The sequence below is a fragment of the Triticum aestivum genome, chromosome 3D, assembly GCF_018294505.1.
Source record: "Triticum aestivum cultivar Chinese Spring chromosome 3D, IWGSC CS RefSeq v2.1, whole genome shotgun sequence".
Lineage (NCBI taxonomy): Eukaryota > Viridiplantae > Streptophyta > Magnoliopsida > Poales > Poaceae > Triticum > Triticum aestivum.
In genome coordinates, this window is record NC_057802.1 from 206,917,846 (window position 1) to 206,989,934 (window position 72,089).

Genomic DNA, 72,089 nt, shown 5'->3' on the forward strand with positions numbered 1-72,089 from the left:
CAGGCTAGACTTCTAGGGTTTAGCCATTACGATCTCGAGGTAGATCAACTCTTGTAATCCTCATATTCATCAAGATCAATCAAGCAGGAAGTAGGGTATTACCTCTATCAAGAGGGCCCGAACCTGGGTAAACATCGTGTCCCCGTCTCCTGTTACCATCAACCTTAGACGCACAGTTCGGGACCCCCTATCCGAGATCCGCCGATTTTGACACCGACATTGGTGCTTTCATTGAGAGTTCCGCTGTGTCATTGCCAGAAGGTTCGATGGCTCCATCCATCATCTAGAACAATACTGCCTTGAGGGAGGTCTTTCTCCCCGGCTAGATCTTTGTGTTCGGTGGATTCGCACTGCGGGCCAATTCGCTTGGCCATCTAGAGCAGATCGATAGCTATGCCCCGGGTCACCAGATTAGTTTTGGAAACCTGGACTATGTCGCTGATATCTGACGAGACTTGATCTTCCAAGGGTTCACGACCCCAACCTCCAATCTGGCCTTAGATCCGGAGCGCATTGCCAGGTCCGAAGACGGGATACCTGAGCCCGCCGGACTGTCTGCGGCCACTGAGCCCAGTACGGGAGAGCCGGGGGAAGTAGTGTCGCTGGCAACCATCATGAAGCCGGACACTTCCCCGGACACTAGGTCCGAACCCTTGGAGTCAGCATCGTGTGGGCTCGGCCTGGGAGTCTCCTTCCCGCCTTACTCCACGGACTATCTTCTCCCACGCCAAACCTCGCCTTTAAGCGAGGCTCTGGACTTGATGTGATCCCTCGTCATTATAGAGGAGCAACGTCCGAACTACGCCCAGCCCGAAATAGGGGTCGAGAGCAGGTAATTTTACGTCCCACCCACCACCCACTTCATAGCCACAGTCGAGAACTTAACTCACATGCTCGATTACGGCTCCAAAGACATCGACGATATGGACGAGATGCCGGAGAAGAGCAGGCCCAAAACCCACCTTTTACCGGACCTGGACGGCCACCTGTTCGTATGACGTGTACATGGTGGATACACCCAAAGAGGGTAATGGTGATAACGAAAAAAATACAGTCGAGGATAAACCTCCTGAGATACAACCAAAGCACCGACGTCAGTGGCGCCACTCTAAATCGCGCCGTGGAAAAGACAGCAACACCTGCACGGGAGACAACAATACTACGGACAATGCCGAAGACCAAGAAAACCCCGTCGAGCCAACCTCCAAACAGGACGATCGGGAAGATGGGCAAGTTAGCCCTGATGAACAGGCTATAAACAAAGACTCGGAGGACAGTAATTATCTTCCACTCTTCGAGGACGAGGCGAGCCTCGGCGACGAAGACTTTGTCGTGCCTGAGGAAGCTCTCGAGCAGTAGCGCTTTAAGCGCCGGCTAATAGCCACTGCAAGGAGCCTGAAAAAGAAGCAGCTGGTGCTTCAAGCTAATCAAGACCTACTCAACGACAGGTGGACTAATGTCCTGGCAGCTGAGGAATACGGCCTCGAGCGCCCAACCAAAAGTTACCCGAAGCGTAAACTGCTACCTCAATTCGATGACGAGGCACTGGAGCCCATACCATCAGTGCGTAACGCGACTGACCGACACCACGTGGCCGGGACAGAATGGCAACTCAAGCCGAACACCAGCCCATGCCACCTCGCCGTAAAGGTAGAGACATAACAGCTCGGGGGTCAGACCAGATCGATCTACCGATAGCGGGGGCATGCCCCGACGCGCGACGACCGCTATCTAGCCGGACATGACAAGCATAACCGCGTCCGGGCCGAAAACCGCAGACGGACTCCGTCCGAGCTACGTCGTGACTTGGCCCGATATAGAGGCGCCGCAACCCCCTCTACTTCATTGATGAAGTAATGGAGCACGAGTTCCCAGAAGGGTTTAAACCCGTGAATATCGAATCATATGATGGAACAACAGATCCCGCGGTATGGATTGAGGTCTTTCTTCTCCATATTCACATGGCCCACGGTGATGATCTCCATGCCATCAAATACCTCCCGCTAAAACTCAAGGGACCAGCTTGACACTGGTTAAATAGCCTGCTAGAAAACTCTATTGGCAGCTGGGAGGACTTGGAAGACGCCTTCCGCGACAACTTCCAAGGTACATATGTCCGACCTCCGGATGCCGATGACTTAAGTCACATAGTTCAACAACCTGGAGAGTCAGCCAGGAAATTCTGGACTAGGTTCCTAACCAAAAAGAACCAGATCGTCGACTGTCCGGATGCCGAAGCCCTAGCCGCCTTTAAGCATAGCATCCGCGGCGAATGGCTCGCCCGACACCTTGGCCAAGAAAAGACAAAGTCCATGGCAGCCCTCACGGCACTTATGACCCGCTTTTGTGCGGGCGAAGATAGTTGGCTAGCCCATAGCAATAACACTGCAAGCGAACCTGGCACCTCTGAAGCCAGAAATAGCAACGGCAAGTCCCGACGCAACTGGCACAAGCGTCGAAGCAACGGTGACAATACCAATGACACAGCGGTCAACGCCGGATTTAGTGGCTCCAAGTCCGGCCAGCGGAAGAAGCCATTTAAAAGAAACAATCCGGGATCATCCAGCTAGGACCGCACACTCGATCGTCCATGTCAGATCCACGACACCCTAGATAAACCAGCCAAACATACCAACATAAGCTGTTGGGTCTTTAAACAAGCCGGTAAGTTAAATGCCGAGAACAAGGAGAAGGGGTCGCAAAGTGAGGACGACGACGAGGAGCCTCGTCCGCCGAACACAGGGGACAGATGAAGTTTCCCCCTGGATTAAAATGGTGAGCATGATATACGTTACCCATATCCCCAAAAAGGAGCGCAAACGCGTTCTCAGGGACGTCTACACGATGGAGCCAGTCGCCCCAAAATTCAACCCATGGTCGTCCTGACCGATCACCTTTGATCGCAGGGACCACCCTACCAGTATCCGTCATGGCGGTTCAGCTGCACTAGTCCTCGACCCAATCATTGATGGATTCCACCTCACGCGAGTTCTCATGGACGGTGGCAGCAGCCTCTACCTGCTCTATCAGGATAGAGTCTGCAAGATGGGCATCGATCCATCAAGGACCAAACCCACAAAAACTACCTTTAAAGGAGTAATACCAGGTCTAGAGGCCCGCTGCACGGGCTCAATCACATTAGAAGTCGTCTTCGGATCCCCGAACAACTTTCGAAGCGAGGACTTGATCTTCGATATAGTCCCCTTCCGTAGTGGCTATCACACACTGCTTGGACGAACTGCATTTTCTCAATTCAACGCGGTGCCACACTATGCTTATGTCAAACTCAAGATGCCTGGACCATGCGGTGTCATAACAGTCAATGGAAAACCGGAATGCTCCCTCCATACCGAGGAGCACACCGCGGCCCTTCTTTTGATCAATTAGACAGTAGGTGGGAACCCCTACTCCATCTTGTATTACTGCAACAAAGAGTTACATGACATACAAGTGGGCGCCACCCTCGAGGAGAGGGTGGGGGTGTTGTTACATCTATGTCTACACAATAGAGTTTACAAGTGTAGTGATGAGAGTTTTTTTCTTGTCCCCAGCCTAGGTCTTCCTTGAACCTTCTCTTCCAGGATGTGATCGTGGGGGGCACTCCTCTGAACAGTTTGTTGTTGCATTCTTTCCAACCCCCCCCCCCCACGATGCTGTGAGGAACGTGTCCATGAATAAGCCACCGTTATATTTGTGTTTTGCCACCTCCAAAAGTTTCACGCGATCTTCATGAGCTGACCATGAGATTCTAAGTGTCCTCCAGCATGCTTTGGAGAACTCACAGTGGAAGAACAGGTGCTCCAATGTTTCCTCCGTCTAATCATTATACAAGAGACACGTGAAGTTAGCCCCTATATTATAGTGCCATCTTTTGAGCATGTTTCTAGTGTTCAGCCTGTCTGAGAGAAGGAACCACCCAAATGTTTTGAGTTTGGGTGTACTGACAGACTTCCATAACCATTTATATGCTTGATGGGCTCGAACCTCTCTGAAGAAGAAAGTATAGTAGTCTTTGGTTTTGAATTCGGTCTTCCCCCATACGTAGGACCAAACATCACGATCGCTGTTTGATAGGCTAACATCCCTTGTTGCCCCTTGCATTTCTCGTACCTCGTCATGTGCTTCGATCGATAGTGGCAATTGAAACGCCATCCTCAGCTCTGTGATCTGTACAAACTCCTGCGTTGAGATATCTTCCTTTGTTGTGTATGAGTAGGCTCGGGGGTAGGTTTCAGCGAGTATAGATTGATTCCAGCAGTCCTTCCAGAATAGGGCCGTGTCGCCATTCCCAATTTTCACCGTGGTAATCCCTCTAAAAACGGTGCTAAGCAGCATGATGTCACGCCACCAAAAAGAGCCACAGGGGTCCACTGCATGCGGGTTATTGTTGCCATAGTACGTGTCCCAGATCATTTGTACCCAAGGAAGATCTTGTCGGTTGTAAAATTTTTGTAGGAATTTGATCAACATGGCATCAATTTGTACATGCAAATTGACTACTCCCAGTCCTCCATGTTTTTTGGGAGGCAAATTCTGTCCCACGCGACCAGGGAGTTGCTTTGATCCCGTCTTCCGTTTGTTTTCTCCAAAGACACGTGCGTCTGATCTTGTCTATCTGCTCAATAATCTTGGGATGTAATTTGAGTGTGCCCATAGTGAAGATAACCAGCGACATGACTATTGAATTGATTAGGGCAATCTTACCAGCATGAGACATGAGCAGCATTGTGGCTGTTACTTTGTGTTCGGCTTTGCACACCATAGGCGCTAGATCATGCACTGTTGGTTTTGTGGTTCCCAAGGGTAGATTGAGGTATGTGAAAGGCATCGTTGCCACTGAGCAGCCAAAGGTTGATGCAATATGTTGGCATAGATCAGGTGCGGCATTGATCGGCACTAGCGTAGATTTTTGAAAGTTGATACGTAGGCCGATAGATGTCGCATAGTCAGTGAGGAAGATCTTCATTGTTTGGGCTTGAGCAGGGCAGGCCGGCATTATGATTAACGTGTCATCGGTGTACTGTATAACGGGAAAGTCCCCTCGGTTGGCGTCATCCAGTGGATGTTTAAGTAGCTGTTTTCTCATAGCATCCTTGATCACAGCCTGAAGCAGTTCGGCAACAAGGACGAAGATTAGGGGGGACAGCGGGTCGCCTTGCCTGACACCACATTTGCATGGAAATTGTCGCCCAGGAGCTCCTGGCAGCGGAAGTACAGAGCGGCCTTATCTAGCAGAATTTTAATTCGGCGGCCAAGCTCCCGGACACTGTCAAACGAGTCCGGACTACTCTGCAGCAGGATAGTCCAGCTTGTCAGGAGTTCGACTAGCAATTCGGTCTCCGTCTTAGGCCCGACCGAATGGCGGCATACGTACCGCGCGTACATAATTACGCACTCAAAATACCATGGGCAAAGATGGAGGCGTAACTCGATCGTGGTCCATAATACGTCTTGACCTTCCCTGGACACACATATTTTTTCCCTTTCTTTTTTTCTCCTTTCCAGGTTTCTTCTCCACGGGCCCCTCACGATGGCCTGACCATCGATCCTTTCGAAGGATGGATATACCAAGGCGGCAAGTAGCCTCGACGTACGGGGGAATCTCTAGGTGGTCTTCTTGACGATCACTCTACCTGTTTTCAGGACCCGCATGAAGCTCCCCCTTGGCCTCGGCATGTTAAATAGACCTGTTGCTTATCGCACTATTTGTACAAATACACTTTGACGTATTAATCAAATTATAATGGAAATAGTTTGCGGCCCAACTTATGTGGCAATGGCTTACTACTTCATTTTACTTCGCTATTCTTATCGATTGCACCCGTACACTTTGGTACGCCTTAATTCGCCCGGGGCTTCATTGCGCTCCATACTACGGCAACAAGTCCGAATACTTTTTACAGTATAGTTCGGCACCCCGAATTTAGCATTATATGCATCGGCTCCGAATTATGTCTTTGGTCAATAGTTGGGTTGCCCGGCTCCTGTGCTTACTACCTTACGTTCCATCCTATCAGCTAGGGTAGTAAAGGGAGAACTACTGCGATTCTGTCCCTGGTTTATCCGGATGAACACCTCAGTAGAGGAAGCCGAAAACTGACTGTCATGATGCGGCGAGATCTGGTCAGTTATTCAGAGGTTAAAATCTCTTGCGATTTTTCCCGCATTATGCAAAGGATCGGCCTCCACCCGATCAGGTGTCTACAGCACCCTAGTCCGGATTAACAAATACTAACTAGGGGCTGCGCCTACATTTCTATTGTCAAACTCCTATGGCTAAGTGATGGTAATAAAGCCACATAGTCCGATTGCCTGGTTCGTTGTGCTAAACACCTCCTTCAAGGACCAAACTCTTGGATCAAGAGTGTTTAGGTTTTAACCTGAACACCCCTGTACTACCTACGTGGGGGCTGAAGCCGACGACTGGCCAACTCTTAGATTTAATAAAACGGCTGCACAGGAGGTAAAATTTTAAATAAACAGTAAGCATCATATTACATATCGGCCTTGTTTCATAATACAGGACGGGATAAACATGAATGTATTCATTCAAAGATAATGTCTTTTGAACACTGGCCCTCTACAATGCGGGACCCCTTCAGGACATCATCAAAATAACGCTCGGGTGTGCGGTGCTCCTTGCCCATGGGCAGTCCCTCGGTTGCTAGCTTGACGGCGTCCATCTTCGCCCACTGCACCTTGACATGGGCGAAGGCCATCCGCGCACCTTCGATGCAGACCAACCGCTTGATGGCATCAAGCCGAGGGCAGGCATTGACCAGCCGCTTCACGAGTCCGAAGTAGCTGATGGGTATGGCTTCGAATGGCCATAGACGGATTATCAAATCCTTCATGGCCAATTCGGCCACCCTATGCAGTTTGGTCAGCTGTTTAAGCTGATCGCTGAAGGGCACCGGATGCTCTGGCGCTAGGTATTGTGACCAGAATAGTTTCTCCGTGGAGCTCCCCTCTTTGGCTCGGAAGAACTCCGCAGCATCAGCAACACTGTGTGGCAGATCCGCAAACGCACCTGGAGAACTCCAAATCCGGGTCAGTAAGAGGTAACTTTTCATCACATATTTGCTCGGCATAATAAAGGCCTTACCCGCCGCAATTTTCCTGGCCTCCTGTATTTCCTGGAGGGCGCCCTGGGCTTCAACCCGGGCCTCTTGCGCGCTTTGGCGGGCCTTGGCAAGTTCAAACTTTTGGTCCGCAATATCGCGCTCCAAGGACTCGCATTTCTTTGCGGCGTCCTGGAGCTCCTGCTGGACCTCCCCGACCCTGGCCTCGTGCTTCTCACGGGCGGCTTGTTCCTTCGCCGCTCTCTTCTGGGCCTCGGCCAGCACGTTCTTGAGGGACTCCACCTCGGTCGCAGCTCCTACGAAATATCGTGATAGTATGATCAACACAAGTAATTCATATCTTTTGAGATCTGAATAGACCATTGCATACCTTGTTGGTCCTCTAGTTGTTTTTTCACATGGCCGGGCTTTTCCTCGGCCCGCTCCAGACTCTGCTTCAATTTAGAGACTTCGGCAGAATGGGAGGTCGCAGCCAGCATTGATGCCTGCTTATTCACATAGACATGTATGGTTAGTCTCCTGCGAAAATTAGTTGATCCTCTGTCCGACTTTTCTTTTCGAACACCGGACAGAGTCTCGGGGGCTACTGTCTATAGTATGACATTCTTTTTGCATAAATTACGACACATACCTCAAAGCCTGTTAGAAGGCTGGTGCGGGCTTCGGTCAGTCCGCTCTTAGCAGACTGAATCCTCTCAATCACCGCACCCATGAGGGTACGGTGTTCTTCAACAAGGGAAGCACCTTGCAGTGCTTCCAGGAAAGTATCTGGTGCCTCTGGATGGACAGAGGTCACTGGCCGCATAGGCGCACCTCCTTTCAAAGGAGGCTGCTTGCCTGATTCCGGAGCCGTATGGGCCTCCGAAATAGTATTTGGCTGCGGGCCGAATTGGATATGGCCCCCATCGCCAGTCTCCGGGGGGATTCGCTCCCCCATGTGTCTGGCGGCCAAGGTATCACCCTCTGGCGCCACCCTGACGGCCTCCTGTACCTCTCCCTGGCCTGGGAGGGTCCTTCGGGACAGCACCTTGGCGTCGACCGTGGCCCTAGGAGAGGAGGCCGCCGGAAGCGACCCGCTGTCCATCACATATGGATCCAGCGAATTCCCCGAAGATGAGGATCGCTGGGGGTGGGCGTGGGCCAGACTGCAGCGCAGGATTCGACATATTAAAACCACGAAGTAAAGAAGTTGGATATATTTGTATAAGTGCCTCCGAGTACTTATGATTCGGCCAGGGGCTTCTCCCTGGGGCGCCACTCGGAACTGCTATCAGTGTCCAACGTGGAGTAGTCCGCGAGGGAGACCTTCCCTCTCTTGGACGCCTCTGTCTCCAGCTTTGTGGAGCCCGCCCTTTTCTTTCTTCCCCCCTCGAGGGGGGGAGAGTTGCTCTCCTCGTCCTCCTCCTCCTCAGTGGCGGGGGAGGAGTGGGTTTCAGTGTCTTCGGACGTCACGTCCGAAGTGCCTTTACGGCAGAGGTCACTTCTGGTCTCCTTGGCCTTCTTCTTCGATGCCTGGAAGGGCGCCGGAACCAGCATCTTCGTCAGAAGTGGGATTGCTGGGTTTTCGGGCAGCGGAGCTGGACACTGGATCTGCTCCGCCTTCGTTGTCCAGCCCTGAAAAGACAGATAGGGAAGCTTATACATCTTCCTTGAATGTACAGGTGAAGGATACACCTTGAGATACGAAAAACATACCGGACTGGCGGGATGGGTCAGGTTGTACCCACGGTCCTCGGTCGTGTTCGGCCATGTCTTGTTGGCCTTAAAAAGCAACTTCCAGATGCCTTCGTGCGTAGCGCCGAAGAACTGCTGCAAGGTCTGGTGCCTGGCCGGATCGAACTCCCACAAATTGCAAGTCCGGCTTTTGCAAGGAAGGATCCGGCAAAAAAGCATCACCTGGATCACATTGACAAGCTTGATGTTCTTGTCCACCATGCTCTTGATGCGCGTTTGCAGCGCTATCAGCTCGTCCGACGAAGCCCAGTCCAAGCCCTTCTCTAGCCAGGAGGTGAGCCGCATTGGGGCCCTGGACTTGAATTCGGGAGCCGCGGCCCAGGTAGTGTCGCGGGGCTCTGTGATGTAGAACCACTGCTGCTGCCACCCTTTGACAGTCTCCACGAAGGTGCCTTCGGGCCACGTGACATTGGACATCTTGCTCACCATAGCGCCTCCGCACTCTGCGTGTTGAGCGCCCACCACCTTCGGCTTCACATTGAAGGTCTTCAGCCACAATCCGAAGTGGGGTGGGATGCGGAGGAAGGCCTCACACACGACAATCAATGCCGAAATGTTGAGGAAGGAGTTTGGGGCCAGATCATGGAAATCTAGCCCGTAGTAGAACATGAGTCCGCGGACGAATGGGTGGAGGGGAAATCCCAACCAGTGGAAAAAGTGGGGAATGAACACCACCCTCTCCTGGGGCTTCGGGGTAGGGACGATCTGCCCCTTGGGCGGAAGCCGGTGGGCGATTTCCTAGGCCAAGTACCCTGACATCCACTGGCCCTATGCTCCGGAGGATCCAGCCATGGTCGGAGTGCTTTTTGGGCGGAAAGGATGGAGGCTTGGGCGTTGGAGCTCAAGAATGGATGGGCAGAGAGAAAGAAGGCATGGCTGAAAGGGTGAATCCTTATCTCTTTATAAAGGCAGCGAATATCAAACGCCTCCCCACTCGCCTTAAAACTCGCCTATTCCCCAAAGGTCGTGCGGACGGCACGGTCGGATTACCAACGCCCGTATTGATGAGAATCCCGTGATAACGGGACACGATCTCTGCTTCGACAAGACGTGCCAATGGAAACCGCATCTCAAAACATGGAGCGAGAGGCTAAAAAAATGGTTCGAAATAATGACCGTGCAAGGACGTGGCATCTCGCTACAAAAGATGTCAGTAGATGGGACTTGTTGATATTATACTCTTTACGCTGTACGTGGAGCTTGTTTTGCAGAGCCAGACACATTTTCTGTGTTCGAGGACTACTTTGAAGTATTCGGAGGAGGAACCCGCCTTGCAATGCCAAAGACAATCTGCGGCCGGACACGTCGTCATTGAAGCCTGGTTCAGGGGCTACTGAGGGAGTCCTGGATTAAGGGGTCCTCGGGCGTCCGGCCTATGTGACGTGGGCCGGACTGATGGGCCATGAAGATACAAGATAGAAGACTTCCTCCCGTGTCCGGATGGGACTCTCCTTTGCGTGGATGGCAAGCTTGGCGTTCGGATATGAAGATTCCTTCCTCTGTAAACCGACTCTGTACAACCCTAGGCCCCTCCGGTGTCTATATAAACCGGAGGGTTTAGTCCGTAGAGGGAATCATAATCATACAGGCTAGACTTCTAGGGTTTAGCCATTACGATCTCGAGGTAGATCAACTCTTGTAATCCTCATATTCATCAAGATCAATCAAGTAGGAAGTAGGGTATTACCTCCATCAAGAGGGCCCAAACCTGGGTAAATATCGTGTCCCCCGTCTCCTGTTACCATCAACCTTAGACGCACAGTTCGGGACCCCCTACCCGAGATTCGTCGGTTTTGACACCGACAGTGGCGCCCCGTCCCCTCGAGCCCCTGGTGCTCTACCTAGCCGCCACTCCCCACTCCACCTTTCCGGTGTTGGTGGCGGTCCGGGAGGAGCGCCAGGCCAAGAGTCCGCCACGTAATTACGCACCTTCAGCCAGGACGATGTAGCACCAAGACGAAGCCACGGGGGCTACGACGGCGCCAGCTGATGATCAGGCCGTGCAAGACGGCGTTCCAGGGCCAGCAGAGGCCTCGATGGGTGACCAAGCTCCTGAGGTCCTCCCACCTCGGGAGGCGCCCCAACCTCTGGAGGCCTCAGGCTCCGTCGATGCTCCCGCCCTCGTTGAGCACCCGGTGTACTCGTCAGCACGGTGTTGCGGGATGCAAGGGCGCGATATCCCATGCCACAGAGGCTTCTGCTCGCGCTCCTGGTGGCCTCATGCAAGCTGCGTCATTACTTCCAAGGCCACCCAATCAAGGTCGTCTTAGCCTACCCACTGGAGTGGGTGCTCCGGAGCCCCAACGCTGCGGGAAGGGTCGCCAAGTGGAACATCGAACTGCAGGCGTTTGAGCTAGAGTTTAGCACAACCAGGGTCATCAAGGGATCCGTCCTTGCCGACTTCGTGGCCAAATGGACCGACGCTCCGGAACTTGAAGCAGGCGAGAGCCGATCCCTCTCTCCAGGAAGTAAAGCACCGGACGGCTGGGTCATATATTTCGCCGGCGCCTTCGCACGCCAAGGCGCGGGGGCTGGAGCCCTACTCATCTTGCCCACCCAAGACAAGCAATACTATGCCATGCAGCTCTGCTTCCTGCGGGACGAGAAGGTCTCCAACAACATCGCGGAGTACGAGGGGCTGATCGCCGGCCTCAAGGCAGCGGCAGCCTTGGGAGTGAAGCGTCTCACCATCAAGGGCGACTCTCAGCTCCTCGTCAACTTCTCCAACAAGGTGTATGAGCCAAGGGACGAGCACATGGAGGCATACCTCACGGAGGTGCGCAAGATGGAGAAGCAATTCTTGGGCTTGGAACTGCAGCATGTGCCCCGCGGTACAAACAAGGAAGCCGATGAGATCGCCAAGAGGGCATCAAGGTGTCAGCCCCAAGAACCTGGTGTCTTCGAGGAGCAACTCTTCAAGCCCTCAGCGGCTCCCCCAGCCGCCGAGCTTGCACCACCTCAGGAGGAACTTCCCCTGCCACCAACCTCAGGGGCCCTTGCCTGTGGCCCGACCTCAGGAGCTCGCCTTCTCCTGGCACTCGAGCCTCAGGAGGGGTGCTGGACCGAGGAGTTCAGGGCATACTTGATGCAAGGAACGCTGCCCGAAAAGGAGGAGGACACGAAGCACGTGGCCCGGCAGGCTACGACATGTTGCATCCAAGATGGTGAGCTGTAAAAAAAATGACCAAATGATATTTCCTTGCGATGCATCTCCAGGAAGCAGGGGAGCGAGCTGCTAGCTGACATACACGATGGAGACTACGGGCATCACTCGTCAGCACGTACCCTAGTCGGCAAGGCGTTCCGCAGCGGGTTCTGCTGGACCACGGCACTCAACGACGCAACCGAGCTGGTCAGGTCTTGCGAGGCCTGCTAGTTCCTTGCCAAGCAAATCCACCAGCCAGCCCAGGGCCTCCAGACTATCCCACTCTCGTGGCCATTCGCGGTCTGGGGGACGAATGTCCTGGGTCCATTCCCTCGAGCGCCCTGGGGCTACCGCTACCTCTACATCGCCATCGACAAGTTCACCAAATGGGCGGAGGTGGAGGCCGTCCGCACCATCCCAGCCGGGTCAGCAGTTAAGTTCATCAAGGGCCTTGTGAGCCGGTTTGGGGTCCCTAACCGCATCATCACTAACAACGGCTCGCAGTTCACTTGCAATCTCTTCAAGACATATTGTGCTAACCTTGGAATGCAGATATGCTACGCCTCAGTGGCACACCCCAGGAGCAATGGCCAGGCCGAGCGCGCCAACGCAGAGGTCTTGAGAGGCCTCAAGACCAGGACCTTCAAGAAGAAGCTCGAGGCCTATGGTAGGGGCTGGCACGAGGAGCTCCTCCGTGCTCTGGTCCATCCGCACTACCGCCACCAAGCCAACAGGCGAGGCCCCGTTCTTCCTCGTCTACGAAGCCGAAGCAGTCCTTCCTCACGAGGTCAAGCATCACTCCGCGCGGGTCCTGGCGTTTGACGAGGCACGTCAGGATGCCATGCGGGGGATGGACCTCGTACTGGGGGAGGAATGCCGCCGTCAAGCCTTGCTCCGGGCGGCAAGATACCAGCAGGCATTGCGACAGTACCACTGCCACAGCGTCCGCTCCAGGACGCTCGTGGTGGGTGATCTCATCCTGAGGCGGGTGCTCTCCAGGGAAGGGTTGCATAAGATCTCACCCATGTGGGAGGGCCCGTTTAGGATTGCCTGCGTCTCCAAGCCTGCCGCCACGCGCCTGGAGACGCAGGACGGGATCCCCATCCAGAACGCCTGGAACATCCAGCACCTCCGGAAGTTCTACCAATGAAGCAAGGCCCAGTGCTTGTGAAGGTCTCCGCTCGTGAAACTCTCACGTGATAATGAGTGGGGCTGTACACGCCCCGGAGTCTCCGGAGTGCCACCCTCGGGCCTCAGGGGCTCCTTCCCACGTCCTAGTGGCAGCACTTAGCTCCGCGCTGTTGAGAAGACTAGACTAGGTGCCGGACGTGGCTGTTCATTTGCTTTCTGTAGTTGGCTTGCACCCCCTTTTTAATGGAATTTGAAGTTTTGGCGTTTCTCGATGGCTTGGTTGAATCCCCTCTTCTCTCTGATTCTTCCCTTGGTTCTTTGTTTTGCGCCAGGGAGAGCGGCAGTTGCCCGACGCTCTCCCTCGCACGCCCCGCGAGGGGGCTGGACAGGTGTGCGTGCGTGCGTGCTCCCCTGGTCTCCGCGAGGCGCCCTCGATTGAGCTTGTGACTGACGCACCCCCTTTCTAAGTCCGTGCCCCACGGGTACCACGACGTGGTGCGCTAGGCCATTATCATCCCATGCCTGAGGCCTCGTGCAAGAAGGGATAAGGAATTCCTAACGAATTTTCGCAGCTTCGCGATGCCTCTCAAGTCGCCAACAGGTAAATCCACCAGATGCCAGGAGGCGCGCGCCCTCACGAGGTGGAAGCTTCCTTGGAGGTATCAAGCTAAGTTATCCCTCTACGCCTGCGTAAAGCATAGATTGCACAACACAACCTGGAAACAATAAACATGGCACAAAGCAGCATAAGCACTACGGTTCATTACACGCCCTCGTAGGGCCCCATACTTGTTTCTTGTGATACATGGGGAGAGGAAAGGACAGGAAAAAGCGGTCCTACGATGCGGCTGCTCACGAGGATCACCCCCCCGGGTTCAGCCGGAGCCCTCCTCGCACTTCACTTGGGCGCGGCGACGGGACGACTCGCCACCGTCCTCGAAGCGAGCCCGGCGACATGGCAGCTGGTCGTAGCCGCAGTCGCCGAGGGCGAGTTCACCCTCATCCTCGCGATGGCCGTCGCCAAGGCTGAGCACCTCGTCACCATTGTTGTCTTCAGGGCAGCACCCAGCACGGCGACCGTCCTCCCCGAACACCCTCACGAAGAGGGTCACTGCATCGTCGTACTTGAAGTGGAGGGTGCAACGCCTGCTCAGACCACGCGCGCGGGCAAACATCTACCAGCCGCGGGCCAGGGCTATGTTGCCCGCGACAGAGACCTCCACTTCCACCCACGAAGCCTTGCTGCAGCAACCATCGGCCTGCAGCCAGAGGCCGCCAGGACCCAGGGCCGGCAGCTTGCCAGCGAAGGAGCGCGGAATCTGAAGCCAGGTGCTGGCCGGGTTCTCTAACCACACAACGAACTCCGGCAGCACCTCCACCGAGTGGAATCGCGGCCGGGGAGGCCGAGCCACCATGGCGCGCCTCCCTTCCTTGACGGGACAGCCACGTCCTGGGCAGCTTCCTCCATGCAAAGGGACATCGCCGCGGCCACCAGGGATGGCACCGGATTCCGAAGAAGTTCACCCACGCCCACGAGGGACCACAGCAGGGGTTGCGGCATGCTTGCGGGGGCGCCTACACCCCCTCTTAGGCGGTGGCGAGCCAGGCCCCTCCTGGCGAGCCTTCCCCTTCTCTGTGGCCGAGAACCTCTTCACCGGCGCCATGAGTGTCGCTGCAAGGCAGTGAAGCAAGGAGGAAGAAGGAGAGGCAGGCGGAATGGACGGAGGAGATGAGTGACGGGGGCTCCGCCCCCTCCTCATTTATAGCCAGAAGGAGGCCAACCGTCGACCTCCCCGATCGCAGGTAATGATGGTTTTTCTGCATGCACCGGGGACTCATCAAGTCGGGCGGTTGCCGAGGCAGCGTGGGAAAGTGGAGACGCCCACGTCCCGTCAGTCGCCACGCGTCAATCAAGGCTGCAGGCTATTGGGGTCTACGGCGCACCGCACTTGCCCTTTGGCTTTGCCTCGAAGCCAAGTGCGAGCACGCCTTGGGCCCGAGGGCTACTATCGGCGTCTTGGGAATGGGGGTACCCAGACTTGCCTGCCTGCGGCCCAGGGCACGGCTCCACCAACAGCCTGGTACGTCCCATCTTCATCAGCAACCACTCATGACCCTCGCGAAGGGCCAAGCCTCGCGAGGCGGACGACACCAAGACCTCCTCAGGGGCAGCCTCACTAGGCTGGCTCCCGAGGAGCAGAGATATCTATGCAAGGGGTACCTTGCAAGGTGCGCGTGACATGAGCCATGACGATCAAGGCCAGGCGGGCGCCAGCGAGCACAGAGTACCAGTTGCCTCTTTGGTGCTATATAAAGGGGCAAGCACAGGCGAGGTGTCCCGAGGCATCAGGCAAAGGTTTACATATCGTTGCAACGAGACCAAGACCAGTAGGACGGCAGGACGGAGGTCACCACGGAGCCCACGGCGTGGCGTCACCACCAGAGGCTTTGGCAGGCGAAGACCACCAGGGCCTCTATAAATAGGACTAGCCACTACCATAGGAGGAAACTCATCTTGGATCGGACTCATTCCACCAAGGCCAACTCACCAGCTCACCGAGATGAAGAACACCTCTCCTAAGGAGGCAGTTCATCCCTTGTACTTGTTCATCCTCAGCCTACAAGGCAATCCACCACACCACAGTGGAGTAGGGTATTACACCGCAACGGTGACCCGAACCAGTATAAACCCTCATGTCTCTTGTTCTTTGGGTTCGTCGAGCTAGGCCTTGAGATCATTGCGAGAGCGAGCCAGGGAGAGAGAGATCTTCGTGCACACCCCAGTGTTCGAACCTCAAGGGTTTGCCGGAACCCGTAATCTGACACCGGGTTTTGTCGATCGTTTAGAAAAATCCCGGTGGCATTCATTTTGTCTCTCGGAGGAGATAGACTAGGGGCCCAAGTGAGAGCATGTCATCACAACTCGAGTGGCGACACCGGCATGTGGTCTGACTCTCTGGAGAGACGCCACTCCTTATCCCAGAGGAACGCCAGCGCAGGCCTCCTACGAGTCCAGGTTTACGAATCATGAGCCTTGGAACCTATTGAGAGGGCCAAGTGAACTCGCAGAGGGGCGTCAAGCTTGTCACATAACAATCCTGAAGAAGACTTCAGTTGGGTGTTTAACGTGGCAGAGTGCACGGGTCCCCGCGGAGGGTGTTTAGACGGGCTGACATGCGTCCTTTAGGAAAGGAATCGTTGGTAATCAATCGGATTGATTCGTCTCAGAAATCTCGGGATTTGAATTTGTGTGTTCGCGCATTGAAGCGGTAATGTCATGCGTTAGTGGAAAAGTGGAGGGTGTGGCTCCTCGATTTGCATTCACGATCCCCACCACGTGTTGCGCCTACTCTGCACAAAGCCCCTTCGCGCAGGCCGTCGATCCAGGGATTCGCGGTGGGAGATCTAGCCGAAGATTTTGTCTGGAGATATAAAAGATTTGGGGGCAGCGGTCCGCCCTCAGATCCCCTTTCCCCCACTCCGATTCTCCGCTCCTCTCTTCCACTCGAGCGCACGACAATGGTGAAGGGCTCCACGGCGAAAGCAAGGAAGGCGAAGAAGGTCGAGGGGCTTCCTCCTCCAGCTCGGGCGTGGCTGCTAGAGGTGCGTCGGGGGACTGGATCCCGACGTGAGTCACATGCGTCGACTGGAAGAGCACACAGAGGAGGGGCTCATCCACACGATTGAGGAGGACGAGTGAGTTTTTCTCGTCACGCACATTGTGTGGGGCTTCTCGATGCCTCCTCATCCATTCTCCTGAGATTTCCTTGACTACTTCGGTGCGCAGCTCCATCACCTTCCTCCTAGTGCCATCATCTACCTTGTGGCCTTCGTCTCCCTCTGCGAGAATTTCCTCGGCTGTTGACCCCATTGGGGGCTCCTCAAGCATATCTTCACGTGTCGGTCTATGACCGTCAAGAAGGATCCGTCAGCTGGCGCGAAGAGCCACATCACCCAATTGTGTGGAGGCCTGGGCATCCTGATCCGTGGGAGGAGTGCTTTCCCAAAGATGAGCTTTCCCAAGTCTGGAAAGGGATGGCACGAGACTTGGTTCTACTAAATGTATGTCCCTAGTGGCCCAAACAAGTCGGGTCCCCCTCCATACTCAACAGAGAGGGTGAGGGCTCCCGAGTCCCTTATGGTGGTGAAGGGGAGAAAACGGAGGTCGGCATCTTGGGCGTGTTTGGTTGCCTGCATGAGGCCCAACCAGGCCCGCGCGGGAAGGAAACGGGGTGTTTGGTTGGTTGCATACACTGTTGGGCCTGCATAGCACGGAACTTAAAGCACCTCTGGGCTTGGCTCATTGGAAATGCTCAGATCGGATGTTTCTTGCGAGCCAGGCCGAGGCGAGCGCAAGAGAGCGGGCCCTTGCATGAGTGGAGATGGGAGGGATGCGAGGTGTGTACGTGAGGTCTTCTTCAACCTCCAGTAAGCTTCTCTCTAATCTCCTCTCTTCCTTGTCCCTTTGATCTACACAACGGTGCTTCGATTCGAGGTAAGATCTACACGAAAAAGAAGCACCTCGATGCTACGGTTCCATTCAGGCGATTGGTTCGTAGTTTCGTCGGTTGGAAGATCTTTATTTCGTGTTCCCGTTTGGAGCTATTCTGGACAAATTTTGTCAGATTCGTCGTGCATGATCGATTGTTTGAAATTTCCTTTGACCAGCAGCCTAATCTCGCAGTTCCGCACAACATTCATGTTGTATGTTTTTTGTTTCGACGATCGTAGCTTCATCTCTCCTTGAACAGCAGTCTAGTGCAATCACACCGCCATGTCGTGCTCCTCCGTCCTCTGCTCAGAGCCCTCCTATTCATCCCTCTCGATGCCGACGCCCCTCCCCTTGATCTCCTTGCCCGCGTCCTACTATACTAGAGTTGTTTCCGGCGTCGCTCATCTCGGCCTACTCTCTGTCGTCCTCCTACTGCACTGACGCTGCAATGGCGCGCACACTGCTTTCTTGTGTCCTCTGCCTCCATGCACACTTCAATTTGCCGCGCCACCGATGAGGTCGATCAACTCGGCACGGACGATACCATGGCGCGAGCACTGCATTCTCCTCCTCTCTCCACTGTCTTTGCGTGAGCACCGCAACTAGTTCGCCGATAGTGTCGCTCGCCGTGCCGCCGACGGGATCACTCGCCCACGACTCCATGCTCGTCATGTCGGACATGGCGCCACGGCCACTGTCCACCGCAGTCGACATGGTTCAATGCACACTGCATTTCTTCTTCCCCTTTCTCTGCTAGCTCTTAACCATGTGTTCTCAGTGCAAGTGCTAGCTCTTAATCATACCCCATGCGGGCAACCAAACATCGTGTAGTTGTATGTGCTGAGACAATGCAAGCAACCAAACAACGTGCCAAAGTTGATCCCCTAATGGAGGAAGTCCATATGCGGGCAACCAAACAACCTTCAGATGTAGCATATACGGCTGTTTTTCCAGAGCCAGGCGGAGTGGAGAAGGGTATGCAATGCAGGTACTATAGCCGACGACAACCGAACATGCCCTTGGCCACCAACCTGGTCGGTATAGTGAATGCGGGTGTGAACGAAATGGATCTGCTGGAGACTTTCCTCACTCGGTGGATCCAGCTGCTACAGGCAAGGGCCAACCCCATGTGGCAGTATGAGGGTCCGAATGACCCCACCCGAGTGCACGTAGAGGAGCTCACTGAGAAGGATGAGGCAAAAAAGATTCGGGCCATAACCTCCGCTCGGGACAATCCGCAGGGGGGGTGGGGGCAGGATGGTGCCAGCTTACTCCAAAGAGCTCCCACTGACTATTGAGGTAGGGTGTTTATGCTTATTTGACCCGTTGATGCGTTGTTCTGTGTGCATCTGATTTTGATGTTTGGCTGTGTCTGCTTCTTCAGGAGTTCCAGAACATGATTTCCAATATCCTGGTGGTGGACTGATTGCCTGAAGATGTGACGAGTCACACCGAGCAGCAGTACTCAGAGGAATCCGACAACGACGAGAGTGATGATGATGAGGACAGTTACGAGGAGGAGAGCTTTCAGGAGGGGGATGAGGTGGAGTCCTCTCCGTATTATGAGGCTCCCAAGGAACCCCGCTCCAAGGGGCTGCCTGATCCAAAGGGGAAGGCAAGTGGGGCCCAGCAGCCGACTGTCTCTGGTTGGACCACTCAGAGCTCGAAGTGTGCTTGTGCCGAGGCTGAAAGTTCAGTGGAGAAGCAGCCCAAGTTTCCCAAGCAGATCTCCTCCAAGCCCAAGGTTGTTGTACCTCTGATCAAGGTGCCAGTGCCCGTGGCCTCGACATGAGTGCTCCCATCAATTCTTTGTCTGTTTTTAAATTGATTCGGTTGGTGCCCGAGTGTTGTATGATCCTCGTAGTAATGATACCTCGACAACCTCAGTGGACCCGCAGGCTCGTAATCCAGGCGCGAATGACGTTGACGCGGTGGATGCCGCCACCTCCAAAGGTACGCTATGCTGACTGATTCAGATGGTTAGGTCTTCTTCGACTGAACTTTGATGATCTCCTTGGTTTATATAGCTCTGCCCAAGGTCATTTAGCTGGACAATGACGAGAGGGCTGATCCACCCAATCCGGACACTATCAAGGAAGAAGCACCAACCGACGACGTGCCTGCCGAGTGCCCCAGGTTTCTTCATTGAAGCGCCAACCGTCGACATCCCTGCCGAGTGCCCTGGGTTTCTCCATCAAAGGCTACCGCAAAGACTGTGAGGCTGAGTCCTCAAGCTCACGGTCGCTCGGCCTTATCGCCAGTGGTGGTACCGCATGCATGGTTTGCCTAGGCTCCTCCGAGTGAAGCGGCGTTGATTCCAGCCCCAAGGCCACCGCCTACAACTCCGTCGACTCCGAGCACCCAGTGGGGGCGAGCAAAAAGGCTCTGATCCAGGTGGGGCTGATGTGCGACTAGCTGAAGGAGGCTTATGACGCCAGCTCAGCGCTGTAGACCAATGTCCCAGTAAGTACTATTGTGAGTATGATTTCCAATCGAAGTTTCTCTTTTTTTGTTCTTCTCTTGGTAGAATTTCTGCTAGTGGGTTTGCACAGGGCACACCCACTAGGTGTTCATGATCCAATGGGGGCACGCTGAGTGCACCCACTGGGTGTAGTCCCTGAGGCTCCTGTCGACTGGAGTCAGTCGTCAGGAGTCTTTGAACTTTTGTTGAATTTGTTTATGTTCACTCGGAGTCTAGCCGGAGCGTAGGTGAGTGGACATGATCTAGTGGGGGCACGCCGAATGAACCCACTGGGTGTAGTCCCCGAGGCTACTGTTGACTGGAACAGTTGGCGGTAGTCTTAGAACTTGTGGTTGTTTCGCCATGAGGCTGTTTGTGTCTTTTTTTAGCTCATCAACGAGTCACTTCCAGTGGGGGCACGCTGAGTGCACCCACTGGTTGTAGTCCCCGGGGCTACCATCGATTGCTGGCAATCGGTGGTAGTCTTTAGAACTGTCACTAGGTGTTCGGGTCTCCCGGCGACACTCGTGTGTCGGCAACATAATAGGTAGGACCTCCTTTATTGCTGACTCGGAGGCCAGCCGAATGAAGTGGGCCATCTTGTGTTGTTTTCATCGATCTTCGTCATCATCGACTCATGGGTCAACCGAGTGAGGGTAGATCAGGGGGTACTTCAGGATTTGGTACTGGTCAAGCTTGTTCCCGTCGAGGGTGAGTGCGGCCGAGTGGGTAAGCTGGGAGTAATTTAGAATTTTGTACTGGTCAAGCTTGTTCCACTCGGAGGAGTACGACCGAGTGAGTAGCCTCAGGGTACTTCATGATCTGTTATTGGTCAAGCTTATTCCTGTCGAGGGTGAGTGCGGCCGGGAGGGTGAGCGAAGAGTAGTTTAGGATTTGGTACTAGTCAAGCTTGTTCCACCCAGAGGAGTACGACCGAGTGAGTAGCCTCAGGGTACTTTAGGATCTGGTACTGGTCAAGCATATTCCACTCGGTAGTACGTGGCCGATTTGGTGCATGTGCGGATATTCATGACTCAGTATTTCATTTTCTCTACCTAGTCTTCCGCCTGACCGTTTCTTGCATGTTGTAGAGGACCTGTGAGATGGGGTCTCATTATGCTGCCATGGAGAAGGAGGTGACATGGCTTCGGCTTGATCTGGAGGCTGAGAAGTTCAAGAGTGCCCAACTGGAGCAAGAGAAGAAGGCCCTGGGAGGTAAACTATTTCATCCGTCTGGTAGCTACATACTGTTTTTCCCTTTTGGTCCTTATCATTTCTCTCTGGCAGATGTTCGTAGAGAGAACACCCAACTCGTAATGAGGATCAGGACTTCTATTTCTTAAGAAACCATGAAGCAGGCTCTGGAGAACAAAGACAAGGACCTGGCGTTGGCCCAGAAGGAAGCTAGGATCAAGACCAAACTTGCTGATGAGAAGCTGGCTTCAGTCGAGAAGTTAGAGGAGGAGATCAAGGGCCTCAAGGATACCATTAGTGCCTCCACTCAGGAGAAGGTCAAGCTGGAGTAGAAGGTCACACAGCTGAATAACAAGAAGGATGTCGTGGAGAAACACATCGAGGAGGATTGTGACGAGTTCAGTGGGAAGCTTGCCGGTAAGTACTCCTTCGGCTGAGTGAAATCCATATGTTGCCAAATTTTCCTCCATCACCCACTCACGGTCTTCTTTCCTCGACACAGAGCATTGTTACAACAAGGAACTGGAGCTGGAGAGGCTTGAGAGGGATCTTGACCCTTCCAGGTCACTTGTCGTCGACAACGCAACCCTTTCCATCCTTCGGCTTGGAGACCACTTGAAGAATGCATTAAGCTATATCACTCGGTCAAGGGGGGTTGCAGGTCAGATTGATGAGGAGTTGCAGTCGGGCGTGGAGACCCAGAAGGACCTGGAGTCGGTGCTGACGCGGCTGAATTAAGTCCCCGCTCGGGTAAGGCTTGGAAGAAGTCCGCAGCTCGGAGTGATGCTGATGTGCCGCTGTCACTCGTCTGTGTTCATTGCCAGAATGTGGACCAGGAGAAGCTAAAGAACCTCCGAGTGATGAACAAGAAGAACCTCAAGTTTGAGGATTTCATGGAGACCTTCACTGAAGCTGCCACTCGCATCACCAATGGGATCAACCTAGAGACCTTCGTCGACACAGCTAGCCCTCTGCTCGAGGCTTAAAACACTTGATTGAATTTGCCCCGGAATGCCGGGTAGTTGATGTAATGAAACACTTCATCGAGCCTGACACTCATTTTTCTTTGGAACCATTCGGATCGAATCTTTTCTTTGAAAACCTTTCAAGTCTCTATTTGCTTCCTGTTTTTTGTTTGACTTAGGCAAAAGTTGGTTCATGGCTAAGCCTCCGAGTGTGGAGCAGATCCCCACTCAGATTGCATTTTTAACTTAGGCGAAAGCTGGTTCACAGCGAAGTCTCCGAGTGAGGGATGGATACTCACTCGGATTGTCTTTTAACATAGGCGAAAGATGGCTCGCAACTAAGCCCCCGAGTGTGGAGCAGATCCCACTCGAATCATGTTTTTAACTTAGGCAAAAGCTGGTTCGTAGCTAAGCACCCAAGTGTGGAGCAGATACCACTCGAATTGTATTTTGAACTTAGGTGAAAACTGGTTCGTAGCTAAGCCCCTGGGTGTGGAGCAAATCTCACTCGGATTGTATTTTTAACTTAGGCGAAAACTGGTTGGGAGCAAAGTCCCTGAGTGTGGAGTAGATCCTCACTCGGATTGGTTTTTTATCTTAGGCGAAAACTGGTTCGCAGCTAAGCCCTCGAGTGTGGAGCAGATCCAACTCGGATTGTATTTTTAACTTTGGCGAAAACTTGTTCGCAGCTAAGCACCCGAGTGTGGAGCAGATCCCACTCGAATTTAATTTTTAACTTAGGCGGAAACTGGTTCATAGCTAAGCCCCTGAGTGTGGAGCAGATCCTCACTTAGATTGTATTTTCAACATAGGAAAAAACTGGTTCGCAACTAAGCCTCCGAGTGTGGAGCAGATCTTTACTCGGACATTTTTTTGTTTGACTTAGGTGAAAGCTGGTTCGCAGCTAAGCCCCAGAGTGTGGAGCAGATCCTCACTCAGACTATTTTATGTTTGACTTAGGCGAAATCTGGTTCATTGCTAAGCCCCCGAGTGTGGAGCAGATCCTCACTCGGACTTTTCTTGTTTGACTTAGGCGAAACATGGTTCGCAACTAAGCTTTTCTCCTCTGCACCCACTAGAGGTGTCTCAATTTCCGAATGCGTTTAGTATTGTGTAATGAAATGAGATTGTAGGTCAAACTAGACGATATATGGGAAAAGCGGTACTTTTATTCATCTAAGTTCATTCGGGCTAACTATTACAAAGGAGAAATTTCTATTCGAAGTGTAAAACTTGCGGAGTAGATCCGCGTTCCAAGCTCTCGGCTCTTCTAAATCTTTGGCGAAGTTGTAGAGTCTGTATGCTCCATTATGTAGGATCTTCAATATGGCGAATGGCCCCACCCAGGGGGTGCCAGTTTGTGAGGTTTCTGCTTATCCACTCGGAGGACCAGGTCTCCTTCCTAGAAGGCACACCCTATGACGTGTCTGTCGTGGTAGCGACGTAAGTCTTATTGGTACAATGTCCATCTTATTAGCGCCAGCTCATGTTCTTCCACCAAAAGGTCTAGGCCATCATGCCTTGCTTCTTCAGCTTCAGCTTCAGCTTCCGAGTAAAGATCCACTCAGGGAGAATTGTGGAGCAGATCACTCGGCAAAACTGCTACTGACCCGTACACCGTAAAGAATGGGGTGCGATTGGTGGATTGATTCGGGGTCATCCGCAGGACCCAAAGGGCTGACGATAGCTCGGTCACCCAGGCCCCTGCCGCATGAGTCAGATCATGCATGAGGCGAGGTTTCAATCCTTGAAGTATGAGCCCGTTCGCCCTCTCGGCTTACTTATTTGACTGCGGGTGTGCCACAGAGGCATGATCGACCTGAATGCCTTGGGTATAACAAACTCGCGGAAATCATACGAGTCGAAGTTAGACCCGTTGTCGGTGATGATGTTCTGTGGGACTCTGAATCTGAAGATAATCTCCTTGATGAATTGAATCGCAGTGGCCGAGTCCAGCTTCTTTATGGGTTTGGCCTCGATCCACTTGGTGAACTTGTCCACTGCTACAAATAGGTGTCTGAAGCCACTCTCCCTAGTCCAAAGTGGGCCAACCATGTCGAGTCCCAGATGGCGAATGACCAGGTCAGGGGGATAGTCTTTAGGGCGAACACCGGCTTCTGTGATTGACTTGCATAAAACTGGCATTCGACGCATTGGTCGACTATATCGCGAGCGGCCTCATTGGCTCGGGGCCAATAGAACCCAATTCTGAATGCTTTGGCGAGCAGGGTCAGAGAGGATGTGTGGTGTCCACATGTTCCCGAGTGAATCGCCCGTAGAATCTGTTGCCCTTACTCCGGTGATATGCATCACTGAGTGACTCCAGTCGTGCTTTTCTTGTACAGTCGATCTCCCATGACGATGAAAGCCTTGGATCGACAGATGATCTGGCGGGATTCGCCTTCATCCTCTAGGAGCTCCTGCCGGAGCAGACATGCTAGGTACGGCTCGGTCCACTCGGGAGTGATGACAAGGGTCTTGGACCAGATCGATTACTGTGGGGATGTCCACTTCAGTCGGATTGGAAGGTCCGACTGGCTGTGGGGCTCTTCAACAAAAGGATCTTCCTTGATTGTGGGCGAACGCAGGTGTTCTAGGAACACATTCTTGGGTACCATCTTCCGGGTTGAGCCCATTTTGGCCATATCATGGGTCGCTTGATTCTTGGTGCGTGCCACGTGATGGAGCTCCAGCCCTTCAAAGTGTTTCTCCAGCTTTCTGACGATGGTGCAATAGCCAGTCGTCACCAGACTACAGATGTCCCACTCTTTCATGACTTGGTTGACCACTAGGTCTTTGTGGCCATTGACCATTAGTCGGCGAATTCCCACAGAAATTGCCATTCGCAGCCCATACAGGAGAGCTTCATATTCTGCTTCATTGTTGGAGGAGTCGAAGTGAATCTGAATCACATAACTGAGTCGATCGCCTTTACGAGACAGCAAGAACACTCCGGCCCCAGAGCCATGGAGGATCTTGGAGCCGTCAAAGGACATGGTCCAGTGTTCGGGAACACTCGGGATGGGTTGCTCTTGCTCAATCCATTCGTCTAGGAAATCTACCAGGGCTTGTGACTTGATGGCTTTCTTAGCTTCAAACTTGATGTCCAAAGGAAGGAGCTCGATGGCCCACCTAGCGACTCGGCCCATGGCATCTCTGTTATTCATGATCTCAAACAGAGGGGCATCGCTTACCACCATGACCGAGTGTTCTTGAAAGTAATGCGCCACCTTCTTTGTAGTTAGGTAAATTCCATATACGAGCTTCTGATAATGCGGATGCCTTTGCTTGGAAGGGGTCAGAACTTCGGAGATGTAGTAGACTGGTCGTTCAAGCTTAAAGGTTTTTCCTTGTTCTTCCCGTTCCATAATGAGGACCGTGCTAACAACAAGGCTCCAAGCAGTGCATGAACACATGGCAGGAGAAGGCTGCACACGGTTGTTCGTCATGATGACCAGTCAATCCAACGTCCACTTCGTGCAATTACTGCGAGTCGTGGGGTCGTGGGACTATTGCGCTTAATGTAAAACGGTAACTTTCTGAAGTGTCGCACCCCCGTTCCACGCCTTTTGCCCTTAAGATAGCAAAACACGGAGCGGCAATTCACTTGTCGCCTGTCCTGCCCTCCCATCATCTTCCTCCGCAAGCCAAAACAACTCTCCCCCACCCACAGCCGTTCCCCCACCTGATTCCTTCCACCATTCGCAACGGCGTCCGAGGGAATGGAGAGCAAAACCGCAGCAAAAGGGAAGCAGACGGCCGCGGCGAAGGAGGTGGCCGCCGAGGGAAGCAAGAGGGTGACGGAGCTGGACAAGAAGCAGAGGGGAGACGTTGTCTTCTTCCCGTCGAATTTGGACAGCCCGGTTCTGCAGGCAAGGTACGGGTACCTGTGGGGGAGGGAAGTCCCGAAAGGGCATGATGCGCCCCATGTTCTGGCGGAGGGGGAAGAGGATCCGCCAAATTCATACCGATTCTTCTGCGCATATTTCATTTGCGGCCTCTGCTCCCCCTTCTCTGAATTCTTTGAGGCGATGATGACGATTTATGGATTCCACCTTCTTGACTTTTACGCCAAATGCAATGGCGACCAAGGCCATTTTTTTCCATTTGTGCGAGAACTTTGTTGGAGTTGCCCCCAACGTTGATCTGTTCAGGCATTACTTTGTCCCGTGGGTGGAGAACAAAGCTCACCGCTCCGGCAACATCAGCTGGATGCCACGGGTGGCAAGGAAGTCCTAGGATTATATCCCTGGTCTGTAGCGTGAGAGGTGGGATGAGTGGAGAGGAGACTGGTGCTGGATTCAGGATGAGAAAGCCCCAGAGTTCTGCGAAGCAAGGACAGTGTGTGTCGAGCGCAGCAAGGAATGGAGCGCATTCGGCGTCACCAATGATAGGCTTCGCCCGGCAATAAACATCATCACCCGCTTGAAGGCTGCCGGGATAACCATTGAGCACGTGGGGGCAGATTTTCTCCTTCTCCACATCTCGCCACTACAGAAGAGGGACATACCCGCCTGGTTGTATGGTGATGCTAGGGACAGGATGAGATTACTCCCAGGTTTGGCCAATAACTTGTCTGTTTATGGCCACGCCTGGTTGTGCGACCAACTATTTGGCCACTTCAAGTTGTTCAAGCTCCCGGCAAACGTCATCCCTCTGAATGTCAATTCTGCCCGGGATCAGATCTTGAAGTGGACGCCGGATTGCAATCCTCATGGGGTGGCATGTGATTGGTAGCTGCCCACTCTTGACGAAGAACTCGAATGGTCCAGTACCCTCGCGGAGAGGGTCTTCAGGGTTGAGACCAATATGTACAAATGCACCTCCTCTGTGGAGGCAGCGTTTATCAAGAGGAGAATTGAGGAGGACAAGGTTGCCCGAATTGCTGTGATGGCAAGGGTCGCGAAGGCCGGGAAGGGAAAAGGGAAAGATGAGGATGAGGGTTCCTCTCATGGTGGTGGCGAGGCACAGGCCACGGAAGAGGTTGCCGGGTAAGATCTTGCCGGGGACGATCTTGCTGGGAACGAGACTTACCGGCTTGAGGCTCTAGCCACCGCAGCAGCAGAGCTCCAAGAGGAGGAGGAGGTTAGTGATGTAGTGGAGCCCGAGGCGGAGTGGCTGGCGGACAGACCTCAAGCCCCCAAGCCGATTTTAGATCAGCGTCCCCATAGACGTGCTGCTAACCTGGGAACGGTGGTCCCAAATCCAGCGCCTACCGCTAAGAGGGTGAAGAAGACCACCACCAGAAATACCAAGACAGACGTGGCGTGCCGCCAGTCTCCTCGCCTTGCTGGGATCAAAGCTTCCCCCGCCAAGCAATCAGCAGATGTGCAAGTCCATTCCAGCTCTCATTCTGGCTCGAGCTCTTCGTAGAGCTCGTCCTCATTGGAGCCCCCAGCGCCTTAGCAGGGCTTAGAGCTGCCGGAGAGCTCCGCCCCTCCATCCCAGAATAGAGGCAGGGTATCCTCACCACCCATGGAATCCAAATTAAGTTCCATGCTAATTGATGAAGAGTAAGGAAGATTTTCTTTCTTGTAAATAGCTTTAGTATACTTGATTATCTTTGCTGACTAACCTCTTGTTTTGCTGTCATTAGGAGGGAGGTGGTGAGGATACGGAAACCCTCATCCATCGATCGAAGAGGCTCGGGCGTGCTGGGTCGTCGAGCACTGTGGAGAGCCTGGGCTTCGCGGGGAGAAATACGGAGGATCCCACACCGAGCCCCCAGCCCAGCCCCCGGCCTGAAAGTGGAGGGCTGGTCCCTTATGCTGGAGGTGACGGAGATGAGCTTCCCATCCCCTCAGCTAGAGGAGGCGACGATACGGCAAAGGATGAGCCCCCCTGGAAGGGCATGTTCCCCTTGCTGACCTAGCTGAAGAACCCCTGCGAGGCCCTCTGTGGACGAGACCGCATAAAGTGTCGCCGTGACTGCCACGGCGGGGGGTGGAGTTCATGGCCCGTCAACTGATGATGCTAGGGAAACTGAGGCCCCTACCTGGCAGGCTTCTCCGGGTACTTAACTTCTGCTCTTCTCCTTCTACCTTTGAACATATCACCTCTCCCAATATCCTGGCAATCTAAAACTTCTTCCTTTTTGCCATTCGCTTGTCCTCTTGTCTGCAGTCCTGCAGGCCGAAGAGCCAGAACTGCTGCAAGTGGTTGCCAGCATAGGGAGAGCTGCCGCGGACGAGGCCGCCAAGATTGCCACCGCGGAGGGACAGGGCCCCGTTGCTGGGTGTGTTCAGGATTCCTTGGCGATGGCGGAACATACTTCTGACAATACACCAGAGGAGGGAGTGGTGGTCGAGGGGAAGATTCCTCTCCAAACGATGGATCCCCTTCCCTCCTTTGGGCCCAGGATGGGGACCTCATCAGCCCCCTCAAGTCAACTGGCACTGGTGTTGGTGTAGCCTGGGACTGGAGCCCCCGGCCCATCAATGGTGACGGGCGCGGAGCTCGATGAAGAGCTTCAGCGTATCCTGGCATCGCTGAACCAAGGGGTTGGAGAAGCGGATGATTCGGTTGCCATTGCAATGGACTTGTCTTTCCTGGAATCCATGGCCATGGGCATCAAGGAAATGCAGGCCCGGCATGAACAGAAGTGGCAGGTGCTCAAGTAGCGGTGCGAGTCAGCTAACAAGGTGGACCTGAAGCTGAAGGACAAGTGCTTGGAGCTGCATGAATGGCATGGTAAGCAGCTCCAGGTACTTATGACGCAGCAAGAGGCGATCCTGACGACGAGGGAAGATGTCATAGCCCGCGAAGCACGCCTGGCGGACCGCAAGGCACGCCTGGACGCCAGAGAGCAAGAGATCTCTCTCCAGGAGGCGAAGCTTGGAGCCACCCTTCGTGCCAAAGATGATGATCTGGAAGCGCTCATACAACAACACACCAAGGAGTTGGAAGACAAGCACAAAGCTGCCCTGGATGCCCTCACAAATGATTCTGTTGCTCGATTGAAGAAACTCAATGTTGATCTAGCTGCCGCATCCGCTGCCAAGGCTGACCTCGACCAACAGGTGATTAAGCTGACCGAGGAGCTTGCCGAGAGCACCAAGGAGGTGAAGGCCCTCAAGGAGGAAGCGCGAAAGATGGAGGTCCTACTGAACGATGTGTAGTCGCAGCTTTCCTCCAGGATCCAAAGTCTTGAAACCGCCAACAGCACCATTAGGGATCTGAAGGCCTGGATCGGCACCTTCGAAAGTGCGGCAGAGTCCAACAGAGCCTGCCAATAGCAGTTGTCCAAAGATCTAGACACTGCCCAGCGTCTCCGGAAGGATGCAAACGACAAGCTAGCGAATCAATGCAAGCAGCTTAACCTCTAGATCAGGAGCCTGATTGATATCGCCATGCGTCTTGCTACCCAAACCGTAGCGATGGGCATGGATGGGCCAGCTTTTTCAGTCAGCGGGCATGAAATCCCCAGTGTTAAGCTCGGAGTCAAGCTGAAGGTGCATGAAGAGGGGTGGGCCAAGCGCTTCGCGACCGAGTCCTGGAAGCTCGCCCACGATGCCCTCCTCATGGTCTTGAGTAACATCGCCTGCTGTCATCCGGATCTCGACCTCGTTGACGGTTTCAGGAAGCCGCCGATGGGTGCCGATGTCTTAGCTGCCAAAGAGAAGGCCGCCCCTCTGGCCGCCAAGGCCCTCCGTGTCCCAACGGCTTCACATAGTCATTAGGCTAAGCGCTGAGCCATTGTTGTTCTCGTGCTATCTTGCAACAAAGCATGATGTGTGCTTTGTGTTTAGGTATCGTACTGTTTTATGCTTGCGTGGAACTAATATCCTTTGCTTAACCTTAAATGTGCGTTTATCCCACTGAGCTTATTTTCTTGTGTTTGTACGATTGGTCCTCATGTATGTTCTGGTTGCTTGCCGGTATCATATTACTGCAATTGTCGTAATGGTCCGGCCCTTAACACTCATCTTGGCGTGGATGCGTCCCGACAAGTTTTTCCTTGGTAGTTCTCGACGCAGCCGCTCATTCTGTGAGCAAGGCTCTGGACAGAACAAGGGTGCACACAAAGAACTAGCCAAGGTACCATCACACGAAGGATTTCATAGTACGAACACTTGCTAAAGCCAAGGGATAAAGAAATGCAAAAATCTAGGATTCTTCAAAAGCAAGTGATTGTGTGTACTTAGCTTTTGTTCTTGTTGTTGGGTTCTACGGTAGGGTGCGTCGACTGCACATTAAAATTTCCTACGCTCATAACAACAAAGAACATGCTACGGGAGATGGATCACAGATCGTTACCACTAGATGCGCAGTGCCGTGCAGCGGAAGAAGAATTGGGACAGCGTGTTCGCGTGGATTGTCTCCTCCTCGTCCGATCTACCTCGAACAGCCAGTCGTCGGATCCCATGTACAAGTTCGCCGGAGCGGTGCAAGTGCACCGCCTCTAACAGTATCCGCGCGTGCAAGAGGAACACCATGCGGCGGACTACTAGGTCCGATCACACAGTCGGCGGCGAGTGGAGGTGGCTATTCGCAAACCCTAGTGACAGCGCCGAAGCCATCAACCCCAATGAGTGTGTCGCACCTCCACTTTATATAGGAGTCCGTCGCGGGCTCAACACTTGGGCCTCGCACGGACCCTAATGCCCAAAAATCTCTTCGGCCAGGATCCGAGTACGAGTAGGATCACATCTGACTCGTGGTGCCCGATCCGGCCTCACAGGTTCCTTTCCTTAAGCGCACGACCCCTTAGGTTCAAGCCGGCTTGGTCGCAGTTCGGATCACCTCTGAACTGCACGGTTGGTAGCGGCCCTAGCAAGGCATGCCGAACACCAAGCAGACTATGAAGTTGGTTAGGTGAACCTGTACATCATACTTCCATTCCTTTTGCCACATGATATATGTTGTCTTGCTCAAGGCGAGTCTGTCATCCTTTTGCTAGCCCGACCTCTTTCTCGTTCTAGTGAAGCCAACCACAAAGCAGATTATCTCATAATCCTTGTCGCATGGCCATGCTTATCCTGGTCGGATCACACGAGGGGCCCAGAGTATATCTCTCTTGATCGGAGGGTCAAATCCCATCTTGCTCGACCATGTCTCGCATCATGGGTCTGGACAAGCCCGAAACCTACCTTTGTAACTACCCAGTCACGGAGTAGCGTTTGGTCGGCCCAAAGCAGGTCTATCACCATCCCGAGAACATGCGCCAGCTCAAGTCTTAGGATATAGAACATATGTTGTACTAGAGACTCACAGATGACATATCGTTGCGTCTCATAGTTGGGTCTGTCCGACTTGGACCTTATCTCGACTCGGATCCGACTATGTCGAATCCGACCAGATCCTTACAAGTGCATATTATCCGTTTAGCATCCAATGCTCCATGGCTAGTGAGACCAAGCCATCGACCATGTCATATGCTAGTCTAGTCAGTTGCGCGTCCACACAACCCTTTCGACTAGGGACCTTTTAGGACAGTAATCATACAATGCATAGTCGCACAAACAAGTCACGTACTTGCTGATATACATCATTGATAATGTCCAAGGACAATCTTTATTCATAAACACATAGGAAATATCATCATACATGATTGCCTCTAGGGCATATCTCCAACAGTCTCCCACTTGCACTAGAGTCAATCAAATAGACATCGAATGCCCATAGCTCTAACGTGCCCCTCATGCTTGGGTTGTGGAAGCGGCTTAGTCAATGGATCTACAACATTTGCATCCATGTGAATTATACATAACTCTACATCACCATTCTTTACGATCTTTCGTATCAGGTGATATTTCCGATCTACGTGTCTGACCTTGTGGTGATTCCTCAGCTCCTTGGCTCGTGCGATTGCACCAGAATTATCACAATAAAGGTCCAACAGTTTTACCGAGGCTGGGAAAATACCAAGATCATCTAGAAAGTTCCGGATCCAAACACCTTCCTTTGCAGCTTCACAAGCCGCAATGTATTCAGCTTCTATAGTAGAACCGGCCACCGTATCTTGCTTGGAACTCATCCAGCTCCCTGCTCCTCCGTTCATGACGTACACGAATCCAGACTATGATCGACAATCATCTCTGTCGGTTTGGAAACTAGCATCGGTGTAACCCCTTACGACGAGCTCTTCCTCACCTCCATAAACTAGGAACATCTCTTTAGTCCTTTTCGGGTACTTCAAAATAGTCTTCACCGCTGCCCAGTGACTATCACCGGGGTTAGCCTGGTATCTACATGTTAGGCTTATTGCAAAAGCAACATCGGGCCTTGTACATATCATGGCATACATGATGGATCCGATTGCCGAGGCATACAGAATCCTACTCATCCTGCTTCGCTCATCAGATGTCGAAGGACTCTGAGTCTCGCTTAGCCTTATACCATGTGAGAGTGGCAAGAACCCTTTCTTCGCCTCACTCATGTTGAACCACTTCAACACTTTATCTATGTACGTGCTCTGGCTTAAGCTGAGCAGCCTCCTCGATCTATCTCTATAGATCTTAATGCCTAAAATATACACTGGCTCACCAAGGTCCTTCATCGAAAACTTGCCATTCAATGACTCCTTGACCGAGTTCAGCATCGAAACATCATTTCCAATCAGTAGTATGTCATCCACATACAAGATCAAAAACACTATCGAGCTCCCACTTAACTTCTTGTATAAACAAGCGTCCTCTTCGCTTTTGATGAAACCGAGACCAGTGAAGACCTCATCAAAACGAATGTTCCAACTCCGAGATGGTTGCCTCAACCCATAAATGGATCTCTTGAGCTTGCATACCTTACTAGTGCTAGTCGGATCAACAAAACGCTCGGGCTATATCATATAGACGTCCTCGGTTAAATTTCCGTGAAGGAAAGCCATATTGATATCCATCTGCCATATCTCGTAATCGAAATATGCAGCTATCGCTAGTACGATCCTCACCGACTTCAGCATCGCTATCGGCGAGTATGTCTCATCATAGTCAATTCCTTGACCTTGTCCATAACCCTTAGCGACAAGCCGAGCTTTGTGGAGCTGAACATTTCCATCCATATAAGTTTTCTTCTTAAAGACCCATTTGCAACGAATGACTGTTACGCCAGGCGGTGGATCAACCAAGTCCCAGACTTGATTCTCATCCACGGACTTTAACTTGGATCTCATGGCCTCCAGCCATGCCTCAGGATCTGGGCTCACCATCGCTTCCCCATATGTGGCCGGCTCGTCGCTTTCTAGAACAATAGATCATGCACTCTGCGCAATCTTTCTAACCTCCATGGTTCCGGTGCCGCTTCCACTACGGGCTCCCTGACTGACTCCGGTACGATCTCATCACCAGTCGAGCCGTCCTCGAGTGGTCCTCGAATTTCTTCGAGTCGGACCGTCCTCCCATTGGCCTCCGGACTGAGAAACTCTTTCTCAAGGAAAACCCCATTCCGAGCGACAAACACTTTGTTCTCTTCCCGGTTGTAGAAGCTATATCCCAAGTTTTTCCTCGGATGTCCCACGAATATGCATTTATCCGACTTGGGTGTAAGCTTGTCTGACATAAGTTGCTTGACAAATGCTTCACAACCCACAAATCTTTAGAAAAGACAAACTGGGAGTCTTCCCAGTCCACATCTCAAGTGGTGTCTTATCTATGGATTTTGATGGTACCCTATTAAGTATGAAAGCTGCAGTTTCTAGAGCATATCCCCAAAATGACAAGGGTAAATCCGATTTGCTCATCATTGACCGAACCATGTCCAACAAGGTCCTATTCCTCCGTTTCGACACACCGTTTCTCTGTGGCGTACCCGGAGGTGTGAGCTGAGGTACTATACCTCGGCTTTTCAGATGATCATCAAACTCCTGGCCCATGTATTCACCTCCATGATCAGATCGTAGAAGCTTCATAGTCCTGCCGAGCTGATTCTCAACCTCATTCTGAAACTCTTTGAACTTTTCGAAAGTTTTCGACTTGTGCCTCATCAAATAGATATATCCATATCTACTCAAGTCGTCGGTAAAAGTCACAAAGTACTGATAGCCACCTCTGGCAGTTGTGCTCATTGGACCACGCACATCACTATGTACAAGTTCCAGCAGCTCAGACGCCCTCTCGGAACTCTTTGCGAAAGGACACTTAGTCATCTTGCCGAGCAAGCATGATTCACATGTCTCGAACGACCCAAAGTCGGACGAAGTTAGGATCCCATCATCATGGAGCTTCTTCATGCATTTCAGACTAATGTGTCCAAGCCGGCAATGCCAGAAGTATGTCAGATTTATCTCATTAGGCTTATGCCTCTTGACATTCACGTTATAGACCGGTTCCTGTTCCATATTCAATATAAATAGCCCATCAACAATGGGTGCATAGCCGTGGAACATACCATTCAAATAAAATGAACAACCATTGTCCTTTAAATTGAATTCATAACCCTGACTCGTCAAACATGAGGCAAAAATAATGTTCCGACTAAGTGCAGGAATGTAATAACAATTATTCAATTCCAAAATAAATCCAGACGGAAGCTGGAGCTGCATCGTGCCGACCTCCAACGCAGCAACTCTTGCTTTGTTGCCGACCCTCATGTCAATCTCCCCTTGTTCCACACGCCTAGTTCTCACCAGCCCCTGCATCGAGTTGCAAATATGAACAACCAATCCGGTATCAAATACCCAAGAGCTACTAGGTATGTCCGCAAGGTAAATGTCTATAACATATGCAACAAGTGTACCTTTGCCTGAAGAAGCATTTCCGGCCTTCTTGCCATGCTCTACAAGCCACTTGCTATAGTTCCTCTTCCAATGACCAGTTTCCTTGCAATGGTAGCAAATGGTCTTTGAGTCCGGTCCAGACTTGGGCGCAGCAGCGGAGGTTACCATCTCCGTGCCCTTTGCCTTAGCCTTCTTCTTAGAACAACTCTTCTTGAACTTAGCCGAGTTCTGCACCATCAACACTTGATGTGTGCCTTTCTTAATATGCTCTGCCACCTTGAGCATCCCATGCAATTCAGTGAGCTTCTTATCCATGTTGTGCATATGATAGTTCGAGATGAACGTCCCATAGCTAGGCGGAAGAGAACCCCGAACTGCATCTATAGCATCTCATCGAAGAGCTGGAAGCCCAACCAATCCAGAGCTTGCACATATCCGATCATCTTGATCACATGCGGGCTCAGTGGATCACCTTCCTTCAGCTTACAATCCATCAAGGATCGCCAGACGTTGAACCTTTCGATCCTAGCCTGCACCTGAAACATGCTCTTGAGACTCTCAATCATATCGAAAGCCCCAACATCTTCAAAATGCTGCTGCAAATCGGGCTCCATACAAGCCAGCATGAGGCAGCTGATCTCGTTTGATTCATCAACGAGTTTCTGGTAGGCATTCCTGGTTGTGGTATTAGCATTACCGGCAGGTTCCTCTAGAAGTGGATCCTCTAGAACATGTTCCTTTTTATCATGCTTGAGAACAATTCTTAGATTTCTATACCAGGTGGTAAAGTTTGTTCCATTCAGTTTATCCTTTTCCACAATTGATTTCAATGCAAAGTTGGGTTGAGCAAGTGGTGCCATTGATCTACAACAGAAAATATGCAATCACTAAGCAATGTGTTTATGTAGAGTAATTCTAGCCTTAAACGAAAATACTCCCACTGAAGTTGGCAACCCTCTACAAACTCTTAGTGATCCAGGATCCGACTAGCACATGCGACTAGTGACTTTTAGCATCACTGCTAGACAACATGCCGATCCGGTAAGCAACTCCTTGCTAATCGTATCTCTATACGACTCCTATCGGTCGAGAAGGTATCTCATACCCCGACCCCCAACCTTCTTTGCCACAAGGCCCAAAACCGTTTTGATAGCCTTGTCAAGTTAACCTGATGCAATGCGTGTCCGTGTCTGACACGAACCCTTCAGTTCAAGGACACCTAGCAGCACCCCAATTTTATGAGCCCACTACTAGACGTACTTGATGTGCGAAGGTGCTACATCAGGGATGGCAATTCTCTTGATATTCATGAGGGATCTTTCTACCATTCTAACATGCATAGAAACAAAGAGGCATAACAATCACAAATAAACACATATTGTGAAATAGTATGGCTCCTTCATGGATGTTCTTCTAGGTCGGCTCCGACGATGATGACCATCTAGGAACTCCATCTTGTTTGTCACGCCGGGACGCGAAGCCACCAACCTGATCTCTATTATCCAACTACTACAACTAGTAATGAATTTTACATAGAGTCACAAGTCGACACGCAGGTCGTTATACAATATAATGACAACACTTTGGCTCCTGCCGGCTGACAAACATGACATGCAGGCCATGTATAATTTACACACATGCATCACATACATATGAGCACTATTCACATCAAACCCTACAAAATAAAGTTATCCATAGAATCGCATTCTACCAGTTTGGGTGATCGTGTACGAAATACAAGGCGCTACACACACGGTGCTCCGATCACGGAAAACACAGATCACATCTGTCGTGGAATTGACACGTCAGATGTCCTAGTTGTAAGGACTTAGTCGTGAGGCCAGCGCATCTATGTAGTAGCTTGAGAGAGGTTGATTGGGATGAGAGACGCAGGGTGGATCAACGCACAAGACAAGGGTTTAGACAGCTTCGGGCCCCGGGAAACATCATCCGGTAACAACCCTACGTGCTGTTTGAGGCTAGGTCTCATTATGCTCATGAGAGAGTCGCCGGGAACCGGCTCTCGGTGTCTATCCCTAGAGATTGTTTCTTGTTCCTTGTCCCTCTTTGGGGTGCCCTGCCCCTCCTTATATAAGTTAGAGGGGCGGGTTACATGTGGAGTCCTAGTAGGACTAGGACTAATTTATCTTCTCTTACAAGTTAATTACAAGTCCGGGTCTTGCTTCCTCGTAAAGGAAATATTCGTCATCCCTTTCTTCTTAAGCCGGCCCATCATAAATGTGAGCCGGCCTTCTGGGCCTTGGGCCTTGTTGTCCATCTGACCCGCCCGCCGGGTTACTAATGAGTCGCCAAGATCGGGCAGGTTATCTGTGAATCGCCAAGCTCCGGGCGGGTCACCAGTGAGTCGCCAATTTCGGTCGGGTCATACCGCGGGGTATATCCCCGACATTAGCCCCCAGTTTGATTTGGATTCATCCATGTTAAACTGATCCTGTAAACTAAACACAAGAACAAACTTGATAGGTTGTGCTCCGGGTTAAATTTTTTTAAGCCGGCACCTGATCATCTTTAAACCCTTGTTATTTCCTTCTTGATACATGCCCATGAACTCATCGCAAATCTCCTTTAGTAGATATGTTCAAATTTTGTGAATGCAAAAAATCCAGATACTTTTTTTAAGAAATCCGGGTCAATAGGCCAGCTTCAGAGTCAATTTGCTGGCATTGGTCTCTTGTAGAGAAATATTGTAAGAAATAATCCACTTGAATCGGCTTCCAAAGCGCCGGCTTTAAATATATTGGTTTTGAAATACTCATCTGACTTTCAGCCGGCTTGAAGAGGTAAAACTTGCCGGTTTATCATAACCAAAATTGCCGGCTTGTAAATATTGATAGCACCGGGTCATAACTGTTGCCGACGTCGGGTCATAATTATTGGTGACACCGGATCATGATTGTTGCAAACACCGATTCATGTTGATAATGCCGGGTTGTAGACACAGGGTCATAATGATTGGTGACGCCGGGTCAATCTGGTTTGCTCAAAACAAAGAATTTGAAAATATTTCTTCGATAATAATATAATACCTGTAACCCCCAAGTCTTGAGGAGAACAAAGTGATGGCTTAAGACTTGCTTCAATATAAATGCTGCCACTTTGAAGAAATCCATATTGTTCATCTCAGTCACTAGTAAAAATTGAATACTCCATATTATGTAGCCCCCAAGTGCCGCGTTGTCATGCTTGCAGCAACCTGGGACTTGTAATTGCCTTATGCTCATATAAACTTCAACCAGCGTAGCCCCCAAGGGTCGGGTCATTATGCAATAATGAGCAGGGACTTTGTAAATATGATCATTGATAATAACAGTATATAATGTAACCTCCACCATGGGGCTCGAACCCACGTCCACAAGGTTAAGAGCTTTGTATTCTACCAACTGAATAGTGGACCGTTCAATATAATGGATTAATGCTTGTGTACTGTGATTTTTGACAGGAGCAATTGGTAGCCCCCAAGGGTCGGCTCATTAGAATGTAATGAGTCGGGTCTTCAATAAGTTGAACAAAAAGTGACTTTACATTAGCCCCCAAGTGCCATGGTGCATGCTGGCAGTGACATGGGACTTGCATATTTGATGTAATCTCAATTTAAATAATGTAGCCCCCAAGTGCCGGGTCGTAAGCCTGCAGCGACTCGGGACTATTCCTTCCATTGTAGAATAAATCATATCCATTGATAAAATAATAGCCATTGCGCCAAAGCGACTTTGAATACCTCATCTGCTGATAAGTAAATCCGGAGTTTAAATACCCGGCGGCTCTTGGCCGATGGCGATTTAATACGTCTCCATTGTAAGCCGGAATTTGTATAACCCGGCGGCTTATAGCCTTTCAGAAAATCAAGAATTGACAACCCTTTTGAGACACCAATTTCAATCTTTGATGATGGGTTTGAACTTAATCATTTATGTAAGTCATAGCCCTGTAAATCCTGCACAGAGTTTAAACAACATATGCCCTGGCGACTTAACGTTAAAAGCTAGGGCGGGTAACCACCCAAATGTAGTCTTATCCTGCACACAAGTAGATCACAAGATCCCTTGGCGGTTTACCGCAGGGCGGGTCATAATATCTCACATATAACCATTGTGATATTGAATTTGTACTGCCGGTTTACATGACCTGTGCAGTAAGGGTGATAATCCGATCCTTAGAAGTCAATGCTTCCACATAGATGATGATTGTCATAAGCTGGCGATTTATCATCGAAAATCAAGCCGGGTTAAATAGCAACCACTCATATACACCTTAGATATGATCAAAAGAGCTTCAAATAAAATCCAAAAATTGTTTGCAAAAAGAGACTTCAAAAATTTTGAGGCTTCTGATTCGAATACGATCAGAAAACCGTCCCAGAGGGGTTAAGCTAAGATTCGAATATGATCATATAGCCCCCAGTGGCTTTGGCGTTGCCGATCAAGAGGGTACCAATAGCTATGTTCTCTTTGGTTCGAATACGACCTATGTTTGAACAGTAAGCCCCCAAATGACCTTGAGAGTTGTTTAACGATGCTGATTCGAATAGGATCCACGTCGGTTCCCAAAAGGGGTTGAGCTATGATTCGAATACGATCAAGAAGCCCCCTAGTGAGCTCGGCAGTGTGCCGATCAAAAGGGTATCGACAGCTATGTTCCCTTTGGTTCGAATATGACCTATGTTTGAACAGGAAGCCCCCTAGTGATCATGAGAATATTTAATGACTCTGATTTGAAATACGATCAGGGTCACACCAAAAGGGTTCAGCTAAATTCGAATACGATCAGCTCCCAATGGTCATTAAAGGAGGGTACCTATATTTGAGTTGTGCTTTGTAACAGACTCTCTTTGGTCCCTTTAATTTTTCCTGAGACCTCGAACTTTGCGAGAGACAACCTCTTTTTGAACCGGAAATTTGTAAACCGGATATTGAGAGCTTCAAAGCTTTATAAGATATAAATTTACCTTGAGCCGGATGTTTGAACCGGATTTGAAAGCTTCAAAACTTTGCGAGAGAGAGATATCTCTTGAACCGGATTTTAAACCGGAATCTTTATTTTGAACCGGCAATTTTCTGACGGCCTTTAAATTTTCATCAATATGGTAGCAGCCTTCGGAACCGAGCTATCATTCCCTCCAACGACCCGGGGTTCCCGAGTCATGTCACTGTAGCCCCCGAGTCTCAAGATGACTCGAGGAGTTGGCTTGAGATTCTCCATATTTAACCGTGATATAAACCGACATAACTTGTATATCATTGGTGTTGATAACACGATGTGTATCCACAGAAGGTTGAGGTGACTGCGGCGAGTTATAAATGATCCCGTATGAGCCGTGTCAGCAACTCGGCCAATGGTTCCTTCCAACTGGCTGTTTGAAGTTTAACCAAACTGTAGTGATGGCGACTTGTGCGCATGTCCATTGAGCCATCCAGGTGCAGACGGCGGCTGATAACATATGATAATTTGCCTCCAATTTGTTGGAAGAAAACCGGGCTTCCCAAGTGGTGACCTGCTCATACTCAATACACAGCTCATGCAGATAGGTGCGGCTCGGTGTGTTGATGTAGACCAGGCCGCGAGAGGCAGACGAAAAAGACGAGCTCAGCATCAGAGGCGGCTCAGACAGATGAACCGGCCGCGGTGTTGTAAACCGGCGCGGTCGGGTGAGTTAACCACGTCGTTTTGATGTAGTGAACAATTGTCCTGCATCAACAATATTGCAGACCAAGACAAGGATGAATTGCTCTTTGACAAAATAATATGTACCAATAAAATATATTTTAGATGGATATCACCTGATGTGCCAGGCCGGAAATAATCCGCCATGAAATTGCTGATGGCTAGGTGAAGTTGAAGTCGCTCACGAGTGAACCGGCCACATCGTGGTAAACCGATGCGGACGGGTGAGTCGGCCGCGACGTTTGTAAGCTGGCGCGGACAGCGAGTCGGCCACGGCGTTTGTAAGCTAGCGCGGGCACGTGAACCGGCCGCGAGGGCGGACGAGCGAGTCGTCCGTGGCGTCGTAAGACAGCGCGGACGGACAAGTCAATCACAGGGACGGTTCCGATGAGTTGAAGTAGTCCGGGCCGCAAGGGTGGCGGCTTGCGCGTCCATTTACCGGGAAACGAGGCTCGGACGAACACTGGGCGCAATGTTGCAAGTACGTGCTCCGTACCCATGGTATAAACCACAATTGTTCTGCGTACAAAACATACAACAGGGCGGAGTAGTTTTTTGTCGAAGGAAATCAGCATGTACCTAACAATATATGTAAGATAAATATCACCTGATTTTAGGTGACAGATGATCACCATATGGCATCCGTAGATAACCAAGAATTTTTGTGTTGATCCTCTCAAAGGCCTTGCGAGAGTTCGCCGCAGTTTGTATAATCTTCACTACGTGCAAATTGTAGTATACTCTTTGGCCGGTTCAGAGGTGTGAAGGCCGTAGATGAAGTCGCTTTGGCCGGGGTGGCTCAATGGCAACTCGGTCGGGGCGGCTCGCAACACTTGGAGGCCGGCGGTTTGGGAGGCTTGGGGGCCGGCGGCTCAAAGCAGCAGCGGCAGCACCCTAGGGTCGATGATGGTGGTAGAAGATGACCCAGTGCAGTGGCGGTTCAGAAGTGCAGCAGCAGCGACGGCAGGATCCAGTCCGGAGGCGCGATGATATCTTGATGCGGCGCGTGGAGGCGAGGCCGACTCCGTGCGACCGAGATCTCCTCCGGGTCATGCTTGGTTTGACCCATCAGTTTGACTAGTGCCTTCATACGTCATAGTGGATGATGGAGTAGTAGTTGATGACTAGATTTTGGTCTTTATGCACAAAGCAGCAGCGGCAGATCGTAGTGGAGGTGCAGCTGTAGCGCTCGTAGAAGGAGCAGCAACGGCGAGGCGTGCAGGCGAACAGCAGCTTGGCTGTCTCGAGGCAGCAGCACAGCCATGGAGCAGCGTCGAGGTGTGGGCCGAGGCAGAGGAGGCACATCGGAGGCAGCTCCAGCTAATGGTGAAGGCGGTGATTTGGCGCGGGCGAGTCAGATGTCCGCTCGGCCGGCTCACAGGCAGAAGCTTGAGCATCGTAGGACAGGGCCGAATCTGCGGCCACGTCCCTGTCTTTCTCCGGGTCATACTTTGAGTCGGCAACCCCACGCCCTTTTCTTTCTTTCTCGAGTGCAGCGCTGTTGATTGGACGGCTCTGCTCATATTTCCTTGTACAACCTGCCTCCATGTATGTATAGCTATCCGAGATAGCAATTCTGAGAATTAAACTAGCACTCAACCCACGTGAGCAGCCTAGATCCTGTTTTGTCCTTTGTACGATAACATGCAGCAGTAGTTGGCACGATTGATGGACGTTCGATGACTTGGAAGTCGCCTATAGCGACAAAACACCTCGGGTATGGGTGCGTCAGAAAAAACGTGTTGTAACAGGAAAACACGGCCTGGCGACTTGCGATTCAACTGCTCCCCAATCATACTGCAAAAAATTTCTCTTGCACTCTTGCTGGCCCCTGTGACGTGATCCTTGCATTGCTTGATCTCGAACACATCTCTAACTTGCGGCGGCGATAGTACATCCGACGCACTCTTAATCTTCTGGAACGTAAACCTTCATCTGTCTACTCGCGAGCTCTTCGATCCCTGAAGAGATCCTTCCAAGAACTCAACACCACCGTGCGCCTAGCCCCACGGTGGGCGCCAACTGTCGTGGAATTGACACGTCAGATGTCCTAGTTGTAAGGACTTAGTCGTGAGGCCAGCGCATCTATGTAGTAGCTTGAGAGGGGTTGATTGGGATGAGAGACGCAGGGCGGATCAACGCACAAGACAAGGGTTTAGACAGCTTCGGGCCCTGGGAAACATCATCCGGTAACAACCCTACGTGCTGTTTGAGGCTAGGTCTCATTATGCTCATGAGAGAGTCGCCGGGAACCGGCTCTCGGTGTCTAGCCCTAGAGATTGTTTCTTGTTCCTTGTCCCTCTTTGGGGTGCCCTGCCCCTCCTTATATAAGTTAGAGGGGCGGGTTACATGTGGAGTCCTAGTAGGACTAGGACTAATCTATCTTCTCTTACAAGTTAATTACAAGTCCGGGTCTTGCTTCCTCATAAAGGAAATATCCGTCATCCCTTTCTTCTTAAGCCGGCCCATCATAAATGTGAGCCGGCCTTCTGGGCCTTGGGCCTTGTTGTCCATCTGACCCGCCCGCCGGGTTACTAATGAGTCGCCAAGATCGGGCAGGTTATCTGTGAATCGCCAAGCTCCGGGCGGGTCACCAGTGAGTCGCCAATTTCGGTCGGGTCATACCGCGTGGTATATCCCCGACATTAGCCCCCAGTTTGATTTGGATTCATCCATGTTAAACTGATCCTGTAAACTAAACACAAGAACAAACTTGATAGGTTGTGCTCCGGGTTAAATTTTTGTAAGCCGGCACCTGATCATCTTTAAACCCTTGTTATTTCCTTCTTGATACATGCCCATGAACTCATCGCAAATCTCCTTTAGTAGATATGTTCAAATTTTGTGAATGCAAAAAATCCAGATACTTTTTTTAAGAAATCCGGGTCAATAGGCCAGCTTCAGAGTCAATTTGCTGGCATTGGTCTCTTGTAGAGAAATATTGTAAGAAATAATCCACTTGAATCGGCTTCCAAAGCGCCGGCTTTAAATATATTGGTTTTGAAATACTCATCTGACTTTCAGCCAGCTTGAAGAGGTAAAACTTGCCGGTTTATCATAACCAAAATTGCCGGCTTGTAAATATTGATAGCACCGGGTCATAACTGTTGCCGACGCCGGGTCATAATTATTGGTGACACCGGATCATGATTGTTGCAAACACCGGTTCATGTTGATAATGCCGGGTTGTAGACACAGGGTCATAATGATTGGTGACGCCGGGTCAATCTGGTTTGCTCAAAACAAAGAATTTGAAAATATTTCTTCGATAATAATATAATATCTGTAATTCCCAAGTCTTGAGGAGAACAAAGTGATGGCTTAAGACTTGCTTCAATATAAATGCTGCCACTTTGAAGAAATCCATATTGTTCATCTCAGTCACTAGTAAAAACTGAATACTCCATATTATGTAGCCCCCAAGTGCCGGGTTGTCATGCTTGCAGCAACCTGGGACCTTGTAATTGCCTTATGCCATATAAACTTCAACCAGCGTAGCCCCCAAGGGTCGGGTCATTATGCAATAATGAGCAGGGACTTTGTAAATATGATCATTGATAATAACAGTATATAATGTAACCTCCACCATGGGGCTCGAACCCACGTCCACAAGGTTAAGAGCTTTGTATTCTACCAACTGAGTAGTGGACCGTTCAATATAATGGATTAATGCTTGTGTACCCTGAATTTTTGACAGGAGCAATTGGTAGCCCCCAAGGGTCGGCTCATTAGAATGTAATGAGTCGGGTCTTCAATAAGTTGAACAAAAAGTGACTTTACATTAGCCCCCAAGTGCCATGGTGCATGCTGGCAGTGACATGGGACTTGCATATTTGATGTAATCTCAATTTAAATAATGTAGCCCCCAAGTGCCGGGTCGTAAGCCTGCAGCGACTCGGGACTATTCCTTCCATTGTAGAATAAATCATATCCATTGATAAAATAATAGCCATTGCGCCAAAGCGACTTTGAATACCTCATCTGCTGATAAGTAAATCCGGAGTTTAAATACCCGGCGGCTCTTGGCCGATGGCGATTTAATACGTCTCCATTGTAAGCCGGAATTTTTATAACCCGGTGGCTTATAGCCTTTGAGAAAATCAAGAATTGACAACCCTTTTGAGACACCAATTTCAATCTTTGATGATGGGTTTGAACTTAATCATTTATGTAAGTCATAGCCCTGTAAATCCTGCACATAGTTTAAACAACATATGCCCTGGCGACTTAACGTTAAAAGCCAGGGCGGGTAACCACCCAAATGTAGTCTTATCCTGCACACAAGTAGATCACAAGATCCCTTGGCGGTTTACCGCAGGGCGGGTCATAATATCTCACATATAACCATTGTGATATTGAATTTGTACTGCCGGTTTACATGACCTGTGCAGTAAGGGTGACAATCCGATCCTTAGAAGTCAATGCTTCCACATAGATGATGATTGTCATAAGCTGGCGATTTATCATCGAAAATCAAGCCGGGTTAAATAGCAACCACTCATATACACCTTAGATATGATCAAAAGAGCTTCAAATAAAATCCAAAAATTGTTTGCAAAAAGAGACTTCAAAAATTTTGAGGCTTCTGATTCGAATACGATCAGAAAACCGTCCCAAAGGGGTTAAGCTAAGATTCGAATATGATCATATAGCCCCCAGTGGCTTTGGCGTTGCCGATCAAGAGGGTACCGACAGCTATGTTCTCTTTGGTTCGAATACGACCTATGTTTGAACAGGAAGCCCCCAAATGACCTTGAGAGTTGTTTAACGACGCTGATTCGAATACGATCCACGTCGGTTCCCAAAGGAGGTTGAGCTATGGTTCAAATACGACCAAGAAACCCCCAATGAGCTCGGCAGTGTGCCGATCAAAAGGGTATCGACAGCTATGTTCTCTTTGGTTCGAATACGACCTATGTTTGAACAGGAAGCCCCATAGTGATCATGAGAATATTTAACGACTCTGATTCGAATACGATCAGGGTCACACCAAAAGGGTTAAGCTAAATTCGAATACGATCAGCTCCCAATGGTCATTAAAGCAGGGTACCTGTATTTGAGTTGTGCTTTGTAACAGACTCTCTTTGGTCCCTTTAATTTTTCCTGAGACCTCGAACTTTGTGAGAGACAACCTCTTTTTGAACCGGAAATTTGTAAACCGGATATTGAGAGCTTCAAAGCTTTATAAGATATAAATTTACCTTGAGCCGGATGTTTGAACCGGATTTGAAAGCTTCAAAACTTTGCGGGAGAGAGATATCTCTTGAACCGGATTTTAAACCGGAATCTTTATTTTGAACCGGTAATTTTCTGACGGCCTTTAAATTTTCAACAATATGGTAGCAGCCTCCGGAACCGAGCTATCATTCCCTCCAACGACCCGGGGTTCCTGAGTCATGTCACTGTAGCCCCCGAGTCTCAAGATGACTCGAGGAGTTGGCTTGAGATTCTCCATATTTAACCGTGATATAAACCGACATAACTTGTATATCATTGGTGTTGATAACACGATGTGTATCCACAGAAGGTTGAGGTGACTGCGGCGAGTTATAAATGATCCTGTATGAGCCGTGTCAGCAACTCGGCCAATGGTTCCTTCCAACTGGCTGTTTGAAGTTTAACCAAACTGTAGTGATGGCGACTTGTGCGCATGTCCATTGAGCCATCCAGGTGCAGACGGCGGCTGATAACATATGATAATTTGCCTCCAATTTGTTGGAAGAAAACCGGGCTTCCCAAGTAGTGACCTGCTCATACTCAATACACAGCTCATGCAGATAGGTGCGGCTCGGTGTGTTGATGTAGACCAGGCCGCGAGAGGCAGACGAAAAAGACGAGCTCAGCATCAGAGGCGGCTCAGACAGATGAACCGGCCGCGGTGTTGTAAACCGGCGCGGTCGGGCGAGTTAACCACGTCGTTTTGATGTAGTGAACAATTGTCCTGCATCAACAATATTGCAGACCAAGACAAGGATGAATTGCTCTTTGACAAAATAATATGTACGAATAAAATATATTTTAGATGGATATCACCTGATGTGCCAAGCCGGAAATAATCCGCCATGAAATTGATGATCGCTAGGTGAAGTTGAAGTCGCTCACGAGTGAACCGGCCACATCGTGGTAAACCGATGCGGACGGGTGAGTCGGCCGCGACGTTTGTAAGCTGGCACGGACAGCGAGTCGGCCGCGACGTTTGTAAGCTAGCGCGGACACGTGAACCAGCCGTGAGGGCGGACGGGCGAGTCGTCCGTGGCGTCGTAAGACAGCGCGGACGGACGAGTCAATCACAGGGATGGTTCCGATGAGTTGAAGTAGTCCGGGCCGCAAGGGTGGCGGCTTGCGCGTCCATTTACCGGGAAACGAGGCACGGACGAACACCGGGCGCAATGTTGCAAGTACGTGCTCCGTACCCATGGTATAAACCACAATTGTCCTGCGTACAAAACATACAACAGGGCGGAGTAGTTTTTTGTCGAAGGAAATCAACATGTACCTAACAATATATGTAAGATAAATATCACCTGATTTTAGGTGACAGATGATCACCATATGGCATCCGTAGATAACCAAGAATTTTTGTGTTGATCCTCTCAAAGGCCTTGCGAGAGTTCGCCGCAGTTTGTATAATCTTCACTGCCTGCAAATTGTAGTATACTCTTTGGCCGGTTCAGAGGTGTGAAGGCCGTAGATGAAGTCGCTTTGGCTGGGGTGGCTCAATGGCAACTCGGTCGGGGCGGCTCGCAACACTTGGAGGCCGGCAGTTTGGGAGGCTTCGGGGCCGGCGGCTCAAAGCAGCAGCGGCAGCACCCTAGGGTCGATGATGGTGGTAGAAGATGACCCAGTGCAGTGGCGGTTCAGAAGTGCAGCAGCAGCGACAGCAGGATCCAGTCCGGAGGCGCGATGATATCTTGATGCGGCGTGTGGAGGCGAGGCCGACTCCGTGCGACCGAGATCTCCTCCGGGTCATGCTTGGTTTGACCCATCAATTTGACTAGTGCCTTCATACGTCATAGTGGATGATGGAGTAGTAGTTGATGACTAGATTTTGGTCTTTATGCACAAAGCAGCAGCGGCAGATCGTAGTGGAGGTGCAGCTGTAGCGCTCGTAGAAGGAGCAGCAATGGCGAGGCGTGCAGGCGAACAGCAGCTTGGCCGTCTCGTGGCAGCAGCACAGCCATGGAGCAGCGTCGAGGTGTGGGCCGAGGCAGAGGAGGCACATCGGAGGCAGCTCCGGCTAATGGTGAAGGCGGTGATTTGGCGCGGGCGAGTCAGATGTCCGCTCGGCCGGCTCACAGGCAGAAGCTTGAGCATCGTAGGACAGGGCCGAATCTACGGCCACGTCCCTGTCTTTCTCCGGGTCGTACTTTGACTCGGCAACCCCACGCCCTTTTCTTTCTTTCTCGAGTGCAGCGCTGTTGATTGGACGGCTCTGCTCATATTTCCTTGTACAGCCTGCCTCCATGTATGTATAGCTATCCGAGATAGCAATTCTGAGAATTAAACTAGCACTCAACCCACGTGAGCAGCCTAGATCCTGTTTTGTCCTTTGTACGATAACATGCAGCAGTAGTTGGCACGATTGATGGACGTTCGATGGCTTGGAAGTCGCCTGTAGCGACAAAATACCTCGGGTCTGGGTGCGTCAGAAAAAACGTGTTGTAACAGGAAAACACGGCCTGGCGACTTGCGATTCAACTGCTCCCCAATCATACTGCAAAAAATTTCTCTTGCACTCCTGCTGGCCCCTGTGACGTGATCCTTGCATTGCTTGATCTCGAACACATCTCTAACTTGCGGTGGCGATAGTACATCTGACGCACTCTTAATCTTCTGGAACGTAAACCTTCATCTGTCTACTCGCGAGCTCTTCGATCCCTGAAGAGATCCTTCCAAGAACTCAACACCACCGTGCGCCTAGCCCCATGGTGGGCACCAACTGTCGTGGAATTGACACGTCAGATGTCCTAGGTGTAAGGACTTAGTCGTGAGGCCAGCGCATCTATGTAGTAGCTTGAGAGGGGTTGATTGGGATGAGAGACGCAGGGCGGATCAACGCATAAGACAAGGGTTTAGACAGCTTCGGGCCCCGGGAAACATCATCCGGTAACAACCCTACGTGCTGTTTGAGGCTAGGTCTCATTATGCTCATGAGAGAGTCGCCGGGAACCGGCTCTCGGTGTCTAGCCCTAGAGATTGTTTCTTGTTCCTTGTCCCTCTTTGGGGTGCCCTGCCCCTCCTTATATAAGTTAGAGGGGCGGGTTACATGTGGAGTCCTAGTAGGACTAGGACTAATCTATCTTCTCTTACAAGTTAATTACAAGTCCGGGTCTTGCTTCCTCGTAAAGGAAATATTCATCATCCCTTTCTTCTTAAGCTGGCCCATCATAAATGTGAGCCGGCCTTCTGGGCCTTGGGCCTTGTTGTCCATCTGACCCGCCCGCCGGGTTACTAATAAGTCGCCAAGATCGGACAGGTTATCTGTGAATTGCCAAGCTCTGGGCGGGTCACCAGTGAGTCGCCAATTCCGGCTGGGTCATACCGCGGGGTATATCCCCGACAACATCTGCACTCTGATCATGCCGAATTTTCTAATCTGACCGATCTTATCGATCATCACGAATCCGATTTGGATTTATATTTCACTGTTAACCCCAATGGCGGATACCGACCGGTAGGGGTAGGTTGTGTCACGACCTCATCGATCCCGATTCATAGAAAACATAGCCTCATCGATCCCCATGTGCAGTTGATCTCATCAACCGTGCACGCAGCCGATCTCATCAACGACAACAGATCTCATGTGTCGCCTCCACATATCTAATATGCATACGATCTGAAGCCAAATCCTATAGCAGAGGCTCTGATACCACTGTTGGATTCTACGGTAGGGTCCGTCGACTGCAAATTAAAATTTCCTACGCGCAGCACAACCAAGAACATGCTACGGGAGATGGATCACAGATTGTTACCACTAGATGCGTAGTGCCGTGCAGCGAAAGAAGAGTTGGGAGAGCACGTCCGCGTGGATCGTCTCCTCCTGGTCCGATCTACCTCAAACAGCTAGTCGTCGGATCCCACGTACAAGTTTGCCAGAGTGGCGCAAGTGCACCGCCTCTAACAGTATCCGCGGGTGCAGGAGGAACACCGTGCGGAGGACTGCTAGGTCCGATCACACAGTTGGCGGCGAGTGGAGGTGGCTATTTGCAACACAAGCAAACCCTAGTGACAGCGCCAAAGCCATAAACCCCAATGAGTGTAGCGCACCTCCACTTTATATAGGCGTCCGTCGCGGGCTCAACACTTGGGCCTCGCATGGACCCTAAAGCCCAAAATCTGTTCGTCCGGGATCCGAGTCCGAGTAGGATCACATCTGACTCGTGGAGCCCGATCTGGCCTCACATGTTCCTTCCCTTAAGCGCGCGACCCCTTAGGTTCAAGTCGGCTTGGTCACAGTTCGGATCACCTCTGAACTGCACGGTTGGTAGCGGCCCCTAGCAAGGCATGCCGAACACCAAGCAAACTATGAAGCTGGTTACACAAACCTGTACATCATACTTCCATTCCTTTTGCCACACGATATATGTTGTCGGCCTCAAGGCAAGTCTATCATCCTTGTCCTAGCCCGACCTCTTTCTCGTTCTAGTGATGCCGACCACAAACCAGATTATCTCATAATCCTTGTCGCATGGCCATGCTTATCCTGGTCAGATCACACGAGGGTCCCAAAGTATATCTCTCTTGATCAGAGGGGCAAATCCCATCTTGCTCGACCATGTCTCGCAGCATGGTTCTGGACAAGCCCGAAACCTACCTTTGTAACTACCCAGTCACGGAGTAGCGTTTGGTCGGCCCAAAGCAGGTCTATCACCATCCCGAGTACATGCGCCAGCTCAGGTCTTAGGATATAGAACGTATGTTGTACTAGAGACTCACAGATGACATATCGCTGCATCTCATAGTTGGGTCTGTCCGACTCAGACCTTATCTCGACTTGGATCCGACTATGTCGAATCTGACCAGATCCTTCCAAGTCCATGTTATCCGGTTAGCATCCAATGCTTTATGGCTAGTGAGAGCAAGCCATCGACTGTGTCATATGCTAGTCTAGTCAGTTGCGCATCCACACAACCCTTTCGACTAGGGACCTTTTAGGACAGTAATCATACAATGCATAGTCCCACAAACAAGTCACGTACTTGCTGATATACATCATTGATAATGTCCAAGGACAATCTTTATTAATAAACACATAGGAAATATCATCATACATGATTGCCTCTAGGGCATATCTCCAACACTTGTTCCTTCCCATCCCTTCCGGCAGCGTGCGTTTGGTGTGCTCGTGATATCCGGAAAGACGGAGGTCAGGCGAATAACTCTCCGGTTCTCGGTAGGGACCAATACACGTTATGCGTGTCTGGCGGGCGGTGGGATATGGTGCCGGGCTTTCCCGGTCCCTCTTTCTCCCCCACTCTTTTCAAACAGTCCGACAACGGCTGGCGCAAGAATCATGCCAGTGCAGATGGCCTTGCCAGAGCATACTTGCCAGGGCATCGATCAATGGATTCGTACCGGCGTTTAACTCAGGATTTCCCCAAGCAAGGTAAATGCTGAACTGAGTATTGCGCGGTACTCATCGACATTGACGATGCCAGGGCCAGAGCATCTCGATTGCCGATGAGGGAGCGAGATGGAAAAGAGGAACCCCATTCCTGCACGCCTTGCCCCTTCTCCCCGAACGGTGCCCGAGCAGCGGTCATGCTGCCTAGGCCGCCTAGGAGCAGCATATCACCGCCGGCACTAATCTTCACTGCGGCTGCGACTGCGGATGGATGTGATGACGAGCAAAGCAGGTGCGGGGACAGCCCCACTCCCCCGCTCTGTCGTCATATCCCCATGGGCGCCACTGACGCCAAAAGCTTTGGCTGGGCTGCAATGAATACAACGCGTTGCTGACGCTCTTGGGTTCGCGCAAGCGATCCCCCTACCTAGCGCGCCAAAGATGTCGTGGGAAACCACAGCCACCTATGGGACGAAGAGCCCCTTTCTGGTTCGGGGGGGATGGCACGTTGCACAAAGAGCGGAGGAGCGTGAACAGCACGGCAGAGATCACACGGGCAGTCTTTAACTAGGTTCGGGCCACCGTGAGGCGAAAAACCCCACTCCTGCTTTGGTGGATTGATGGTGGAAAAATGGTGGTGAGCGCAACACGCTCACCCGGCACGGTTGCCTCGGGGCGAAAACGGCTACGCACATATGAGTGTGTGAGGAGATGGATTAGACAACCCTTTCTACAGTTGCCTTGGGCCTCCTTTTATAGATAAAGGGGTCACCACAGTGGCAAATCGGTCATTATGCACTGATTAGATAGCAAACAGTGCTATCATACCTAACTCTGCAGTCTGACAAAGCGCATTAAATGAGTCGCTCAACATCACATCACAGCTCGCCCGGCAGGCCCTGTTGGGCTATTTTTCCACCTTCGCGCCTGCTTGCTTGACACGTCGTAGGACGAGTGTCACTTGGAAGTATTTTCTGTAGGAAGTGGCTACCATGTGGCGAATAGCATCCACTTAGTCACTTTGGAGCTTGACACCGCACTGATCGATGACGTGCGCCATGATGAAGTGGTGCGGTGGGGTGGTTCTACCTCCGTAAGCCCCGGCAGGCCTGCCGGGACGACCCGAAGGCTTGCTTCCGGGGGTACCTCCATGCTTGTCAGGCTCGCCTGCCCGGCAAGGGAGGTTTTTCCCTTAGCAACATCTTGCTTCTCTGGCTAGTCTTGGTCCTCTTGTGCTGCACGCCGGTCCTTTGAATGTCTAACCTTGGTGATGCGATCTTGTTCTCGTGCCCGTAAGCATCGTGTCCGTGTACAAGTCGTGGAAAATATACACCCGTGTTTGTGTTCCCTGACAAACACGACCTGCGCTTCGGGAGTCCACTCGAACCTGTCAGACTTCTTCATCAATCGGTAAAGTGGCGAGGCCCTCTCGCCGAGGATTGACATGATTCTACTTAGGGCTGCAAGGCAGCCCTTGAGACGTTGTATGTCATGGAGGCGCTCCGGTTGCTTCTTTCGGATGATGGCTCCGATCTTCTTGGGATTGGCATCGATCTCTCATTCGGAAACAAGAAAACCGAGTAATTTTCCTGTGGGTACGCCGAATGTACACTTGGCTGGGTTGAGCTTGATTTTGAAACCGCGCAAATTCACGAAGGTCTCGGCGAGGTCAGACAGGAGGTCAGAGTCCTTCCTAGACTTGACCACGATGTCATCCATGTAGGCCTCCACATTTCGACTGATTTGTTTTCGCAGGCACTTTTGGATCATACACTGAAACATGGCCCCAGCATTTTTCAATCTGAATGGCATGGTGATGTAGCAAAAACACCCAAACGGGGTGATGAACGCTATTTTTATTTCATCAAGACCATTCATTCGGATCTGGTGGTACCCGGAGTACGCATCCAGAAATGACAACCACTCACACCCGGCAGTAGAATCTACTATCTGATCTATGCGAGGGAGGGAGAAATGATCTTCCTGTTGGGAAACATAGCATGCAATTTCAAAAAAATCCTACGCTCACGCAAGATCTATCTAGGAGATGCATAGCAACGAGAGGGGGAGAGTGTGTCCACGTACCCTCGTAGACTGAAAGCACAAGCGTTTGACAACGTGGTTGATGTAGTTGAACTTCTTCTCATTCCGACCAATCAAGCACCGAACATATGGCACCTCCGAGTTCTGCACACATTCATCTCGATGACGTCCCTCGAACTCTTGATCCAGCAAAGTGTCGAGGGAGAGTTCCGACAGCACGACGGCATGGTGACGGTGATGGTGAAGTGATCCACGCAGGGCTTCGCCTAAGCACTACGTGAATATGACCGGAGGTGTAAACTATGGAGGGGGCGCCGCACACGGCTAGGAATTAATGTTGTGTGTTCTAGCGGTGCCCCCCCCCCCACATATTTATATATATCGGTGGTAGAGGGAGGGGAACAGAAAGGGGCGCCCCAGGTAGGAGTCGGCCTCCCCCCTTCCATATGTGTTGGAGGGTGAAAGGATCGAGAAGAGGTGTCTGGAGGGGGGGTGCATAGACTCTTATAAAAGAAAAGTTGCAGTTTTTATTTTCTTCAAGTTAAGGTACAGTTTTAGCACAATTTTAAACATTCACAATACATTCAAGCAAGCATGGCAAGAGTATATGAGCGGCAGAAAGTAAAGCATGCAATTTGCGAGAATGTAAAGGGATGGGATTGGAGTGTGCAAACGCAATTGGAGACACGGAGATTTTTGGCGTGGTTCCGATAGGTTGTGCTATCGTACATCCACGTTGATGGAGACTTCAACCCACGAAGGGTAACGGTTGCGCGAGTCCATGGAGGGCTCCACCCACGAAGGGTCCACGAAGAAGCAACCTTGTCTATCCGACCATGGCCATCGCCCATGAAGGACTTGCCTCAATAGGGTAGATCTTCATGAAGTAGGCGATCTCCTTGCCCGTACAAACTCCTTGGTTCAACTCCACAATCTTGACGGAGGCTCCCAAGTGACACCTAACAAATCTAGGAGAAACCACTCTCCAAAAGGTAATAGATGGTGTGTTGATGATGAACTCCTTGCTCTTGTGCTTCAAATGATAGTCTCCCCAACACTCAACTCTCTCTCATAGATTTGGATTTGGTGGAAAGCTGATTTGAGTGGAAAGCAACTTGGGGAAGGCTAGAGATCAAGATTCATATGGTTGGAATGGAATATCTTGGCCTCAACACATGAGTAGGTGGTTCTCTCTTAGAAAATGTATGCTGGAAGTGTAGGCTTGTTCTGATGGCTCTCTCCATCAATGAAGAGTGGGTGGAGGGGTATATATAGCCTCCACACAAAATCTAACCGTTACACACAATTCACCAAACTCGGTAGGACCGAATCAGAAAACTCGGTCGGACCGATTTAGTTAAAAATGTGAACACTAGGATTTTCGGTGGTACCGATATGTCAACTCGGTAGGACCGATTTAGTTCAAAATGTGAATGTTAGGCTTTTCGGTGGGACCGATATGTCAACTCGGTAGGATTGATTTCATTAGGGTTAGGCCATAACGTAATCTCGGTGAGACCAATTACACAAACTCGGTGGGACCGATTTTGGTAATAAGCTAACCAGAGAGTTGGTTAGGCAAACTCGGTGGGACCGATTCGCTCATCTCGGTGAGACCGAAATGTTACGATGGGGAAACAGAGAGTTTGCATTGCAAACTCGGTCGGACCGATCGCTCATCTCGGTTAGACCGAAACTTCACGAAGGGAAACAGAGAGTTTGCAATCCCATCTCGGTGAGACCGAGATCCCTATCGGTGAGACCGAACTGATTAGGGTTTCTGGCAGTGGCTATGTCAAATGAACTCGGTGGCGCCGGAGAGGTCAAATCGGTGGGGCCGAGTTTGACTTTTGGTTTGGGACATATGTGGATGAGAAAGTGGTTGAGGGCTTTGGAGCATATCACTAAGCACTTTGACCAAGCAAGTCATTAAGCAACACCTCATCCCCTTTTAATAGTATTGGCTTTTCCTATGGACTCAATGTGATCTTGGATCACTAAAAGTAAAATGTAGAGTCTTGAGCTTTTGAGCTTGAGCCAATCCTTTGTCCTTAGCATCTTGAAGGGGTTCCACATCCTCTTACCGTCACCACTCCATCTGTTGAACTTATCTGAAATATACTAGATGAAAACATTAGTCCAACAAGAGATATGTTGACATTAATTACCAAAACCACCCAGGGAGCACTTGTGCTTTCAATCTCCCCCTTTTTGGTAATTGATGACAACATACATCAAAGCTTTAGATAAAGATATAGAGAATAGCAACTAAAGCTTTGGAAAGAGATGTAACATGCATAGGCTCCCCCTACATGTATGCACTCATGTAAATAGAAATGTAAGAGCGTGTGAATGCATAAATATGATAGAGCAAGCAATGAGTTACATGTATCTTGGCTATATGCATCAGAGCAAATGATATGAATATATGAAGTTGTAACTTCATGTTTATGACTCCTTCTTGCAAACAATATGTACAGTAGCAAGAGATCTTCATGCACGTGAGTGTGATGCATATACTTACCTTGTGGTCTTGAGCTGGCTTAGGAGAGATGAACCTGAGTAAACAAGGTTAGATAACACAGATACAACTCCTAGGCAGAGCAAACAAAAGAACCAAAAGAGTACCAAGACTGGGATGACATGTAGAGAGTGAGTACTAGGTACTTTAGTTTGATATAGACATGTCCCCAAAGATAAATGATATGCAATGAACTCAAGATTTCCTTCCCTAGCAGTCTTTCTCCCCCTGAATCTTATATTGGATAATGGGAGAAAATAGGGAAACAAAATCAGAGCTAAAACAGATCAGATCACAGAAACAAACATTTCTTTCCCCTCTTAAAGACATGTGACTTCTCTCCTCTAGAATACCAAGTATCTGGGGCCTTTGATGTGATTACCTCTCTCCCCTATTGAAGTACTCTCTCCCCCTTTTGAAGTGATTAAGCTTTGATGTGATCCCTCTCTCCCCCTTTGACATCAATTTCCAAGAAGGGATCCTCTGGATTGTGAGTCAATAGGTTTGGTCCTTGAGTCACAGAGCAAAGCAACATATAGAATGTGATGCTGGTAGAGGACAAGAATCATCGAGTGGAGCTGGAACCAATGTGCAGGAATAAGTGGCAAATTGTCTTCTCTGCATTGAAATCGGTAACACCGAGTTATATTTTTCGGTTGTACCGAAATGTTTCGGATTGACCGAAAGTGATAGATCGGTGTGACCGAGTTCAACACAGAGAAAGAGCGATTGTCACCTCAGTTCACTAGGCAAATAAGATCTCACAAAGATTTGCAAGGAATTAACAGAAGGATTTGCAATGAATTAGATGCAGGGAATGCAGAACAAAACAGAGAAAACAAAATCTAGATGAAGTTTTTTTTAATAAAGGAAGGGGAACAAATATGCAAAGGACAAATACAAAAATTCACAAACACTAGAGAACTTCATCTAGAATTGGCGGCGACAAAGTCACCTATGTTAGAGTATATTGACTAAGGATTCAAGTGAGAACACTTGATCATAAGTCATACTCATCATTTAAGCTCAAAATGGGGTTACCATTTTTCGTTTAAGCTTTTGATGCACTCGCATCTTGTTCAGCTGCTTTGACCCATGACTTGGAGTAAAGCTTCTCTAAGATGGGATAACATTACTTGGGTGGTGGTGTTGAACTTTATCATGTAGGTGAACTTGTGTGGAGTGCTGAAGGTTGATGTAGCACATCAATGGTTGGGAGCACCACTTGTAGTTTGAGTTCATCTACCTACATGGGTTAGTCTTGCAAGGAAGAGCACTTGTGTATCCAACATGACAATCATGAAATTTGATACCAAATGAAATTTGATATAGAATTTGTCAAAAGGATATGTTGAAAGGTTTCATGCTTCTTTGTCTTCAACCACCATGGTGTAGAGACTTGGTGATGTAGAGATTTCTCAAGATGTGAGTGGGTTGCAATCACATAGATTTAGATTCATCCAAGTACCTACAAGGGTTAGATAGAATGCAAGGGTACAAATATATCCAAGACATATGGTCATCCTCATAAGAGAAGAGTCAAGGATTGGTAATAGGCTCATGCCTTGCATGTATCCAAATGGAGTTTCTACTCCAAGTTTGAAGTATCAATGATGTTCAATTCACCTCTCAAATGGCAAAATACTTTCTCATCAAGCGGTTTGGTGAATATATCTGCCAATTGCTTATCGGTACGAACAGGCTTAAGATCAATGTCCCCTTTAGCAACATGATCTCAAATGAAATGATGAAGAACTTCAATATGCTTAGTTCGAGAATGTTGCACGAGATTATGAGCAATCTTAATAGCACTCTCATTGTCACAAAGTAATGGAACATGTTTCACATAGATCCCATAATCTTTAAGAGTTTGGGTCATCCAAAGTAATTGAGCACAACATGAACCGGTGGCAATGTATTCCGCTTTGGCGGTGGATAAGGATACTGAGTTTTGTTTCTTGGAGGACCAAGACACAAGAGATCTACCAAGAAATTGACAAGTACCTGAAGTGGACTTTCTATCAACCTTGTCACCGGCATAGTCCGAATCGGAGTAGCCCACAAGATCAAAAGAAGACCTCTTAGGATACCAAATGCCTAAGTTTGGTGTATGTATTAAGTATCTCACTATCCTTTTCACAGCCTTAAGATGGCATTCTTTGGGAGCCGCTTGATATCGTGCACACATGCACACACTTAGCATAATATCGGGACGGGAGGCACATAGATATAACAATGAACCAATCATAGATCGGTAAACTTTTTGGTCAACCGATTTGCCATCCTTGATCAAGTCAAGATGTCCACTAGTAGGCATGGGGTTTTTCATACCTTTGCTTTCTTGCATGTTTAACTTCTTGAATAAGTCCTTGGTGTACTTTGTTTGAGAAACAAAGGTGCCTTCCTTAGTTTGCTTGATTTGCAAACCAAGAAAGAACTTGAGTTCACTCATCATAGACATCTCAAACTTCTTCGACATTAGATTCCCAAACTTTTCACTAAAATGAGGGTTAGTCGAACCAAATATGATATCATCAACATAAATTTGGCACACAAATAATTCACCATTAACCCCTTTAGTAAAAAGAGTAGAATCCATCTTTCCAACTCAAAGCATTTTTCAATAAGGAACTTGGTCAAGCATTTATACAACGCTCTAGGAGCTTGTTTAAGACCATAAAGAGCTTTGTGAAGTTTGTAAACATGGTCGGGTTTCTTAGGATTGACAAAACCGGGAGGTTGTTCAACATAAACTTCCTCCTCAATTTCTCCATTTAGAAAGGCACTTTTAATGTCCATTTGGTACAAGGTGATATCATGGTGATTATCATATTCAAGTAAGATGTTGATGGACTCAAGTCTAGCAATAGGGGCATATGTCTCACCGTAGTCCATACCTTCGACTTGAGTGTAGCCTTGGGCGACGACACGTGCTTTGTTGCGGACGACTTGACCATCTTCGTATTGCTTATTGCGAAACACCCATTTGGTACCAATGATGTTGTGGTTGTTGTCGAGCTTCTTGAGCAATGTCCACACTTGGTTTCTCTGAACGTTGTCTAGCTCTTCATGCATGGCATTTATCCAATCCGGATCTTCCAATGCTTCTTCAATCTTCATAGGTTCAATGCTAGAGATGAATGAATAATGTTCACAAAAGTTAGCCAAATGAGTTTTAGAGCGAGTGATTCTCCCGGTTTGGATATCATTGAAGATTTTTTCGATGGGATGGTCTCTTGAGAGTCTTGCTCGAACTCGTGAGAGCTTTTGCTTGGGTTGGGGTGTAACATCTTCTTCATCATCTTGTTCTTCTTCTTGGTCTTCTTCATTGTTGGCGTTGTCGTTCTCTTGTCGTGGTGGAGAAGGGGGTTGATGAGGTTCATCTTGATGCATTTCCTTGTTTTCTTCATCTTGATGTGTCCCACTTGTGGATGCTTCGATGTCAACTATTGGTTCACCTTGTCGTGAGGTAGAAGCTTCCACTTGGACGGACGAGGTACTCTCCTTTACCTCTGTTGGACGAATGTTGCCAATAGACAAGTCTTGGATTGTTTCCGAAGGGTCTTTGTCTCCTACATCAATTGGCAATTGCTCTACTTGCGAGCCGTTAGATTCATCAAACTTCACATCTATCGTCTCTTCAACCTTTCGGGTGAAATTGTTGTAGACACGGTAAGTGTGAGAGTTTGAGCCATAACCAAGTAGGAAACTCTCATGAGATTTAGGAGAAAATTTAGCACGACGATGCTTATCAAGAATATAACACTTTGAGCCGAATACCGGAAAGTATCCAACTTGGGGTTTGTTACCGGTGAGAAGCTCGTATGCCGTCTTGCCGAGTAGCTTGTGAAGATACAAGCGATTTGTTGCATGACAAGCCGTCTCAACCGCTTTTGCCCAAAAGTGTTTTGGAGTCTTGTTCTCATCAAGCACCGTTCTTGCCATCTCGATAAGAGTCCGGTTCTTCCTCTCAACAACTCCATTTTGTTGAGTTGTGTATGTAGCCGAGAACTCGTGTGAAATCCCTTCTTTGTCAAGAAAGGTATCCACATTTGCGTTCTTGAACTCCGTTCCATTGTCGCTTCGAACCTTCTTGATCTTCACTTCAAATTGATTTTGGGCCTTCCTAGCGAAGTTCTTGAAGATCTTTTGGACCTGTGATTTATCATCAAGAAAGAATACCCACGTAAATCTTGAAAAATCATCGACTATGACTAGACCAAATGAGTTACCACCGAGACTTTTGTATGCATTTGGACCAAAGAGATCCATATGAAGTAGCTCGAGCGGTCTTCTCGTGGTCATGATGTTCTTCACGGGGTGACTTCCTCCTACTTGTTTTCCTGCTTGAAAATCACTACACAATCTATCCTTGTCAAATATAACATCTTTCACTCCAAGGATATGATTACCTTTAATAAGCTTATCAATATTTCGCATGCCCACATGACCTAACCTTCTATGCCACAACCAGCCTTTAGAAGATTTAGCAATAAAGCAAGTTATAGGTTGAGCCTTTTTAGTGAAATCGACAATGTAAAGATCACCTCTATGTATACCGGTAAAGACCATATTATGATTATCTCTACGAAACACTTGGCAATCTACGTCAGTGAATAGGACATTGAAACCAAAGTCAGCAAGTCTAGATACGGAAAGTAGATTATAGCGAAGAGATTCAATGAGCATAACATTTTGTGTCAAGCTATCATGTGAAATGGCCACCTTACCAAGGCCAACCACCTTACCCTTTGAGTTATCACCGAAGGTGACATACTTTCGAGGGCCGTCGTTTTCAGCAAGCTCATGAAACATGTCCTTATCTCCGGTCATATGATCGGTACATCCACTATCAAGGACCCATTCCATTCCTCCAGCCATGTAGCCACGAAGATTAGCCATAAGACCAAAGTGTCTCATAGACTCATCGAGATCGAAGTCACTATCATCATCCTCATCATAGTATCCGTGTTCAACATCGTCTTGTGATGGATCAATTCCTAGAGAGAGTGATTCATTAGATTTATGACCATGACAGTGTGCATCTTTATGGATTCTAATGGCTTCGGAGATGATATTACTAATGATTCGAACATCTCCTTTGGCACGCATAAGATTTGTAAGCCCAAATAGACAATCACCAAACTTAGGATCATTGGAATTCATCTTACTCAAGATAATAGAGTTATGAAGAATTTCATCTAAGTTTGTAGGCACAATCAAGAGTAGGCAAGCAACCAATCAAGTTTGTAGGCAAACCTCTAGTGATAAGATTAACAGTTCTAAGGTTGCGAATCATGTCAATGGACTCATCAAGGGTAGGATGCAAATGATCAACATGAGGAGCACAAGGGCTAGTAATATACTTTCTCAAATGATATTCATTGAAAATCACAAGCATCTCATTTTTCCACTCATGAAAGTACTCTCCATCAAGAATAGGCACTCTACGTCTAAGACTCCCCAACGTAGACTCATCCATATTCCTCCAAAGGTGTTTAAACCAAAGCAATGGAGACTAATGCTCTGATACCAATTGAAAGGATCGAGAAGAGGTGTCTAGAGGGGGGTGAATAGACTCTTAACAAAGAAAAGTTGCAGTTTTTATTTTCTTCAAGTTAAGGTAGAGTTTTAGCACAAGTTTAAACATTCACAAATCATTCAAGCAAGCATGGCAAGAGTATATGAGCAGCGGAAAGTTAAGCATGCAATTTGCAAGAATGTAAAGGGGTGGGATTGGAGTGTGCAAACGCAATTGGAGACACGGAGATTTTTGGCGTGGTTCCGATAGGTGGTCCTATCATACATCCACGTTGATGGAGACTTCAACCCACGAAGGGTAACGGTTGCGCGAGTCCACGGAGGGCTCCACCCACGAAGGGTCCACGAAGAAGCAACCTTGTCTATCCGACCATGGCCATCGCCCACGAAGGACTTGCCTCACTAGGGTAGATCTTCATGAAGTAGGTGATCTCCTTGCCCATACAAACTCCTTGGTTCAACTCCACAATCTTGACGGAGGCTCCCAAGTGACACCTAAAAAATCTAGGAGACACCACTCTCCAAAAGGTAATAGATGGTGTGTTGATGATGAACTCCTTGCTCTTGTGCTTCAAATGATAGTCTCCCCAACACTCAACTCTCTCTCTCATAGATTTGGATTTGGTGGAAAGCTGATTTGAGTGGAAAGCAACATGGGGAAGGCTAGAGATCAAGATTCATATGGTTGGAATGGAATATGTTGGCCTCAACACATGAGTAGGTGGTTCTCTCTCAGAAAATGTATGCTGGAAGTGTAGGCTTGTTCTGATGGCTCTCTCCATCAATGAAGAGTGGGTGGAGGGGTATATATAGCCTCCACACAAAATCTAACCGTTACACACAATTCACCAAACTCGGTAGGACCGAATCAGAAAACTCGGTCGGACCGATTTAGTTAAAAATGTGAACACTAGGATTTTCGGTGGTACCGATATGTCAACTCGGTAGGACCGATTTCAATAGGGTTAGGGCATGACGTAATCTCGGTGAGACCTATTACACAAACTCGGTGGGACCGATTTTGGTAATAAGCTAACCAGAGAGTTGGTCAGGCAAACTCGGTGGGACCGATTCGCTTATCTCGGTGAGACCGAAACATTACGAAGGGGAAACAGAGAGTTTGCATTGCGAACTCGGTGGGACCGATCTCTCATCTAGGTTAGACCGAAACTTTACGAAGGGAAATAGAGAGTTTGCAATCCCATCTCGGTGAGACCGAGATCCCTATCAGTGAGACCGAACTGATTAGGGTTTCTGGCAGTGGCTATGTCAAATGAACTCGGTGGCGCTGGATAGATCAAATCGGTGGGGCCGAGTTTGACTTTTGGTTTGGGACATATGTGGATATGAGAAAGTGGTTGAGGGCTTTGGAGCATATCACTAAGCACTTTGAGCAAGCAAGCCATTAAGCAACACCTCATCCCCTTTTAATAGTATTGGCTTTTCCTATGGACTCAATGTGATCTTGGATCACTAAAAGTAAAATGTAGAGTCTTGAGCTTTTGAGCTTGAGCCAATCCTTTGTCCTTAGCATCTTGACGGGGTTCCACATCCTCTTGTCCACGCCACTCCATCTTTTGAACTTGTCTGAAATATACTAGATGAAAACATTAGTCCAACAAGAGATATGTTGACATTAATTACCAAAACCACCCAGGGAGCACTTGTTCTTTCAATCTCCCCCTTTTTGGTAATTGATGACAACATACATCAAAGCTTTAGATAAAGATATAGAGAATAGCAAGTAAAGCTTTGGAAAGACATGTAACATGCATAGGCTCCCCCTACATGTATGCACTCATGTAAATAGAAATGTAAGAGCATGTGAATGCATAAACATGACAGAGCAAGCAATGAGTTACATGTATCTTGGCTATATGCATCAGAGCAAATGATATGAATATATGAAGTTGTAACTTCATGTTCATGACTTCTTCTTGAAAACAATATGTACAGTAGCGAGATATCTTCATGCACATGAGTGTGATGCATATTCTTACCTTGTGGTCTTTAGCTGGCTTAGGAAGAGATGAACCTGAGTAAACAAAGTTAGATAACACAGATACAACTCCTAGACAGAGCAAACAAAAGAACCACAAGAGTACCAAGACTGGGATGACATGTAGAGAGTGAGTACTAGGTACTCCAGTTTGATATAGACATGTCCCCAAAGATAAAAGATATGCAATGAACTCAAGATTTCCTTCCCTAGCAGTCTTTCTCCCCCTGAATCTTATATTGGATAATGGGAGAAAATAGGGAAACAAAATCAGAGCTAAAATAGATCAGATCACAGAAACAAACATGTCTTTCCCCTCTTAAAGACATGTGACTTCTCTCCTCTAGAATACCAAGTATTTGGGGCCTTTGATGTGATTACCTCTCTCCCCCTGTTGAAGTACTCTTTCCCCTTTTGAAGTGATTAAGCTTTGATGTGATTTCTCTCTCCCCCTTTGACATCAATTTCCAAGAAGGGATCCTCTGGATTGTCGGTCAATATGTTTGGTCCTTGAGTCACAGAGCAAAGCAACATATAGAATGTGATGCTGGTAGAGGACAAGAATCATCGAGTGGAGCTGGAACCAATGTGCAGGAATAAGTGGCAAATTGTCTTCTCCGCAGTGAAATCGATAACACCGAGTTATATTTTTCGGTTGCACCGAAATGTTTTGGTTTGACCGTAAGTGATAGGTCGGTGTGACCGAGTTCAACACAGAGAAAGAGCAATTGTCACCTCAGCTCACTAGCAAAATAAGATCTCACAAAGATTTGCAAGGAATTAAAAGAAGGATTTACAATGAATTAGATGCAGGGAATGCAGAACAAAACAGAGAAAAGAAAATCTAGATGAATTTTTTTGAATAAAGGAAGGGGAACAAATATGCAAAGGACAAATGCAAAAACTCAGAAACACTAGAGAACTTCATCTAGAATTGGGCGGCGACAAAATCACCTATGTTAGAGTATATTGACTGAGGAGTCAAGTGAGAACACTTGATCATAAGTCATATTAATCGTATAAGCTCAAAATGGGGTTACCATTTTTCGTTTAAGCTTTTGATGCACTCGCATCTTGTTCAGCTGCTTTGACCCATGACTTGGAGTAAAGCTTCTCTAAGATTGGATAACGTACCTTGGGTGGTGGTGTTGAACTTGATCATGTAGGTGAACTTGTGTGGAGTGCTCAAGGTTGATGTAGCGCATCAATGGTTGGGAGCACCACTTGTAGTTTGAGTTCATCTACCTACATGGGTCAGTCTTGCAAGGAAGAGCACTTGTGTATCCAACTTGACAATCATGAAAATTTGATATAGAATTTGTCAAAAGGATATGTTGAAAGGTTTCATGCTTCTTTATCTTCAACCACCATGGTGTAGAGACTTGGTGATGTAGAGATTGCTCAAGATGTGACTGGGTTGCAATCACATAGATTTAGATTCATCCAAGTACCTACAAGGGTTAGATAGAATGCAAGGGTACAAATATATCCAAGACATATGGTCATCATCATAAGAGAAGAGTCAAGGATTAGTAATAGGCTCATGCCTTGCATGTATCCAAATGGAGTTTCTACTCCAAGTTTGAAGCATCAATGACGTTTAATTTACCTCTCAAACGGCAAAATAATTTCTCATCAAGCGGTTTGGTGAATATATCCACCAATTGCTTATCGGTACGAACATGCTTAAGATCAATGTCCCCTTTAGCAACATGATCTCGAATGAAATGATGACGAACGTCAATATGCTTAGTTCGAGAATGTTTGTAACACCCACGATGCGGCTATATCTCCCACGTGTCGAGGCACGACTTAGAGGCATAACCGCATGGTGGTTTTGTCGCAAGAAGGGCCATCTCCACACAATCCCATGTAATGAACAAGAATGGGATAAAGAGTTGGCTTACAATCGCCACTTCACACAATACATAAATAAATTCATACATCATTCAAGATACACACATAGACCGACTACGGTCAAATCCAAATAAAAAGAAGATAACCCCAAATGCTAGGTCCCCGATCATCCCAACTGGGCACCACTACTGATCAACATGAAAAGAAACATAGTAACGACCAACTACTTCATCGAGCTCTCACTTGAGCTGGGTAGCATCGCCTGCACTGGTATCATCGGCACCTGCAACTGTTTGGAAGTATCTGGTGAGTCACGAGGACTCAGCAATCTCACACCCGCGAGATCAAGACTATTTAAGCTTATGGCTAGGAGAAGGTAGTGAGGTGGAGCTGCAGCAAGCACTAGCATGTATGGTGGCTAACATACGCAAATAAGAGCGAGAAGAGGAGCAACGGAACGGTCGTCAACTAGTAATGATCAAGAAGTGATCCTGAACTCCTACTTACGTCAAACATAACCCAAAAACCGTGTTCACTTCCCGGACTCCGCCGAAAAGAGACCATCACGGATACACACGCGGTTGATGCGTTTTAATTAAGTCGAGTGTCAAGTTCTCTACAATCGGATATTAACAAATTCCCATCTGCCTCATAACCGCGGGCACGGCTCTCGAAAGTTTATACCCTGCAGGGGTGTCCCAACTTAGCCCATTATAAGCTCTCACGGTCAACGAAGGATATTCCTTCTCCCGGGAAGACCCGATCAGTCTCGGAATCCCGGTTTACAAGACATTTCGACAATGGTAAAACAAGACCAGCAAAGCCGCCCGATGTGCCGACAAATCCCGATAGGAGCTGCACATATCTCGTTCTCAGGGCAACACCGGATGAGACTAGCTATGAGTAAAACCAGCCCTCAAGTTTCCCCAAAGTGGCCCCGCAGGCAGCTCAGTTCAGACCAACACTCGAAGGAGCACTGGCCCGGGGGGGTTAAAATAAAGATGACCCTTCAGTCTGCAGAACCCAAGGGAAAAAGAGGATAGGTGGTAGCAAATGGTAAAACCAAGGTTGGGCCTTGCTGCATGAGTTTTATTCAAAGTGAACTGTCAAGGGGGTCCCATAAATCACCCAACTGCGTAAGGAACGCAAAATCAAGGAACATAACACCGGTATGACGGAAACTAGGGCGGAAAGAGTGGAACGAAACACCAGGCATAAGGCCGAGCCTTCCACCCTTCACCAAGTATATAGATGCATTAATTAAATAAGAGATATTGTGATATCCCAAAAAAAAGTATCCATGTTCCAACAAGGAACAACCTTCAACTTCACCTGCAACTAGCAACACTATAAGAGGGGCTGAGCAAAAGCGGTAACATAGCCAAACAACGGTTTGCTGGGAAAGGTGGGTTAGAGGCTTGACATGGCAATATGGGAGGCATGATATAGCAAGTGGTAGGCAGCGCGGCATAGCAATAAAGCGAACAACTAGCAAGCAAAGATAGAAGTGATTTCGAGGAAATGGTCATCTTGCCTGAAATCCCGCAAGGAAGAAGATTGAGTCCATGAAGAAGACAAACGGACGAAGTCGAACGAATCCTCACAACTCCGGAACGAAACCGAAGCTAACGAGAGAAGCAAACCGGAAAGAAGCAAACAACATGGTAAACACACAAGCATAAACATGGCATGATGCACAACCAAGGATGATGCATGTCCGATTTCATGAGGCATGGCAAAATGCAACAAACAATACTACAAATTAAGTGGAGCTCAATATGCAACGAGTTGCATATTGACAAAACACCACATCAATTATTTAGTTCTCTCTCGGTTATGTACCCAACAATATTAAATGTTGATTAACATGGCAAGAGGTGAGGCATAAGAAAACTACCTATCTAGGCAAGTTTAAATGAGGCCGGAACAACGAACAACAATTCCAGAAAATCCTCATGTGCATATTTTGGTTATGGTACTGTTCTGCCTAAAACCATATTTTATTGTTGTTAAACAGGAAAATAAAGTGCACCATGTTAAAATAGGCATTTTTCTACCCCATTTACATATAAAGTTTATTAAAATCCGAGCTACGGTTATTTAGTTATGAAATAAATCATTTTAACATGGCATTTAAGCAAAATTAAACAAACAACAAGTTAAACATTTTAAACATGGATGAGAGTTGCATATTATGAGACTAGACAGAAATCTAAGCATTTTTCATATATATATATATCATTTTAAACCGATGCACGGTTAATTAGTTATTAGATGCATGAACATTAGGGGTTTTTCTGTAAAACTGCACTCTCTGGAATAATAGACAAATTCGTCCAGAGCAGGAAAAAAACATAAGCGGGCCAAAACTGAGTGAACTGCTGGGCCAACAGAGATGGGCTGGGTTATGCTCACATTGGGCCAACAGGCCGGCTCGGTGGAGAGGTGGACCGGTCAACGGGCGAAGGGGAGATGGCCCAGGCGCCTGGAGGTGGTCGTGGTCAACGCAAGGCGCGGGCGAGCGGGCGAGCTGGCGCTGCTCGTTACCAACAGAAGCAGCAGCAGGTCATGGCGATGCAGAAGACGGGCAGAGGCGCGATGCAGAAGACGGGCAGAGGCGCGATGCAGAGGCAGGGGACCTGCGGGCGCGGCGGATCCGGGCAGTCTGAGGGTCGGAGAGGCGCTTCCCGGCGACAAGGAACTCCGGCGGTGGCACTGCTCGATGGAGCGAAGCAGGCAGCAGCGGAATCGTGCGGGCGCAGCAGAGGACGGCGGCGGACTTGGCGCGAGCTCCCGGCGACGGGGTGTGATGCAGGGAAGGCAGACGAAGCGGACTTGGCGATGCAGGGGAAAACAGAGGCCGGCGGGAGAGGTTCAAGGCGGCAGCGTCGTGGAGGAAGACCGGCGGGGACTGCGGGCTTGCAGGCGAACAGCGCTGGCGAGGCGGCGGCGGCTCCGGGAACTTGACGGGGCGGTGGAGTCACAGGTGAGGTCCAAGACGAGGCAGGCGCCAGATCCGAGGCGCAGGGACTCGTTCCCGGCGGCGACGGAGCTGCGGTTAACCATGGCGGCTCCTGGAACAAAGAGGGAGAGGCATGAGAACCCAGGGAGTGAACTAGAGAGAGGAGGGAAGGAGGAGAAGAAGAGGGGAAGGGGCGATGGGTTCCTGGAGGAGCTCAAGCATGAGGGCGGCGCTCGGGGTGGCTGGGTTTGCTGGCGGCGACGGCGCCAAGGAGAGAGGAGCAAACGGGAGAAGCTCGGGCGCTGGTTGGATGGATGCGGGTAGGGTAGGAGGAAGGTAGCTAGGCTGATTGGGGATGGATCCCGAGGGGAATTTGGTGGAGTGGGTAGCGGCGGCTGATCCGAGGAGGGGAAGGCTGTAGGTGGCGGCGGCTAGGGGGGACAAATGCCCTAGGATTTAGGGTTCTAAAATGGACTAGGGGTCTATATATAGCAAGTGAATTTTGGATAGGGGTATTTGGCCCCTCCGATCTTAATCGGATGGCCTGAAAAAAATAGGGTAGGAGATTCCAACGAGAAACCGATGATGATTTAGGGATGTTAGGGGATGATCCGGACCCATCGTAACAACAACCCGGGTCGGGTTCGGGACAATTTTCGGACGCGTGCGAGGAGGGGTTTTGTGCATTGTGTAGAGAGGCTCAAATGGTCGGACAACAAAAGAACGGTTGGTCTCAAAAGGGACAACGAAGGCAACAGGGAGAAGCGGGAACTACGAAAGGATGCAAGTTTTTTTAAAGAAAATGACGGCAACAAAGTGCCGATGCAATGCGGATGATGCCATGATGAATGCAACAAACAAATAAAAAACACAACTGACTCGCAAAACAAGGAAGGCATCTGGAGCGTCGGTCTCGGGGCGTTACAACACTCCACCACTACAAGAGGATCTCGTCCCGAGATCTAGGATGGCACCGGAGAGAAAAGCGGAAGAGGAAGAGGTAAAACAAAGTTGCTTCTTCGACAAATGAGTGAGACCAAAGAACCTTGAGAGGTTGAACAAATTGAAAGAAAAAAATACAATGGAGATGAACAAGATTGTAAACATTCCGTTAGACAAGAGGAACAAGCAAAATTATGAGAACCTTGTAGGTTGAAAGACATGAAACAAGAGCTCAACGAAACAAAAGAATATGATCACACCGGTATAACGAGATAGCCAAGGAATAAGAATGACGTAATTTTGACAGCACTCCGGTTGAACATGGAATGAATAGAATAATAACTTGACGAGATGGGAAGATACTTGACGAGAGCAACAACACAATGCCTCCGGAACAAAAGAACGAATGGAATGAAAAGAACGGAGAAGACAATAACATCTTCTACCTCAAATGAATTTGATATAGGATCCTTAAAAAGAAGGATAGAACGGAGTTGTTGGAAAAACCAACAACGAAACGAATAAGCTTGTAGTGGGCTTATGGAAACATCTCAACATTATGAGGTGACAAACGGCCACTAAAGGAAGCCATTGGTTTGAGTAAGAGAACCAAGGCGATGAAAAACTTCTTTCACCAAGAGGATAGGAGAAAACTTGGGTCATTGATAAGCACCATAATAGCAACATTCCTTAGGGAAGGCTTTAGGTGAAACATGACACAAGATAAATCCAACGAAGAGATTGGTGGATTTAAAATACCTCATTCTTGACAACATGTGAATCATGGAACATGAATGGAAATTGTCAAGAAGGACATAACACCACCTCAAAAGATAAGGTAGGAAGAATTGCACTTCAGAATGCAAGATGAAGAAAGCTTGAACTCCTCAAAACAAAACATGTGTTGAGCACCATGTTTATTTTAGAGTATAGCTTGACGGATCTTGACTCCGAGAGAAATCTTGAAGAACAATTGAAGAATGAAAAGAATCCTTGACGAACCACCATGTAGAGCCTTTGTGAGAACTCCCGTAATAAAAGAATGATAGAAAGGAAGAGAAGTTGAAAGAACAAGGTGATCCTTGCAATGATTTAGATGGAGCTTCGCGACGAGATAAAGCGGAAAACTTGGAACTCCGGAAAATAAAGATGAAGACACTCGAACCGAGAATGTGATATGATGAACAACTCCGGAAAGAAGAAATTAATCACTTGGATGAAACAAGAATAAGAATTATGTTATGCATATCCTTCACCAATTTAAATTGATGACAAGCAACGGATTTGGCATGCCACTTATTCTCGTAGAAAGGATTAAGATAGATATTGCACAAACTTGGGAAGGTCTTCATCGAACCACCGGTAGGATTGAAACAACGAATAAATTGATATGATAACGAAGGAAGAGAAATCTTGAACGAACCACCGCGAGAATTGAAAACAATTGAAGAAAAGAGGACGAAACACCATAAGAATTAAAGAACGCGTGAAAAATACTCGAGGGAATTTACATACATGAGAACGAATAGATCACGAGCTGACTAGAGGATACTTGAACGATGCACCGGTACGATTTGGAGAACGGGAGCTGAAAGCTGAGAACGAATAAATCTTCTGAAATGATGGCCTTCGGAGAATCAAACTACAAAGACTCATTAAGTGCTTGGATGGGTGAAAAGAATTCTCGCAATCGAAAACAATTATGAGAGGATGACATCAAGCTGGAACCATGAATCTTCAAGAGAATGGACAAGATTTAGGAGAAATCCTTCTTCGGTCTTCAAATGTTGAGAATGATGATGAGAAACACCACCATGAATTGTTGAGGCACTCTGGAATAACAATTAGAAAGATTGAACGAACGATGAAAAGAATTTGAAAGATCTTGGAGAAAGACATATGACTGATGAAAATTCATTCTTACGTCAAACTTTGAAATGAATTTGAGAATAACTCCAGAAAAATTAGAAGAGTCAGGTAAGATCCTGGAAAAAAGACCTGTGGGTTAGGGCCCACTCAAAATAAACACCATTGAATGATTTAAAAGAGAGATTGCACTAGTTGAATTAAATGGCTCGAATGAGATAACAACCTCGAAATAGCTTGAACGGATTGATAATGGAGACACAAATATTCTGAGATATCTTCGGCACTCCAGAACAAATGAATGGCGAGAAGTGGATGATTAAGAGATACACCGGCATAAGAAAGCACTTGAAATGAGAAAAGGAATATGATCAACACCGAAAGCTTGAATTGAATCCACCGGAGAAGAAAAAGAATGAAGAATGATAAACTTGAGGAACATCTTCCTGAGAACCATCGGGTAAGAACATTGACGTGAAAGGATGGAGAGGCTTCCCATCAATAAAAGGATACATGTTGAGAAATCTGAGTCCTTAAAGAAAAGGGTGGGAGGGCGGGAAAACAATGGCAACTTGGGGCAGATGGAATAAACACCGTTGAGAAAACTTATAATTGATCTTCCGGATGGGAAGAATGATGGGATCATCTCGAAGAGAAACGCACCGGTTGGAAATAGAATTAAGATGGCAATCTCGATGGTCAAGAAGGATTAGTATCCCCATAGAAATATGAGAACACCACCTAGAATAAGGTAGGGAATCAACACTTGACACCGAAGCAACTCGAATACCACAAATTAAAACAAAACAAAGGATTGGCTCGCAGAATAAGCTGGAAACAAACATATGATAGATCCCATATCGTATCATGTGTCTGTTGGAAAGATATTCTAGGAGCTACTTGAATTCCCACTTATAAACTCCCAAAACTTTTTGGTTATGCAATCTGGTGTTGGGGATACAGGGGACACAAAATATATCACCCAAACTAACAATACCTAGATCCAGCTGTATCCATCCTTCAACACATAACCAAGAAACCTTCGGAAATCATTTACCTCAACCTTCGAAAAGCATCCGTTATACGAGTTATGGCAATACTCCCGAACTCCCGCCCCAGTACTGGGTGGCGTCGAGGTGATCTCACCAACAACTGCATAAAAGAGATTTTCGATGTCCGCGAAACTCAGGTATTCCAGAACTGCAACGATAAAATTGTGACGACAACACCTCGGAGCTCAACTCCCCGGGACACTG